The following is a 72089-nucleotide window of genomic DNA, read 5'->3' on the forward strand; positions in this document are numbered from 1 at the left end:
GATATCTCAATGCTTCTAATATCAAAACTGAGACCCTCCCTATAGCATGATATGTGATATCTAAGTCCTTCCCATTCCAATCCTGAGACCCTCCCTATAGCATGAGATGTGATATCCAACTCCTTCCCATTCCAATCCTGAGACCCTTCCTATAGCATGAGATATGATATCTCAATACTTCTAATACCAAACGTGAGATCCTTCCGATAACATGAGATGTGATATCCAAATCCTTCCCCTTCCAAACCTGAGACCCTCCCTTTAGCATGAAATGTGATATCCAACTTCTTCCTATTCCAATCCTGAGACTCTTCTGATAGCATGAGATGTGATATCTCAATGCTTCTAATACCAAACCTGAGATCCTTCCGATAGCATGAGATGTGATATCTCAATGCTTCTAATACCAAACCTGAGATCCTTCCTATAACATGAGATGTGATATCCAAATCCTTCCCCTTCCAAACCTGAGACCCTCCCTTTAGCATGAGATGTGATATCTAACTCCTTCCCATTCCATTCCTGAGACCCTTCTGATAGCATGAGATGTGATATCTCAATGCCTCTAATACCAAACCTGAGATCCTACCTCTAACATGAAATGAGATATCCAACTCTTTCCCCTTCCAAACCTGAGAGCCTTCCTATAGCATGAGATGTGATATCCAAGTCCTTCCCATTCCAATACTGAGACCCTTCCTATAGCTTGAGATGTGATATCCAACTCCTTCCCATTCCAATTCTGAGACCCTTCCTATAGCATGAGATGTGATATCTCAATGCTTATACCAAACCTGAGAGCCTACCTATAACATGAGATGTGATATCCAAGTCCATCCCATTCCAATCCTTAGACCCTTCCTACAGCATGCGATGTGATATCTCAATGATTCTAATACCAAACCAGAGACTCTTCCTATAACATGAGATGGGATATCCAACTCCTTCCCATTCCAATTCTGAGACCCTTCCTATACTATGAGACTTGATATCTCAATGCTTCTAATACCAAACCTGAGACCCGTAATATAACATGAGATGTGATATCCAAATCCTTCCCCTTCCAAACCTTAGACCCTTCCTTTATCATGAGATGTGATATCCAACTCCTTCCCATTCCAATCCTGAGACCCTTCCGATATCATGAGATGTGATATCTCAAAGCTTCTAATATCAAACTTGAGACCCTCCCTATAGCATGAGATGTGATATCCAAGTCCTTCCCATTCCAATCCTGAGACCCTTCCTATAGCATGAGATGTGATATCTCAATGCTTCTAATACCAAACCTGAGACCCTTCCTATAACATGAGATGGGAATATCCAACTCCTTCCCATTCCAATCTTGAGACCCTTCCGATAGCAGAGATGTGATATCTCAATGCTTATACCAAACCTGAGATCCTTCCTATAACATGAGATGTGATATCCAACTCCTTCCCATTCCAATCCTGAGACACTTCCTATAGCATGAGATGTGATATCTCACTGCTTATACCAAACCTGAGACCCTTCCCATAGCAGGAGATGTGATATCCAACTCCTTCCCATTCCAATCCTCAGACCCTTCCTATAGCATGAGATGTGATATCTCAATGCTTCTAATGTCAAACTTGAGACCCTACCTATAGCATGAGATGTGATATCCAAGTCCTTCCCATTCCAATCCTGAGACACTTCCTATAGCATGAGATGTGATATCTCAATGCTTCTAATACCAAACTTGAGACTCTTCCTATAACATGATATGGGATATCCAACTCCTTCCCATTCCAATCCTGAGACCCTTTTGATAGCAGAGATGTGATATCTCAATGTTTATACCAAACCTGAGACCCTTCCTACGGCATGAGATGTCATATTCAACTCCTTCCCATTCCAATCCTGAGACCCTTCCTATAGCATGAGATTTGATATCCAACTCCTTCCCATTCCAATCCTGAGACCCTTCCTATAGCATGAGATGTGATGTCTCAATGCTTCTAATACCAAACCTGAGATCCTTCCTATAACATGAGATCTGATATCCAACTCCTTCCATTCCAATCCTGAGACCCTTCCTATAGCATGAGATGTGATATCTCAATGCTTATACCAAACCTGAGACCCTTCCTATAGCATGAGATGTGATATCCAACTCCTTCCCATTCCAATCCTGAGACCCTTCCTATAGCATGAGATGTGATATCTCAATGCTTCTAATACCAAACCTGAGATCCTTCCTCTAACATGAAATGTGAGATCCAACTCCTTCCCTTTCCAAACCTAAGAGCCTATCTATAGCATGAGATGTGATATCCAAGTCCTTCACATTCCAACCCTTAGACCCTTCCTACAGCATGCAATATGATATCTCAATGATTCCAATAACAAACCTGAGACCCGTCCTATAACATGAGATGGGATATCCAACTCCTTCCCATTCCAATCCTGAGACACGTCCGATAGCAGAGATGTGATATCTCAATGTTTATACCAAACCTGAGACCCTTCCTATAACATGAGATGTGATATCCAACTCCTTCCCGTTCCAAACCTGAGACCCTTCCTTTAGCATGAGATGTGATATCCAGCTCCTTCCCATTCCAATCCTGAGACACTTCCGATAGCATGAGATGTGATATCTCAATGCTTCTAATATCAAAACTGAGACCCTCCCTATAGCATATGTGATATCTAAGTCCTTCCCATTCCAATCCTGAGACCCTTCCTATAGCATGAGATGTGATATCTCAATGCTTCTACCAAACCTGAGACCCTTCCTTTAGCATGAGATGTGATATCCAACTCCTTCCCATTCCAATCCTGAGACCCTTCCTATAGCATGAGATGTGATATCTCAATACTTCTAATACCAAACCTGAGATCCTTCCGATAACATGAGATGTGATATCTCAATACTTCTAATACCAAACCTGAGATCCATCCTATAACATGAGATGTGATATCCAACTCCTTCCCTTTCCAAACCTGAGAGCCGTTCTATAGCATGAGATGTGATAACCAGGTCCTTCCCATTCCAATCCTTAGACCCTTCATACAGCAGGCAATATGATATCTCAATGATTCTAATAACAAACCTGAGACCCGTCCTATAGCATGAGATATGATATCCAAGTCCTTCCCATTCCAACCTGAGACCCTTCCTATAGCATGAGATGGGATATCCAACTTCTTCCAAATCCAATACTGATACCCTTCCGATAGCATGAGATGTGATATCCCAATGCTTCTACCAAACCGAGAGCCATACTATGGCATGAGATGTGATATCAAACTCCTTCCCATTCCAATCCTGAGACCCTTCCTATAGCTTGAGGTGTGATATCCAACTCCTTCCCATTCCAATTCTGAGACCCTTCTTATACCATGAGACTTGATATCTCAATGCTTCTAATATTAAACCTGAGACCCGTCCTATAACATGAGATGTGATATCCAAATCCTTCCCCTTCCAAACCTTAGACCCTTCCTTTATCATGAGATGTGATATCCAACTCCTTCCCATTCCAATCCTGAGACCCTTCCGATATCATGAGATTTGTTATCTCAATGCTTCTAATATCAAACTTGAGACCCTCCCTATAGCATGAGATGTGACATCCAAGTCCTTCCCATTCCAATCCTGAGACCCTTCCTATAGCATGAGATGTGATATTTCTATGCTTCTAATACCAAACCTGAGACCCTTCCTATAACATGAGATGGGAAATCCAACTCCTTCCCATTCCAATCCTGAGACCTTTCCGATAGCAGAGATGTGATATCTCAATGCTTATACCAAACCTGAGAACCTTCCTATGGCCTGAGATGTCATATACAACTCCTTCCCATTCCAATCCTGAGACCCTTCCTTTAGCATGAGATGTGATATCTCAATGCTTATACCAAATCTGAGACCCTTCCTATAACATGAGATGTGATATCCAACTCCTTCCCGTTCCAAACCTGAGACACTAACTATAGCATATGTGATATCCAACTCCTTCCCATTCCAAACATGAGACCCTTCCTATAGCAAGAAAGTAATATCCAACTCCTACCCATTCCAATCCTGAGACCCTTCCTATAGCAAGAGATGTGATATCCAAATCCTTCCCATTCCAATCCTGAGACCCTTCCTATAACATGAGATGTGATATCCAACTCCTTCCCATTCCAACCTGAGACACTTCCTATAGCATGAGAAGGGATATCCAACTCCTTCCCAATCCAATCCTGAGACCCTTCCGATAGCAGAGATGTGATATCTCAATGCTTATACCAAACCTGAGACCCTTCCTATGGCATGAGATGTGATATCCAACTCCTTGCCATTCAAATCCTGAGACCCTTCCTATAGCATGAGAAGGGATATCCAACTCCTTCCCAATCCAATCCTGAGACCCTTCCGATAGCAGCGACGTGATATCTCAATGCTTCTACCAAACCTGAGACCCTTCCTTTAGCATGAGATGTGATATCCAAATCCTTCACATTCCAATCCTGAGACCCTTCCTATAGCATGAGATGTGATATCTCAATGCTTCTAATACCAAACCTGAGATCCTTCCTATAACATGAGATGTGATATCCAATTCCTCCCCATTCCAAACCTGAGACCCTTCCTATTGGATGAGATGTGATATCCAACTCCTTCCCATTCCAACCTTGAGACCCTTCCTATAGCATGAGATGTGATGTCTCAATGCTTCTAATACCAAACCTGAGATCGTTCCTATAACATGAGATGTGATATCCAACTCCTTCTATTCCAATCCTGAGACCCGTCCTATAGCATGAGATGTGATATCTCAAGGCTTATACCAAACCTGAGACCCTTCCTATAGCATGAGATGTGATATCCAACTGCTTCCCATTCCAATCCTGAGACCCTTCCTATAGCATGCAATATGATATCTCAATGATTCTAATAACAAACCTGAGACCCGTCCTATAGCATGAGATATGATATCCAAGTCCTTCGCATTCCAATCCTGAGACCCTTCCTATAACATGAAATGTGATATCCAACTCCTTCCCATTCCAACCTGAGACCATTCCTATAGCATGAGATGGGATATCCGACTTCTTCCAAATCCAATACTGATACCCTTCCGATAGCATGAGATGTGATATCCCAATGCTTCTACCAAACCTGAGACCCATACTATGGCATGAGATGTGATATCAAACTCCTTCCCATTCCAATCCTGAGACCCTTCCTATAGCTTGAGGTGTGATATCCAACTCCTTCCCATTCCAATTCTGAGACCCTTCTTATACCATGAGACTTGATATCTCAATGCTTCTAATATTAAACCTGAGACCCGTCCTATAACATGAGATGTGATATCCAAATCCTTCCCCTTCCAAACCTTAGACCCTTCCTTTATCATGAGATGTGATATCCAACTCCTTCCCATTCCAATCCTGAGACCCTTCCGATATCATGAGATTTGTTATCTCAATGCTTCTAATATCAAACTTGAGACCCTCCCTATAGCATGAGATGTGACATCCAAGTCCTTCCCATTCCAATCCTGAGACCCTTCCTATAGCATGAGATGTGATATCTCTATGCTTCTAATACCAAACCTGAGACCCTTCCTATAACATGAGATGGGATATCCAACTCCTTCCCATTCCAATCCTGAGACCTTTCCGATAGCAGAGATGTGATATCTCAATGCTTATACCAAACCTGAGAACCTTCCTATGGCCTGAGATGTCATATACAACTCCTTCCCATTCCAATCCTGAGACCCTTCCTTTAGCATGAGATGTGATATCTCAATGCTTATACCAAATCTGAGACCCTTCCTATAGCATGAGATGTGATATCCAATTCCTTCCCATTCCAATCCTGAGACCCTTCCTATAGCATGAGATATGATATCTCAATGCTTATACCAAACCTGAGAGCCTACCTATAACATGAGATGTGATATCCAAGTCTATCCCATTCCAATCCTTAGACCCTTCCTACAGCATGCGTTGTGATATCTCAATAATTCTAATACCAAACCAGAGACTCTTCCTATAACATGAGATGGGATATCCAACTCCTTCCCATTCCAATCCTGAGCCGCTTCCGATAGCAGAGATGTGATATCTCAATGCTTATACCAAACCTGAGACCCTTCCTATAACATGAGATGTGATATCCAACTCCTTCCCGTTCCAAACCTGAGACACTAACTATAGCATATGTGATATCCAACTCCTTCCCATTCCAAACATGAGACCCTTCCTATAGCAAGAAAGTAATATCCAACTCCTACCCATTCCAATCCTGAGACCCTTCCTATAGCAAGAGATGTGATATCCAAATCCTTCCCATTCCAATCCTGAGACCCTTCCTATAACATGAGATGTGATATCCAACTCCTTCCCATTCCAACCTGAGACACTTCCTATAGCATGAGAAGGGATATCCAACTCCTTCCCAATCCAATCCTGAGACCCTTCCGATAGCAGAGATGTGATATCTCAATGCTTATACCAAACCTGAGTCCCTTCATATGGCATGAGATGTGATATCCAACTCCTTGCCATTCAAATCCTGAGACCCTTCCTATAGCATGAGAAGGGATATCCAACTCCTTCCCAATCCAATCCTGAGACCCTTCCGATAGCAGCGACGTGATATCTCAATGCTTCTACCAAACCTGAGACCCTTCCTTTAGCATGAGATGTGATATCCAAATCCTTCACATTCCAATCCTGAGACCCTTCCTATAGCATGAGATGTGATATCTCAATGCTTCTAATACCAAACCTGAGATCCTTCCTATAACATGAGATGTGATATCCAATTCCTTCCCATTCCAAACCTGAGACCCTTCCTATTGGATGAGATGTGATATCCAACTCCTTCCCATTCCAACCTTGAGACCCTTCCTATAGCATGAGATGTGATGTCTCAATGCTTCTAATACCAAACCTGAGATCCTTCCTATAACATGAGATGTGATATCCAACTCCTTCCATTCCAATCCTGAGACCCGTCCTATAGCATGAGATGTGATATCTCAAGGCTTATACCAAACCTGAGACCCTTCCTATAGCATGAGATGTGATATCCAACTGCTTCCCATTCCAATCCTGAAACCCTTCCTATAGCATGAGATGTGATATCTCAATGCTTCTAATACCAAACCTGAGATCCTTCCTCTAACATGAAATGTGATATCCAACTCCTTCCCTTTCCAAACCTAAGAGCCTATCTATAGCATGAGATGTGATATCCAAGTCCTTCACATTCCAACCCTTAGACCCTTCCTACAGCATGCAATATGATATCTCAATGATTCTAATAACAAACCTGAGACCCGTCCTATAACATGAGATGGGATATCCAACTCCTTCCCATTCCAATCCTGAGACACTTCCGATAGCAGAGATGTGATATCTCAATGCTTATACCAAACCTGAGACCCTTCCTATAACATGAGATGTGATATCCAAATCCTTCCCGTTCCAAACCTGAGACCCTTCCTTTAGCATGAGATGTGATATCCAGCTCCTTCCCATTCCAATCCTGAGACACTTCCGATAGCATGAGATGTGATATCTCAATGCTTCTAATATCAAAACTGAGACCCTCACTATAGCATGATATGTGATATCTAAGTCCTTCCCATTCCAATCCTGAGACCCTCCCTATAGCATGAGATGTGATATCCAACTCCTTCCCATTCCAATCCTGAGACCCTTCCTATAGCATGAGATATGATATCTCAATACTTCTAATACCAAACGTGAGATCCTTCCGATAACATGAGATGTGATATCCAAATCCTTCCCCTTCCAAACCTGAGACCCTCCCTTTAGCATGAAATGTGATATCCAACTCCTTCCTATTCCAATCCTGAGACTCTTCTGATAGCATGAGATGTGATATCTCAATGCTTCTAATACCAAACCTGAGATCCTTCCGATAGCATGAGATGTGATATCTCAATGCTTCTAATACCAAACCTGAGATCCTTCCTATAACATGAGATGTGATATCCAAATCCTTCCCCTTCCAAACCTGAGACCCTCCCTTTAGCATGAGATGTGATATCTAACTCCTTCCCATTCCATTCCTGAGACCCTTCTGATAGCATGAGATGTGATATCTCAATGCCTCTAATACCAAACCTGAGATCCTACCTCTAACATGAAATGAGATATCCAACTCTTTCCCCTTCCAAACCTGAGAGCCTTCCTTTAGCATGAGATGTGATATCCAAGTCCTTCCCATTCCAATACTGAGACCCTTCCTATAGCTTGAGATGTGATATCCAACTCCTTCCCATTCCAATTCTGAGACCCTTCCTATAGCATGAGATGTGATATCTCAATGCTTATACCAAACCTGAGAGCCTACCTATAACATGAGATGTGATATCCAAGTCCATCCCATTCCAATCCTTAGACCCTTCCTATTGGATGAGATGTGATATCCAACTCCTTCCCATTCCAACCTTGAGACCCTTCCTATAGCATGAGATGTGATGTCTCAATGCTTCTAATACCAAACCTGAGATCCTTCCTATAACATGAGATGTGATATCCAACTCCTTCCATTCCAATCCTGAGACCCGTCCTATAGCATGAGATGTGATATCTCAAGGCTTATACCAAACCTGAGACCCTTCCTATAGCATGAGATGTGATATCCAACTGCTTCCCATTCCAATCCTGAGACCCTTCCTATAGCATGAGATGTGATATCTCAATGCTTCTAATACCAAACCTGAGATCCTTCCTCTAACATGAAATGTGATATCCAACTCCTTCCCTTTCCAAACCTAAGAGCCTATCTATAGCATGAGATGTGATATCCAAGTCCTTCACATTCCAACCCTTAGACCCTTCCTACAGCATGCAATATGATATCTCAATGATTCTAATAACAAACCTGAGACCCGTCCTATAACATGAGATGGGATATCCAACTCCTTCCCATTCCAATCCTGAGACACTTCCGATAGCAGAGATGTGATATCTCAATGCTTATACCAAACCTGAGACCCTTCCTATAACATGAGATGTGATATCCAAATCCTTCCCGTTCCAAACCTGAGACCCTTCCTTTAGCATGAGATGTGATATCCAGCTCCTTCCCATTCCAATCCTGAGACACTTCCGATAGCATGAGATGTGATATCTCAATGCTTCTAATATCAAAACTGAGACCCTCCCTATAGCATGATATGTGATATCTAAGTCCTTCCCATTCCAATCCTGAGACCCTCCCTATAGCATGAGATGTGATATCCAACTCCTTCCCATTCCAATCCTGAGATCCTTCCTATAGCATGAGATATGATATCTCAATACTTCTAATACCAAACGTGAGATCCTTCCGATAACATGAGATGTGATATCCAAATCCTTCCCCTTCCAAACCTGAGACCCTCCCTTTAGCATGAAATGTGATATCCAACTTCTTCCTATTCCAATCCTGAGACTCTTCTGATAGCATGAGATGTGATATCTGAATGCTTCTAATACCAAACCTGAGATCCTTCCGATAGCATGAGATGTGATATCTCAATGCTTCTAATACCAAACCTGAGATCCTTCCTATAACATGAGATGTGATATCCAAATCCTTCCCCTTCCAAACCTGAGACCCTCCCTTTAGCATGAGATGTGATATCTAACTCCTTCCCATTCCATTCCTGAGACCCTTCTGATAGCATGAGATGTGATATCTCAATGCCTCTAATACCAAACCTGAGATCCTACCTCTAACATGAAATGAGATATCCAACTCTTTCCCCTTCCAAACCTGAGAGCCTTCCTATAGCATGAGATGTGATATCCAAGTCCTTCCCATTCCAATACTGAGACCCTTCCTATAGCTTGAGATGTGATATCCAACTCCTTCCCATTCCAATTCTGAGACCCTTCCTATAGCATGAGATGTGATATCTCAATGCTTATACCAAACCTGAGAGCCTACCTATAACATGAGATGTGATATCCAAGTCCATCCCATTCCAATCCTTAGACCCTTCCTACAGCATGCGATGTGATATCTCAATGATTCTAATACCAAACCAGAGACTCTTCCTATAACATGAGATGGGATATCCAACTCCTTCCCATTCCAATTCTGAGACCCTTCCTATACTTTGAGACTTGATATCTCAATGCTTCTAATACCAAACCTGAGACCCGTAATATAACATGAGATGTGATATCCAAATCCTTCCCCTTCCAAACCTTAGACCCTTCCTTTATCATGAGATGTGATATCCAACTCCTTCCCATTCCAATCCTGAGACCCTTCCGATATCATGAGATGTGATATCTCAAAGCTTCTAATATCAAACTTGAGACCCTCCCTATAGCATGAGATGTGATATCCAAGTCCTTCCCATTCCAATCCTGAGACCCTTCCTATAGCATGAGATGTGATATCTCAATGCTTCTAATACCAAACCTGAGACCCTTCCTATAACATGAGATGGGAATATCCAACTCCTTCCCATTCCAATCTTGAGACCCTTCCGATAGCAGAGATGTGATATCTCAATGCTTATACCAAACCTGAGATCCTTCCTATAACATGAGATGTGATATCCAACTCCTTCCCATTCCAATCCTGAGACACTTCCTATAGCATGAGATGTGATATCTCACTGCTTATACCAAACCTGAGACCCTTCCCATAGCAGGAGATGTGATATCCAACTCCTTCCCATTCCAATCCTCAGACCCTTCCTATAGCATGAGATGTGATATCTCAATGCTTCTAATGTCAAACTTGAGACCCTACCTATAGCATGAGATGTGATATCCAAGTCCTTCCCATTCCAATCCTGAGACACTTCCTATAGCATGAGATGTGATATCTCAATGCTTCTAATACCAAACTTGAGACTCTTCCTATAACATGAGATGGGATATCCAACTCCTTCCCATTCCAATCCTGAGACCCTTTTGATAGCAGAGATGTGATATCTCAATGTTTATACCAAACCTGAGACCCTTCCTACGGCATGAGATGTCATATTCAACTCCTTCCCATTCCAATCCTGAGACCCTTCCTATAGCATGAGATTTGATATCCAACTCCTTCCCATTCCAATCCTGAGACCCTTCCTATAGCATGAGATGTGATGTCTCAATGCTTCTAATACCAAACCTGAGATCCTTCCTATAACATGAGATCTGATATCCAACTCCTTCCATTCCAATCCTGAGACCCTTCCTATAGCATGAGATGTGATATCTCAATGCTTATACCAAACCTGAGACCCTTCCTATAGCATGAGATGTGATATCCAACTCCTTCCCATTCCAATCCTGAGACCCTTCCTATAGCATGAGATGTGATATCTCAATGCTTCTAATACCAAACCTGAGATCCTTCCTCTAACATGAAATGTGAGATCCAACTCCTTCCCTTTCCAAACCTAAGAGCCTATCTATAGCATGAGATGTGATATCCAAGTCCTTCACATTCCAACCCTTAGACCCTTCCTACAGCATGCAATATGATATCTCAATGATTCCAATAACAAACCTGAGACCCGTCCTATAACATGAGATGGGATATCCAACTCCTTCCCATTCCAATCCTGAGACACGTCCGATAGCAGAGATGTGATATCTCAATGTTTATACCAAACCTGAGACCCTTCCTATAACATGAGATGTGATATCCAACTCCTTCCCGTTCCAAACCTGAGACCCTTCCTTTAGCATGAGATGTGATATCCAGCTCCTTCCCATTCCAATCCTGAGACACTTCCGATAGCATGAGATGTGATATCTCAATGCTTCTAATATCAAAACTGAGACCCTCCCTATAGCATGATATGTGATATCTAAGTCCTTCCCATTCCAATCCTGAGACCCTTCCTATAGCATGAGATGTGATATCTCAATGCTTCTACCAAACCTGAGACCCTTCCTTTAGCATGAGATGTGATATCCAACTCCTTCCCATTCCAATCCTGAGACCCTTCCTATAGCATGAGATGTGATATCTCAATACTTCTAATACCAAACCTGAGATCCTTCCGATAACATGAGATGTGATATCTCAATACTTCTAATACCAAACCTGAGATCCATCCTATAACATGAGATGTGATATCCAACTCCTTCCCTTTCCAAACCTGAGAGCCGTTCTATAGCATGAGATGTGATAACCAGGTCCTTCCCATTCCAATCCTTAGACCCTTCATACAGCAGGCAATATGATATCTCAATGATTCTAATAACAAACCTGAGACCCGTCCTATAGCATGAGATATGATATCCAAGTCCTTCCCATTCCAACCTGAGACCCTTCCTATAGCATGAGATGGGATATCCAACTTCTTCCAAATCCAATACTGATACCCTTCCGATAGCATGAGATGTGATATCCCAATGCTTCTACCAAACCTGAGACCCATACTATGGCATGAGATGTGATATCAAACTCCTTCCCATTCCAATCCTGAGACCCTTCCTATAGCTTGAGGTGTGATATCCAACTCCTTCCCATTCCAATTCTGAGACCCTTCTTATACCATGAGACTTGATATCTCAATGCTTCTAATATTAAACCTGAGACCCGTCCTATAACATGAGATGTGATATCCAAATCCTTCCCCTTCCCAACCTTAGACCCTTCCTTTATCATGAGATGTGATATCCAACTCCTTCCCATTCCAATCCTGAGACCCTTCCGATATCATGAGATTTGTTATCTCAATGCTTCTAATATCAAACTTGAGACCCTACCTATAGCATGAGATGTGACATCCAAGTCCTTCCCATTCCAATCCTGAGACCCTTCCTATAGCATGAGATGTGATATCTCTATGCTTCTAATACCAAACCTGAGACCCTTCCTATAACATGAGATGGGATATCCAACTCCTTCCCATTCCAATCCTGAGACCTTTCCGATAGCAGAGATGTGATATCTCAATGCTTATACCAAACCTGAGAACCTTCCTATGGCCTGAGATGTCATATACAACTCCTTCCCATTCCAATCCTGAGACCCTTCCTTTAGCATGAGATGTGATATCTCAATGCTTATACCAAATCTGAGACCCTTCCTATAGCATGAGATGTTATATCCAATTCCTTCCCATTCCAATCCTGTGACCCTTCCTATAGCATGAGATGTGATATCTCAATGCTTATAGCAAACCTGAGAGCCTACCTATAACATGAGATGTGATATCCAAGTCCATCCCATTCCAATCCTTAGACCCTTCCTACAGCATGCTATGTGATATCTCAATGATTCTAATACCAAACCAGAGACTCTTCCTATAACATGAGATGGGATATCCAACTCCTTCCCGTTCCAAACCTGAGACACTAACTATAGCATATGTGATATCCAACTCCTTCCCATTCCAAACATGAGACCCTTCCTATAGCAAGAAAGTAATATCCAACTCCTACCCATTCCAATCCTGAGACCCTTCCTATAGCAAGAGATGTGATACCCAAATCCTTCCCATTCCAATCCTGAGACCCTTCCTATAACATGAGATGTGATATCCAACTCCTTCCCATTCCAACCTGAGACACTTCCTATAGCATAAGAAGGGATATCCAACTCCTTCCCAATCCAATCCTGAGACCCTTCCGATAGCAGAGATGTGATATCTCAATGCTTATACCAAACCTGAGACCCTTCCTATGGCATGAGATGTGATATCCAACTCCTTGCCATTCAAATCCTGAGACCCTTCCTATAGCATGAGAAGGGATATCCAACTCCTTCCCAATCCAATCCTGAGACCCTTCCGATAGCAGCGACGTGATATCTCAATGCTTCTACCAAACCTGAGACCCTTCCTTTAGCATGAGATGTGATATCCAAATCCTTCACATTCCAATCCTGAGACCCTTCCTATAGCATGAGATGTGATATCTCAATGCTTCTAATACCAAACCTGAGATCCTTCCTATAACATGAGATGTGATATCCAATTCCTTCCCATTCCAAACCTGAGACCCTTCCTATTGGATGAGATGTGATATCCAACTCCTTCCCATTCCAACCCTGAGACCCTTCCTATAGCATGAGATGTGATGTCTCAATGCTTCTAATACCAAACCTGAGATCCTTCCTATAACATGAGATGTGATATCCAACTCCTTCCATTCCAATCCTGAGACCCGTCCTATAGCATGAGATGTGATATCTCAATGCTTATACCAAACCTGAGACCCTTCCTATAGCATGAGATGTGATATCCAACTGCTTCCCATTCCAATCCTGAGACCCTTCCTATAGCATGAGATGTGATATCTCAATGCTTCTAATACCAAACCTGAGATCCTTCCTCTAACATGAAATGTGATATCCAACTCCTTCCCTTTCCAAACCTAAGAGCCTATCTATAGCATGAGATGTGATATCCAAGTCCTTCACATTCCAACCCTTAGACCCTTCCTACAGCATGCAATATGATATCTCAATGATTCTAATAACAAACCTGAGACCCGTCCTATAACATGAGATGGGATATCCAACTCCTTCCCAATCCAATCCTGAGACCCTTCCGATAGCAGCGACGTGATATCTCAATGCTTCTACCAAACCTGAGACCCTTCCTTTAGCATGAGATGTGATATCCAAATCCTTCACATTCCAATCCTGAGACCCTTCCTATAGCATGAGATGTGATATCTCAATGCTTCTAATACCAAACCTGAGATCCTTCCTATAACATGAGATGTGATATCCAATTCCTTCCCATTCCAAACCTGAGACGCTTCCTATTGGATGAGATGTGATATCCAACTCTTTCCCATTCCAACCCTGAGACCCTTCCTATAGCATGAGATGTGATGTCTCAATGCTTCTAATACCAAACCTGAGATCCTTCCTATAACATGAGATGTGATATCCAACTCCTTCCATTCCAATCCTGAGACCCGTCCTATAGCATGAGATGTGATATCTCAATGCTTATACCAAACCTGAGACCCTTCCTATAGCATGAGATGTGATATCCAACTGCTTCCCATTCCAATCCTGAGACCCTTCCTATAGCATGAGATGTGATATCTCAATGCTTCTAATACCAAACCTGAGATCCTTCCTCTAACATGAAATGTGATATCCAACTCCTTCCCTTTCCAAACCTAAGAGCCTATCTATAGCATGAGATGTGATATCCAAGTCCTTCACATTCCAACCCTTAGACCCTTCCTACAGCATGCAATATGATATCTCAATGATTCTAATAACAAATCTGAGACCCGTCCTATAACATGAGATGGGATATCCAACTCCTTCCCATTCCAATCCTGAGACACTTCCGATAGCAGAGATGTGATATCTCATTGCTTATACCAAACCTGAGACCCTTCCTATAACATGAGATGTGATATCCAAATCCTTCTCGTTCCAAACCTGAGAACCTTCCTTTAGCATGAGATGTGATATCCAGCTCCTTCCCATTCCAATCCTGAGACACTTCCGATAGCATGAGATGTGATATCTCAATGCTTCTAATATCAAAACTGAGACCCTCCCTATAGCATGATATGTGATATCTAAGTCCTTCCCATTCCAATCCTGAGACCCTCCCTATATCATGAGATGTGATATCCAACTCCTTCCCATTCCAATCCTGAGACCCTTCCTATAGCATGAGATATGATATCTCAATACTTCTAATACCAAACGTGAGATCCTTCCGATAACATGAGATGTGATATCCAAATCCTTCCCCTTCCAAACCTGAGACCCTCCCTTTAGCATGAAATGTGATATCCAACTCCTTCCTATTCCAATCCTGAGACTCTTCTGATAGCATGAGATGTGATATCTCAATGCTTCTAATACCAAACCTGAGATCCTTCCGATAGCATGAGATGTGATATCTCAATGCTTCTAATACCAAACCTGAGATCCTTCCTATAACATGAGATGTGATATCCAAATCCTTCCCATTCCATTCCTGAGACCCTTCTGATAGCATGAGATGTGATATCTCAATGCCTCTAATACCAAACCTGAGATCCTACCTCTAACATGAAATGAGATATCCAACTCTTTCCCCTTCCAAACCTGAGAGCCTTCCTATAGCATGAGATGTGATATCCAAGTCCTTCCCATTCCAATACTGAGACCCTTCCTATAGCTTGAGATGTGATATCCAACTCCTTCCCATTCCAATTCTGAGACCCTTCCTATAGCATGAGATGTGATATCTCAATGCTTATACCAAACCTGAGAGCCTACCTATAGCATGAGATGTGATATCCAATCCATCCCATTCCAATCCTTAGACCCTTCCTACAGCATGCGATGTGAATATCTCAATGATTCTAATACCAAACTAGAGACTCTTCCTATAACATGAGATGGGATATCCAACTCCTTCCCATTCCAATTCTGAGACCCTTCCTATACTATGAGACTTGATATCTCAATGCTTCTAATACCAAACCTGAGACCCGTAATATAACATGAGATGTGATATCCAAATCCTTCCCCTTCCAAACCTTAGACCCGTTCTTTATCATGAGATGTGATATCCAACTCCTTCCCATTCCAATCCTGAGACCCTTCCGATATCATGAGATGTGATATCTCAAAGCTTCTAATATCAAACTTGAGACCCTCCCTATAGCATGAGATGTGATGTCCAAGTCCTTCCCATTCCAATCCTGAGACCATTCCTATAGCATGAGATGTGATATCTCAATGCTTCTAATACCAAACCTGAGACCCTTCCTATAACATGAGATGGGAATATCCAACTCCTTCCGATTCCAATCTTGAGACCCTTCCGATAGCAGAGATGTGATATCTCAATGCTTATACCACACCTGAGATCCTTCCTATAACATGAGATGTGATATCCAACTCCTTCCCATTCCAATCCTGAGACACTTCCTATAGCATGAGATGTGATATCTCACTGCTTATACCAAACCTGAGACCCTTCCCATAGCAGGAGATGTGATATCCAACTCCTTCCCATTCCAATCCTCAGACCCTTCCTATAGCATGAGATGTGATATCTCAATGCTTCTAATGTCAAACTTGAGACCCTACCTATAGCATGAGATGTGATATCCAAGTCCTTCCCATTCCAATCCTGAGACACTTCCTATAGCATGAGATGTGATATCTCAATGCTTCTAATACCAAACCTGAGACTCTTCCTATAACATGAGATGGGATATCCAACTCCTTCCAATTCCAATCCTGAGACCCTTTTGATAGCAGAGATGTGATATCTCAATGTTTATACCAAACCTGAGACCCTTCCTACGGCATGAGATGTCATATTCAACTCCTTCCCATTCCAATCCTGAGACCCTTCCTATAGCATGAGATTTGATATCCAACTCCTTCCCATTCCAATCCTGAGACCCTTCCTATAGCATGAGATGTGATGTCTCAATGCTTCTAATACCAAACCTGAGATCCTTCCTATAACATGAGATGTGATTTCCAACTCCTTCCATTCCAATCCTGAGACCCTTCCTATAGCATGAGATGTGATATCTCAATGCTTATACCAAGCCTGAGACCCTTCCTATAGCATGAGATGTGATATCCAACTCCTTCCCATTCCAATCCTGAGACCCTTCCTATAGCCTGAGATGTGATATCCAACTCCTTCCCATTCCAACCTGAGACACTTCCTATAGCATGAGAAGGGATATCCAACTCCTTCCCAATCCACTCCTGAGACCCTTCCGATAGCAGAGATGTGATATCTCAATGCTTATACCAAACCTGAGACCCTTCCTATGGCATGAGATGTGATATCCAACTCCTTGCCATTCAAATCCTGAGACCCTTCCTATAGCATGAGAAGGGATATCCAACTCCTTCCCAATCCAATCCTGAGACCCTTCCGATAGCAGCGACGTGATATCTCAATGCTTCTACCAAACCTGAGACCCTTCCTTTAGCATGAGATGTGATATCCAAATCCTTCACATTCCAATCCTGAGACCCTTCCTATAGCATGAGATGTGATATCTCAATGCTTCTAATACCAAACCTGAGATCCTTCCTATAACATGAGATGTGATATCCAATTCCTTCCCATTCCAAACCTGAGACCCTTCCTATTGGATGAGATGTGATATCCAACTCCTTCCCATTCCAACCCTGAAACCCTTCCTATAGCATGAGATGTGATGTCTCAATGCTTCTAATACCAAACCTGAGATCCTTCCTATAACATGAGATGTGATATCCAACTCCTTCCATTCCAATCCTGAGACCCGTCCTATAGCATGAGATGTGATATCTCAATGCTTATACCAAACCTGAGACCCTTCCTATAGCATGAGATGTCATATCCAACTGCTTCCCATTCCAATCCTGAGACCCTTCCTATAGCATGAGATGTGATATCTCAATGCTTCTAATTCCAAACCTGAGATCCTTCCTCTTACATGAAATGTGATATCCAACTCCTTCCCTTTCCAAACCTAAGAGCCTATCTATAGCATGAGATGTGATATCCAAGTCCTTCACATTCCAACCCTTAGACCCTTCCTACAGCATGCAATATGATATCTCAATGATTCTAATAACAAACCTGAGACCCGTCCTATAACATGAGATGGGATATCCAACTCCTTCCCATTCCAATCCTGAGACACTTCCGATAGCAGAGATGTGATATCTCAATGCTTATACCAAACCTGAGACCCTTCCTATAACATGAGATGTGATATCCAAATCCTTCTCGTTCCAAACCTGAGACCCTTCCTTTAGCATGAGATGTGATATCCAGCTCCTTCCCATTCCAATCCTGAGACCCTTCCTATAGCATGAGATATGATATCTCAATACTTCTAATACCAAACGTGAGATCCTTCCGATAACATGAGATGTGATATCCAAATCCTTCCCCTTCCAAACCTGAGACCCTCCCTTTAGCATGAAATGTGATATCCAACTCCTTCCTATTCCAATCCTGAGACTCTTCTGATAGCATGAGATGTGATATCTCAATGCTTCTAATACCAAACCTGAGATCCTTCCGATAGCATGAGATGTGATATCTCAATGCTTCTAATACCAAACCTGAGATCCTTCCTATAACATGAGATGTGATATCCAAATCCTTCCCCTTCCAAACCTGAGACCCTCCCTTTAGCATGAGATGTGATATCTAACTCCTTCCCATTCCATTCCTGAGACCCTTCTGATTGCATGAGATGTGATATCTCAATGCCTCTAATACCAAACCTGAGATCCTACCTCTAACATGAAATGAGATATCCAACTCTTTCCCCTTCCAAACCTGAGAGCCTTCCTATAGCATGAGATGTGATATCCAAGTCCTTCCCATTCCAATACTGAGACCCTTCCTATAGCTTGAGATGTGATATCCAACTCCTTCCCATTCCAATTCTGAGACCCTTCCTATAGCATGAGATGTGATATCTCAATGCTTATACCAAACCTGAGAGCCTACCTATAGCATGAGATGTGATATCCAAGTCCATCCCATTCCAATCCTTAGACCCTTCCTACAGCATGCGATGTGAATATCTCAATGATTCTAATACCAAACCAGAGACTCTTCCTATAACATGAGATGGGATATCCAACTCCTTCCCATTCCAATTCTGAGACCCTTCCTATACTATGAGACTTGATATCTCAATGCTTCTAATACCAAACCTGAGACCCGTAATATAACATGAGATGTGATATCCAAATCCTTCCCCTTCCAAACCTTAGACCCTTCCTTTATCATGAGATGTGATATCCAACTCCTTCCCATTCCAATCCTGAGACCCTTCCAAACCTGAGACCCTTCCTATGGCATGAGATGTGATATCCAACTCCTTGCCATTCAAATCCTGAGACCCTTCCTATAGCATGAGAAGGGATATCCAACTCCTTCCCAATCCAATCCTGAGACCCCTCCGATAGCAGAGACGTGATATCTCAATGCTTCTACCAATCCTGAGACCCTTCCTTTAGCATGAGATGTGATATCCAAATCCTTCACATTCCAATCCTGAGACCCTTCCTATAGCATGAGATGTGATATCTCAATGCTTCTAATACCAAACCTGAGATCCTTCCTATAACATGAGATGTGATATCCAATTCCTTCCCATTCCAAACCTGAGACCCTTCCTATTGGATGAGATGTGATATCCAACTCCTTCCCATTCCAACCCTGAGACCCTTCCTATAGCATGAGATGTGATGTCTCAATGCTTCTAATACCAAACCTGAGATCCTTCCTATAACATGAGATGTGATATCCAACTCCTTCCATTCCAATCCTGAGACCCGTCCTATAGCATGAGATGTGATATCTCAATGCTTATACCAAACCTGAGACCCTTCCTATAGCATGAGATGTGATATCCAACTACTTCCCATTCCAATCCTGAGACCCTTCCTATAGCATGAGATGTGATATCTCAATGCTTCTAATACCAAACCTGAGCTCCTTCCTCTAACATGAAATGTGATATCCAACTCCTTCCCTTTCCAAACCTAAGAGCCTATCTATAGCATGAGATGTGATATCCAAGTCCTTCCCGTTCCAATCCTTAGACCCTTCCTACAGCATGCAATATGATATCTCAATGATTCTAATAACAAACCTGAGACCTGTCCTATAGCATGAGATATGATATCCAAGTCCTTCCCATTCCAATCCTGAGACCCTTCCTATAACATGAAATGTGATATCCAACTCCTTCCCATTCCAACCTGAGACCCTTCCTATAGCATGAGATGGGATATCCAACTTCTTCCAAATCCAATACTGATACCCTTCCGATAGCATGAGATGTGATATCCCAATGCTTCTACCCAACCTGAGACCCATACTATGGCATGAGATGTGATATCAAACTCCTTCCCATTCCAATCCTGAGACCCTTCCTATAGCTTGAGGTGTGATATCCAACTCCTTCCCATTCCAATTCTGAGACCCTTCTTATACCATGAGACTTGATATCTCAATGCTTCTAATACCAAACCTGAGACCCGTCTTATAACATGAGATGTGATATCCAAATCCTTCCCCTTCCAAACCTTAGACCCTTCCTTTATCATGAGATGTGGTATCCAACTCCTTCCCATTCCAATCCTGAGACCCTTCCGATATCATGAGATTTGTTATCTCAATGCTTCTACTATCAAACTTGAGACCCTCCCTATAGCATGAGATGTGACATCCAAGTCCTTCCCATTCCAATCCTGAGACCCTTCCTATAGCATTTGATGTGATATCTCTATGCTTCTAATACCAAACCTGAGACCCTTCCTATAACATGAGATGGGATATCCAACTCCCTCCCATTCCAATCCTGAGACCCTTCCGATAGCAGAGATGTGATATCTCAATGCTTATACCAAACATTAGACCCTTCCTATGGCCTGAGATGTCATATACAACTCCTTCCCATTCCAATCCTGAGACCCTTCCTTTAGCATGAGATGTGATATCTCAATGCTTATACCAAATCTGAGACCCTTCCTATAGCATGAGATGTGATATCTCAATGCTTATATCAAACCTGAGAGCCTACCTATAGCATGAGATGTGATATCCAAGTCCATCCCATTCCAATCCTTAGACCCTTCCTACAGCATGCGATGTGATATCTCAATGATTCTAATACCAAACCAGAGACTCTTACTATAACATGAGATGGGATATCCAACTCCTTCCCATTCCAATCCTGAGCCGCTTCCGATAGCAGAGATGTGATATCTCAATGCTTATAACAAACCTGAGACCCTTCCTATAACATGAGATGTGATATCCAACTCCTTCCCGTTCCAAACCTGAGACACTAACTATGGCATATGTGATATCCAACTCATTCCCATTCCAAACATGAGACCCTTCCTATAGCAAGAAAGTAATATCCAACTCCTACCCATTCCAATCCTGAGACCCTTCCTATAGCAAGAGATGTGATATCCAAATCCTTCCCATTCCAATCCTGAGACCCTTCCTATAACATGAGATGTGATATCCAACTCCTTCCCATTCCAACCTGAGACACTTCCTATAGCATGAGAAGGGATATCCAACTCCTTCCCAATCCAATCCTGAGACCCTTCCGATAGCAGAGACGTGATATCTCAATGCTTCTACCAAACCTGAGACCCTTCCTTTAGCATGAGATGTGATATCCAAATCCTTCACATTCCAATCCTGAGACCCTTCCTATAGCATGAGATGTGATATCTCAATGCTTCTAATACCAAACCTGAGATCCTTCCTATAACAAGAGATGTGATATCCAATTCCTTCCCATTCCAAACCTGAGACCCTTCCTATTGGATGAGATGTGATATCCAACTCCTTCCCATTCCAACCCTGAGACCCTTCCTATAGCATGAGATGTGATGTCTCAATGCTTCTAATACCAAACCTGAGATCCTTCCTATAACATGAGATGTGATATCCAACTCCTTCCATTCCAATCCTGAGACCCGTCTTATAGCATGAGATGTGATATCTCAATGCTTATACAAAACCTGAGACACTTCCTATAGCATGAGATGTGATATCCAACTACTTCCCATTCCAATCCTGAGACCCTTCCTATAGCATGAGATGTGATGTCTCAATGCTTCTAATACCAAACCTGAGATCCTTCCTCTAACATGAAATGTGATATCCAACTCCTTCCCTTTCCAAACCTAAGAGCCTATCTATAGCATGAGATGTGACATCCAAGTCCTTCCCATTCCAACACTTAGACCCTTCCTACAGCATGCAATATGATATCTCAATGATTCTAATAACAAACCTGAGACCCGTCCTATAACATGAGATGGGATATCCAACTCCTTCCCATTCCAATCCTGAGACACTTCCGATAGCAGAGATGTGATATCTCAATGCTTATACCAAACCTGAGACCCTTCCTATAACATGAGATGTGATATCCAAATCCTTCCCGTTCCAAACCTGAGACCCTTCCTTTAGCATGAGATGTGATATCCAGCTCCTTCCCATTCCAATCCTGAGACACTTCCAATAGCATGAGATGTGATATCTCAATGCTTCTAATATCAAAACTGAGACCCTCCCTATAGCATATGTGATATCTAAGTCCTTCCCATTCCAATCCTGAGACCCTTCCTATAGCATGAGATATGATATCTCAATACTTCTAATACCAAACGTGAGATCCTTCCGATAACATGAGATGTGATATCCAAATCCTTCCCCTTCCAAACCTGAGACCCTCCCTTTAGCATGATATGTGATATCCAACTCCTTCCCATTCCAATCCTGAGACCCTTCTGATAGCATGAGATGTGATATCTCAATGCTTCTAATACCAAACCTGAGATCCTTCCGATAGCATGAGATGTGATATCTCAATGGTTCTAATACCAAACCTGAGATCCTTCCTATAACATGAGATGTGATATCCAAATCCTTCCCCTTCCAAACCTGAGACCCTCCCTTTAGCATGAGATGTGATATCCAACTCCTTCCCATTCCAATCCTGAGACCCTTCCTATAGCATGAGATGTGATATCTCAATGCTTCTAATACCAAACCTGAGATCCTTCCTCTAACATGAAATGTGATATCCAACTCCTTCCCTTTCCAAACCTAAGAGCCTATCTATAGCATGAGATGTGATATCCAAGTCCTTCCCATTCCAACCCTTAGACACTTCCTACAGCATGCAATATGATATCTCAATGATTCTAATAACAAACCTGAGACCCTTCCTATAGCATGAGAAGGGATATCCAACTCCTTCCCAATCCAATCCTGAGACCCCTCCGATAGCAGAGACGTGATATCTCAATGCTTCTACCAATCCTGAGACCCTTCCTTTAGCATGAGATGTGATATCCAAATCCTTCACATTCCAATCCTGGGACCCTTCCTATAGCATGAGATGTGATATCTCAATGCTTCTAATACCAAACCTGAGATCCTTCCTATAACATGAGATGTGATATCCAATTCCTTCCCATTCCAAACCTGAGACCCTTCCTATTGGATGAGATGTGATATCCAACTCCTTCCCATTCCAACCCTGAGACCCTTCCTATAGCATGAGATGTGATGTCTCAATGCTTCTAATACCAAACCTGAGATCCTTCCTATAACATGAGATGTGATATCCAACTCCTTCCATTCCAATCCTGAGACCCGTCCTATAGCATGAGATGTGATATCTCAATGCTTATACCAAACCTGAGACCCTTCCTATAGCATGAGATGTGATATCCAACTACTTCCCATTCCAATCCTGAGACCCTTCCTATAGCATGAGATGTGATATCTCAATGCTTCTAATACCAAACCTGAGATCCTTCCTCTAACATGAAATGTGATATCCAACTCCTTCCCTTTCCAAACCTAAGAGCCTATCTATAGCATGAGATGTGATATCCAAGTCCTTCCCGTTCCAATCCTTAGACCCTTCCTACAGCATGCAATATGATATCTCAATGATTCTAATAACAAACCTGAGACCTGTCCTATAGCATGAGATATGATATCCAAGTCCTTCCCATTCCAATCCTGAGACCCTTCCTATAACATGAAATGTGATATCCAACTCCTTCCCATTCCAACCTGAGACCCTTCCTATAGCATGAGATGGGATATCCAACTTCTTCCAAATCCAATACTGATACCCTTCCTATAACATGAGATGTGATATCCAACTCCTTCCCATTCCAACCTGAGACACTTCCTATAGCATGAGAAGGGATATCCAACTCCTTCCCAATCCAATCCTGAGACCCTTCCGATAGCAGAGATGTGATATCTCAATGCTTATACCAAACCTGAGACCCTTCCTATAACATGAGATGGGATATCCAACTCCTTCCCATTCCAATCCTGAGACCCTTCCGATAGCAGAGATGTGATATCTCAATGCTTATACCAAACCTGAGAACCTTCCTATGGCCTTAGATGTCATATACAACTCCTTCCCATTCCAATCCTGAGACCCTTCCTTTAGCATGAGATGTGATATCTCAATGCTTATACCAAATCTGAGACCCTTCCTATAGCATGAGATGTGATATCCAATTCCTTCCCATTCCAATCCTGAGACCCTTCCTATAGCATGAGATGTGATATCTCAATGCTTATACCAAACCTGAGAGCATACCTATAGCATGAGATGTGATATCCAAGTCCATCCCATTCCAATCCTTAGACCCTTCCTACAGCATGCGATGTGATATCTCAATGATTCTAATACCAAACCAGAGACTCTTCCTATAACATGAGATGGGATATCCAACTCCTTCCCATTCCAATCCTGAGCCGCTTCTGATAGCAGAGATGTGATATCTCAATGCTTATACCAAACCTGAGACCCTTCCTATAACATGAGATGTGATATCCAACTCCTTCCCGTTCCAAACCTGAGACACTAACTATAGCATATGTGATATCCAACTCCTTCCCATTCCAAACATGAGACCCTTCCTATAGCAAGAAAGTAATATCCAACTCCTACCCATTCCAATCCTGAGACCCTTCCTATAGCAAGAGATGTGATATCCAAATCCTTCCCATTCCAATCCTGAGACCCTTCCTATAACATGAGATGTGATATCCAACTCCTTCCCATTCCAACCTGAGACACTTCCTATAGCATGAGAAGGGATATCCAACTCCTTCCCAATCCAATCCTGAGACCCTTCCGATAGCAGAGATGTGATATCTCAATGCTTATACCAAACCTGAGACCCTTCCTATGGCATGAGATGTGATATCCAACTCCTTGCCATTCAAATCCTGAGACCCTTCCTATAGCATGAGATGTGATATCTCTATGCTTCTAATACCAAACCTGAGACCCTTCCTATAACATGAGATGGGATATCCAACTCCTTCCCATTCCAATCCTGAGACCCTTCCGATAGCAGATATGTGATATCTCAATGCTTATACCAAACCTGAGAACCTTCCTATGGCCTGAGATGTCATATACAACTCCTTCCCATTCCAATCCTGAGACCCGTCCTTTAGCATGAGATGTGATATCTCAATGCTTATACCAAATCTGAGACCCTTCCTATAGCATGAGATGTGATATCCAATTCCTTCCCATTCCAATCCTGAGACCCTTCCTATAGCATGAGATGTGATATCTCAATGCTTATACCAAACCACCTGAGAGCCTACCTATAGCATGAGATGTGATATCCAAGTCCATCCCATTCCAATCCTTAGACCCTTCCTACAGCATGCGATGTGATATCTCAATGATTCTAATACCAAACCAGAGACTCTTCCTATAACATGAGATGGGATATCCAACTCCTTCCCATTCCAATCCTGAGCCGCTTCCGATAGCAGAGATGTGATATCTCAATGCTTATACCAAACCTGAGACCCTTCCTATAACATGAGATGTGATATCCAACTCCTTCCCGTTGCAAACCTGAGACACTAACTATAGCATATGTGATATCCAACTCCTTCCCATTCCAAACATGAGACCCCTCCTATAGCAAGAAAGTAATATCCAACTCCTACCCATTCCAATCCTGAGACCCTTCCTATAGCAAGAGATGTGATATCCAAATCCTTCCCATTCCAATCCTGAGACCCTTCCTATAACATGAATGAGATGTGATATCCAACTCCTTCCCATTCCAACCTGAGACACTTCCTATAGCATGAGAAGGGATATCCAACTCCTTCCCAATCCAAACCTGAGACCCTTCCGATAGCAGAGATGTGATATCTCAATGCTTATACCAAACCTGAGACCCTTCCTATGGCATGAGATGTGATATCCAACTCCTTCCCAATCCAATCCTGAGACCCTTCCGATAGCAGAGGCGTGATATCTCAATGCTTCTACCAAACCTGAGACCCTTCCTTTAGCATGAGATGTGATATCCAAATCCTTCACATTCCAATCCTGAGACCCTTCCTATAGCATGAGATGTGATATCTCAATGCTTCTAATACCAAACCTGAGATCCTTCCTATAACATGAGATGTGATATCCAATTCCTTCCCATTCCAAACCTGAGGCCCTTCCTATTGGATGAGATGTGATATCCAACTCCTTCCCATTCCAACCCTGAGACCCTTCCTATAGCATGAGATGTGATGTCTCAATGCTTCTAATACCAAACCTGAGATCCTTCCTATAACATGAGATGTGATATCCAACTCCTTCCATTCCAATCCTGAGACCCGTCCTATAGCATGAGATGTGATATCTCAATGCTTATACCAAACCCGAGACCCTTCCTATAGCATGAGGTGTGATATCCAATTGCTTCCCATTCCAATCCTGAGACCCTTCCTATAGCATGAGATGTGATATCTCAATGCTTCTAATACCAAACCTGAGATCCTTCCTCTAACATGAAATGTGATATCCAACTCCTTCCCTTTCCAAACCTAAGAGCCTATCTATAGCATGAGATGTGATATCCAAGTCCTTCCCATTCCAACCCTTAGACCCTTCCAACAGCATGCAATATGATATCTCAATGATTCTAATAACAAACCTGAGACCCGTCCTATAACATGAGATGGGATATCCAACTCCTTCCCATTCCAATCCTGAGACACTTCCGATAGCAGAGATGTGATATCTCAATGCTTATACCAAATCTGAGACCCTTCCTATAGCATGATGTGATATCCAATTCCTTCCCATTCCAATCCTGAGACCCTTCCTATAGCATGAGATGTGATATCACAATGCTTATACCAAACCTGAGAGCCTACCTATAGCATGAGATGTGATATCCAAGTCCATCCCATTCCAATCCTTAGACCCTTCCTACAGCATGCGATGTGATATCTCAATGATTCTAATACCAAACCAGAGACTCTTCCTATAACATTAGATGGGATATCCAACTCCTTCCCATTCCAATCCTGAGCCGCTTCCGATAGCAGAGATGTGATATCTCAATGCTTATACCAAACCTGAGACCCTTCCTATAACATGAGATGTGATATCCAACTCCTTCCCGTTCCAAACCTGAGACACTAACTATAGCATATGTGATATCCAACTCCTTCCCATTCCAAACTTGAGACCCTTCCAATAGCAAGAAAGTAATATCCAACTCCTACCCATTCCAATCCTGAGACCCTTCCTATAGCAAGGGATGTGATATCCAAATCCTTCCCATTCCAATCCTGAGACCCTTCCTATAACATGAGATGTGATATCCAACTCCTTCCCATTCCAACCTGAGACACTTCCTATAGCATGAGAAGGGATATCCAACTCCTTCCCAATCCAATCCTGAGACCCTTCCGATAGCAGAGACGTGATATCTCAATGCTTCTACCAAACCTGAGACCCTTCCTTTAGCATGAGATGTGATATCCAAATCCTTTACATTCCAATCCTGAGACCCTTCCTATAGCATGAGATGTGATATCTCAATGCTTCTAATACCAAACCTGAGATCCTTCCTATAACATGAGATGTGATATCCAATTCCTTCCCATTCCAAACCTGAGACCCTTCCTATTGGATGAGATGTGATATCCAACTCCTTCCCATTCCAACCCTGAGACCCTTCCTATAGCATGAGATGTGATGTCTCAATGCTTCTAATACCAAACCTGAGATCCTTCCTTATAACATGAGATGTGATATCCAACTCCTTCCATTCCAATCCTGAGACCCGTCCTATAGCATGAGATGTGATATCTCAATGCTTATACCAAACCTGAGACCCTTCCTATAGCATGAGATGTGATATCCAACTGCTTCCCATTCCAATCCTGAGACCCTTCCTATAGCATGAGATGTGATATCTCAATGCTTCTAATACCAAACCTGAGATCCTTCCTCTAACATGAAATGTGATATCCAATTCCTTCCCTTTCCAAACCTAAGAGCCTATCTATAGCATGAGATGTGATATCCAAGTCCTTCACATTCCAACCCTTAGACCCTTCCTACAGCATGCAATATGATATCTCAATGATTCTAATAACAAATCTGAGACCCGTCCTATAACATGAGATGCGATATCCAACTCCTTCCCATTCCAATCCTGAGACACTTCCGATAGCAGAGATGTGATATCTCAATGCTTATACCAAACCTGAGACCCTTCCTATAACATGAGATGTGATATCCAAATCCTTCCCGTTCCAAACCTGAGACCCTTCCTTTAGCATGAGATGTGATATCCAGCTCCTTCCCATTCCAATCCTGAGACACTTCCGATAGCATGAGATGTGATATCTCAATGCTTCTAATATCAAAACTGAGACCCTCCCTATAGCATGATATGTGATATCTAAGTCCTTCCCATTCCAATCCTGAGACCCTCCCTATAGCATGAGATGTGATATCCAACTCCTTCCCATTCCAATCCTGAGACCCTTCCTATAGCATGAGATATGATATCTCAATACTTCTAATACCAAACGTGAGATCCTTCCGATAACATGAGATGTGATATCCAAATCCTTCCCCTTCCAAACCTGAGACCCTCCCTTTAGCATGAGATGTGATATCCAACTCCTTCCTATTCCAATCCTGAGACTCTTCTGATAGCATGAGATGTGATATCTCAATGCTTCTAATACCAAACCTGAGATCCTTCCGATAGCATGAGATTTGATATCTCAATGCTTCTAATACCAAACCTGAGATCCTTCCTATAACATGAGATGTGATATCCAAATCCTTCCCCTTCCAAACCTGAGACCCTCCCTTTAGCATGAGATGTGATATACAACTCCTTCCCATTCCAATCCTGAGACCCTTCCGATATCATGAGATGTGATATCTCAAAGCTTCTAATATCAAACTTGAGACCCTCCCTATAGCGTGAGATGTGATATCCAAGTCCTTCCCATTCCAATCCTGAGACCCTTCCTATAGCATGAGATGTGATATCTCAATGCTTCTAATACCAAACCTGAGACCCTTCCTATAACATGAGATGGGAATATCCAACTCCTTCCCATTCCAATCCTGAGACCCTTCCGATAGCAGAGATGTGATATCTCAATGCTTATACCAAACCTGAGATCCTTCCTATAACATGAGATGTCCTGAGACACTTCCTATAGCATGAGATGTGATATCTCACTGCTTATACCAAACCTGAGACCCTTCCCATAGCATGAGATGTGATATCCAAGTCCTTCCCATTCCAATCCTGAGACACTTCCTATAGCATGAGATGTGATATCTCAATGCTTCTAATACCAAACCTGAGACTCTTCCTATAACATGAGATGGGGAATCCAACTCCTTCCCATTCCAATCCTGAGACCCTTTTGATAGCAGAGACGTGATATCTCAATGTTTATACCAAACCTGAGACCCTTCCTACGGCATGAGTTGTCATATTCAACTCCTTCCCATTCCAATCCTGAGACCCTTCCTATAGCATGAGATGTGATATCCAACTCCTTCCCATTCCAATCCTGAGACCCTTCCTATAGCATGAGATGTGATGTCTCAATGCTTCTAATACCAAACCTGATATCCTTCCTATAACATGAGATGTGATATCCAACTCCTTCCATTCCAATCCTGAGACCCTTCCTATAGCATGAGATGTGATATCTCAATGGTTCTACCAAACCTGAGACCCTTCCTATAGCATGAGATGTGATATCCAACTCCTTCCCATTCCAATCCTGAGACCCTTCCTATAGCCTGAGATGTGATATCTCAATGCCCCTAATACCAAACCTGAGATCCTTCCTCTAACATGAAATGTGATATCCAACTCCTTCACTTTCCAAACCTGAGAGCCTATCTATAGCATGAGATGTGAGATCTAAGTCCTTCCCATTCCAATCCTTAGACCCTTCCTACATCATGCAATATGATATCTCAATGATTCTAATAAAAAACCTGAGACCCGTCCTATAACATGAGATTGGATATTCAACTCCTTCCCATTCCAATCCTGAGACACTTCCGATAGCAGAGATGTGATATCTCAATGTTTATACCAAACCTGAGACCCTTCCTATAACATGAGATGTGATATCCAACTCCTTTCCCGTTCCAAACCTGAGACCCTTCCTTTAGCATGAGATGTTATATCCAGCTCCTTCCCATTCCAATCCTGAGACACTTCCGATAGCATGAGATGTGATATCTCAATGCTTCTAATATCAAAACCGAGACCCTCCCTATAGCATGATATGTGATATCTAAGTCCTTCCCATTCCAATCCTGAGAGCCTTCCTATAGCATGAGATGTGATACCTCAATGCTTCTACCAAACCTGAGACCCTTCCTTTAGCATGAGATGTGATATCCAACTCCTTCCCATTCCAATCCTGAGACCCTTCCTATAGCATGAGATGTGATATCTCAATACTTCTAATACCAAACCTGAGATCCTTCCGATAACATGAGATGTGATATCTCAATACTTCTAATACCAAACCTGAGATCCATCCTATAACATGAGATGTGATATCCAAATCCTTCCCCTTCCAAACCTGAGACCCTCCCTTTAGCATGAGATGTGATATCCAACTCCTTCCCATTCCAATCCTGAGACCCTTCTGATAGCATAAGATATATCTCAATGCTTCTATACCAAACCTGAGATCCTTCCGATAGCATGAGATGTGATATCTCAATACTTCTAATACCAAACCTGAGATCCTTCCTATAACATGAGATGTGATATCCAAATCCTTATCTTCCAAACCTGAGACCCTTCCTTTACCATGAGATGTGATATCCAACTCCTTCCCATTCCAATCCTGAGACTCTTCTGATAGCATAAGATATGATATCTCAATGCTTCTATACCAAACCTGAGATCCTTCTGATAGCATGAGATGTGATATCTTAATACATCTAATACCAAACCTGAGATCCTACCTCTAACATGAAATGTGATATCCAACTCTTTCCCCTTGCAAACCTGAGAGCCTTCCTATAGCATGAGATGTGATATCCAAGTCCTTCCCATTCCAATCCTGAGACCCGTCCTATAACATGAGATGTGATATCCAACTCCTTCCCATTCCAACCTGAGACCCTTCCTATAGCATGAGATGGGATATCCAACTCCTTCCAAATCCAATCCTGATAACCTTCCCATAGCATGAGATGTGATATCCCAATGCTTCTACCAAACCTGAGACCCATACTATGGCATGAGATGTGATATCAAACTCCTTCCCATTCTAACCTGAGACCCTTCCTATAGCTTGAGATGTGATATCCAACTCCTTCCCATTCCAATTCTGAGACCCTTCCTATACCATGAGACTTGTTATCTCAATGCTTCTAATACCAAACCTGAGACCCGTCCTATAACATGAGATGTGATATCCAAATCCTTCCCCTTCCAAACCTTAGACCCTTCCTTTATCATGAGATGTGATATCCAACTCCTTCCCATTCCAATCTTGAGACCCTTCCGATATCATGAAATGTGATATCTCAATGCTTCTAATATCAAACTTGAGACCCTCCTTATAGCATGAGATGTGATATCCAAGTCCTTCCCGTTCCAAACCTGAGACCCTTCCTTTAGCATGAGATGTGATATCCAGCTCCTTCCCATTCCAATCCTGAGACACTTCCGATAGCATGAGATGTGATATCTCAATGCTTCTAATATCTAAACTGAGACCCTCCCTATAGCATGATATGTGATATCTAAGTCCTTCCCATTCCAATCCTGAGACCCTTCCGATAGCAGAGATGTGATATCTCAATGCTTATACCAAACCTGAGACCCTTCCTATGGCCTGAGATGTCATATACAACTCCTTCCCATTCCAATCCTGAGACCCTTCCTTTAGCATGAGATGTGATATCTCAATGCTTATACCAAATCTGAGACCCTTCCTATAGCATGAGATGTGATATCCAAATCCTTCCCATTCCAATCCTGAGACCCTTCCTATAGCATGAGATGTGATATCTCAATGCTTATACCAAACCTGAGAGCCTACAATCCTGAGACCCTTCCTTTAGCATGAAATGTGATATCTCAATGCTTATACCAAATCTGAGACCCTTCCTATAGCATGAGATGTGATATCCAAGTCCATCCCATTCCAATCCTTAGACCCTTCCTACAGCATGCGATGTGATATCTCAATGATTCTAATACCAAACCAGAGACTCTTACTATAACATGAGATGGGATATCCAACTCCTTCCCATTCCAATCCTGAGCCGCTTCCGATAGCAGAGATGTGATATCTCAATGCTTATACCAAACCTGAGACCCTTCCTATAACATGAGATGTGATATCCAACTCCTTCCCGTTCCAAACCTGAGACACTAACTATAGCATATGTGATATCCAAATCCTTCCCATTCCAAACATGAGACCCTTCCTATAGCAAGAAAGTAATATCCAACTCCTACCCATTCCAATCCTGAGACCCTTCCTATAGCAAGAGATGTGATATCCAAATCCTTCCCATTCCAATCCTGAGACCCTTCCTATAACATGAGATGTGATATCCAACTCCTTCCCATTCCAACCTGAGACACTTCCTATAGCATGAGAAGGGATATCCAACTCCTTCCCAATCCAATCCTGAGACCCTTCCGATAGCAGAGATGTGATATCTCAATGCTTATACCAAACCTGAGACCCTTCCTATGGCATGAGATGTGATATCCAACTCCTTGCCATTCAAATCCTGAGACCCTTCCTATAGCATGAGAAGGGATATCCAACTCCTTCCCAATCCAATCCTGAGACCCTTCCGATAGCAGAGACGTGATATTTCAATGCTTCTACCAAACCTGAGACCCTTCCTTTAGCATGAGATGTAATATCCAAATCCTTCACATTCCAATCCTGAGACCCTTCCTATAGCATGAGATGTGATATCTCAATGCTTCTAATACCAAACCTGAGACCCTTCCTATAACATGAGATGGGATATCCAACTCCTTCCCATTCCAATCCTGAGACCCTTCCGATAGCAGAGATGTGATATCTCAATGCTTATACCAAACCTGAGAACCTTCCTATGGCCTGAGATGTCATATACAACTCCTTCCCATTCCAATCCTGAGACCCTTCCTTTAGCATGAGATGTGATATCTCAATGCTTATACCAAATCTGAGACCCTTCCTATAGCATGAGATGTGATATCCAAGTCCATCCCATTCCAAACCTGAGACACTAACTATAGCATATGTGATATCCAACTCCTTCCCATTCCAATCCTGAGACCCTTCCTATAGCAAGAGATGTGATATCCAAATCCTTCCCATTCCAATCCTGAGACCCTTCCTATAACATGAGATGTGATATCCAACTCCTTCCCATTCCAACCTGAGACACTTCCTATAGCATGAGAAGGGATATCCAACTCCTTCCCAATCCAATCCTGAGACCCTTCCGATAGCAGAGATGTGATATCTCAATGCTTATACCAAACCTGAGACCCTTCCTATGGCATGAGATGTGATATCCAACTCCTTGCCATTCAAATCCTGAGACCCTTCCTATAGCATGAGATGTGATATCTCTATACTTCTAATACCAAACCTGAGACCCTTCCTATAACATGAGATGGGATATCCAACTCCTTCCCATTCCAATCCTGAGACCCTTCCGATAGCAGAGATGTGATATCTCAATGCTTATACCAAACCTGAGAACCTTCCTATGGCCTGAGATGTCATATACAACTCCTTCCCATTCCAATCCTGAGACCCTTCCTTTAGCATGAGATGTGATATCTCAATGCTTATACCAAATCTGAGACCCTTCCTATAGCATGAGATGTGATATCCAATTCCTTCCCATTCCAATCCTGAGACCCTTCCTATAGCATGAGATGTGATATCTCAATGCTTATACCAAACCTGAGAGCCTACCTATAGCATGAGATGTGATATCCAAGTCCATCCCATTCCAATCCTTAGACCCTTCCTACAGCATGCGATGTGATATCTCAATGATTCTAATACCAAACCAGAGACTCTTCCTATAACATGAGATGGGATATCCAACTCCTTCCCATTCCAATCCTGAGCCGCTTCTGATAGCAGAGATGTGATATCTCAATGCTTATACCAAACCTGAGACCCTTCCTATAACATGAGATGTGATATCCAACTCCTTCCCGTTCCAAACCTGAGACACTAACTATAGCATATGTGATATCCAACTCCTTCCCATTCCAAACATGAGACCCTTCCTATAGCAAGAAAGTAATATCCAACTCCTACCCATTCCAATCCTGAGACCCTTCCTATAGCAAGAGATGTGATATCCAAATCCTTCCCATTCCAATCCTGAGACCCTTCCTATAACATGAGATGTGATATCCAACTCCTTCCCATTCCAACCTGAGACACTTCCTATAGCATGAAAAGGGATATCCAACTCCTTCCCAATCCAATCCTGAGACCCTTCCGATAGCAGAGATGTGATATCTCAATGCTTATACCAAACCTGAGTCCCTTCCTATGGCATGAGATGTGATATCCAACTCCTTGCCATTCAAATCCATCAGACCCTTCCTATAGCATGAGATGTGATATCTCTATGCTTCTAATACCAAACCTGAGACCCTTCCTATAACATGAGATGGGATATCCAACTCCTTCCCATTCCAATCCTGAGACCCTTCCGATAGCAGAGATGTGATATCTCAATGCTTATACCAAACCTGAGAACCTTCCTATGGCCTGAGATGTCATATACAACTCCTTCCCATGCCAATCCTGAGACCCTTCCTTTAGCATGAGATGTGATATCTCAATGCTTATACCAAATCTGAGACCCTTCCTATAGCATGAGATGTGATATCCAATTCCTTCCCATTCCAATCCTGAGACCCTTCCTATAGCATGAGATGTGATATCTCAATGCTTATACCAAACCACCTGAGAGCCTACCTATAGCATGAGATGTGATATCCAAGTCCATCCCATTCCAATCCTTAGACCCTTCCTACAGCATGCGATGTGATATCTCAATGATTCTAATACCAAACCAGAGACTCTTCCTATAACATGAGATGGGATATCCAACTCCTTCCCATTCCAATCCTGAGCCGCTTCTGATAGCAGAGATGTGATATCTCAATGCTTATACCAAACCTGAGACCCTTCCTATAACATGAGATGTGATATCCAACTCCTTCCCGTTCCAAACCTGAGACACTAACTATAGCATATGTGATATCCAACTCCTTCCCATTCCAAACATGAGACCCTTCCTATAGCAAGAAAGTAATATCCAACTCCTACCCATTCCAATCCTGAGACCCTTCCTATAGCAAGAGATGTGATATCCAAATCCTTCCCATTCCAATCCTGAGACCCTTCCTATAACATGAGATGTGATATCCAACTCCTTCCCATTCCAACCTGAGACACTTCCTATAGCATGAAAAGGGATATCCAACTCCTTCCCAATCCAATCCTGAGACCCTTCCGATAGCAGAGATGTGATATCTCAATGCTTATACCAAACCTGAGTCCCTTCCTATGGCATGAGATGTGATATCCAACTCCTTGCCATTCAAATCCATCAGACCCTTCCTATAGCATGAGATGTGATATCTCTATGCTTCTAATACCAAACCTGAGACCCTTCCTATAACATGAGATGGGATATCCAACTCCTTCCCATTCCAATCCTGAGACCCTTCCGATAGCAGAGATGTGATATCTCAATGCTTATACCAAACCTGAGAACCTTCCTATGGCCTGAGATGTCATATACAACTCCTTCCCATGCCAATCCTGAGACCCTTCCTTTAGCATGAGATGTGATATCTCAATGCTTATACCAAATCTGAGACCCTTCCTATAGCATGAGATGTGATATCCAATTCCTTCCCATTCCAATCCTGAGACCCTTCCTATAGCATGAGATGTGATATCTCAATGCTTATACCAAACCACCTGAGAGCCTACCTATAGCATGAGATGTGATATCCAAGTCCATCCCATTCCAATCCTTAGACCCTTCCTACAGCATGCGATGTGATATCTCAATGATTCTAATACCAAACCAGAGACTCTTCCTATAACATGAGATGGGATATCCAACTCCTTCCCATTCCAATCCTGAGCCGCTTCCGATAGCAGAGATGTGATATCTCAATGCTTATACCAAACCTGAGACCCTTCCTATAACATGAGATGTGATATCCAACTCCTTCCCGTTGCAAACCTGAGACACTAACTATAGCATATGTGATATCCAACTCCTTCCCATTCCAAACATGAGACCCCTCCTATAGCAAGAAAGTAATATCCAACTCCTACCCATTCCAATCCTGAGACCCTTCCTATAGCAAGAGATGTGATATCCAAATCCTTCCCATTCCAATCCTGAGACCCTTCCTATAACATGAATGAGATGTGATATCCAACTCCTTCCCATTCCAACCTGAGACACTTCCTATAGCATGAGAAGGGATATCCAACTCCTTCCCAATCCAAACCTGAGACCCTTCCGATAGCAGAGATGTGATATCTCAATGCTTATACCAAACCTGAGACCCTTCCTATGGCATGAGATGTGATATCCAACTCCTTCCCAATCCAATCCTGAGACCCTTCCGATAGCAGAGGCGTGATATCTCAATGCTTCTACCAAACCTGAGACCCTTCCTTTAGCATGAGATGTGATATCCAAATCCTTCACATTCCAATCCTGAGACCCTTCCTATAGCATGAGATGTGATATCTCAATGCTTCTAATACCAAACCTGAGATCCTTCCTATAACATGAGATGTGATATCCAATTCCTTCCCATTCCAAACATGAGGCCCTTCCTATTGGATGAGATGTGATATCCAACTCCTTCCCATTCCAACCCTGAGACCCTTCCTATAGCATGAGATGTGATGTCTCAATGCTTCTAATACCAAACCTGAGATCCTTCCTATAACATGAGATGTGATATCCAACTCCTTCCATTCCAATCCTGACCCGTCCTATAGCATGAGATGTGATATCTCAATGCTTATACCAAACCTGAGACCCTTCCTATAGCATGAGGTGTGATATCCAATTGCTTCCCATTCCAATCCTGAGACCCTTCCTATAGCATGAGATGTGATATCTCAATGCTTCTAATACCAAACCTGAGATCCTTCCTCTAACATGAAATGTGATATCCAACTCCTTCCCTTTCCAAACCTAAGAGCCTATCTATAGCATGAGATGTGATATCCAAGTCCTTCCCATTCCAACCCTTAGACCCTTCCAACAGCATGCAATATGATATCTCAATGATTCTAATAACAAACCTGAGACCCGTCCTATAACATGAGATGGGATATCCAACTCCTTCCCATTCCAATCCTGAGACACTTCCGATAGCAGAAATGTGATATCTCAATGCTTATACCAAACCTGAGAACCTTCCTATGGCCTGAGATGTCATATACAACTCCTTCCCATTCCAATCCTGAGACCCTTCCTTTAGCATGAGATGTGATATCTCAATGCTTATACCAAATCTGAGACCCTTCCTATAGCATGATGTGATATCCAATTCCTTCCCATTCCAATCCTGAGACCCTTCCTATAGCATGAGATGTGATATCTCAATGCTTATACCAAACGTGAGAGCCTACCTATAGCATGAGATGTGATATCCAAGTCCATCCCATTCCAATCCTTAGACCCTTCCTACAGCATGCGATGTGATATCTCAATGATTCTAATACCAAACCAGAGACTCTTCCTATAACATTAGATGGGATATCCAACTCCTTCCCATTCCAATCCTGAGCCGCTTCCGATAGCAGAGATGTGATATCTCAATGCTTATACCAAACCTGAGACCCTTCCTATAACATGAGATGTGATATACAACTCCTTCCCGTTCCAAACCTGAGACACTAACTATAGCATATGTGATATCCAACTCCTTCCCATTCCAAACATGAGACCCTTCCAATAGCAAGAAAGTAATATCCAACTCCTACCCATTCCAATCCTGAGACCCTTCCTATAGCAAGGGATGTGATATCCAAATCCTTCCCATTCCAATCCTGAGACCCTTCCTATAACATGAGATGTGATATCCAACTCCTTCCCATTCCAACCTGAGACACTTCCTATAGCATGAGAAGGGATATCCAACTCCTTCCCAATCCAATCCTGAGACCCTTCCGATAGCAGAGATGTGATATCTCAATGCTTATAACAAACCTGAGACCCTTCCTATGGCATGAGATGTGATATCCAACTCCTTGCCATTCAAATCCTGAGACTCTTCCTATAGCATGAGAAGGAATATCCAACTCCTTCCCAATCCAATCCTGAGACCCTTCCGATAGCAGAGACGTGATATCTCAATGCTTCTACCAAACCTGAGACCCTTCCTTTAGCATGAGATGTGATATCCAAATCCTTCACATTCCAATCCTGAGACCCTTCCTATAGCATGAGATGTGATATCTCAATGCTTCTAATACCAAACCTGAGATCCTTCCTATAACATGAGATGTGATATCCAATTCCTTCCCATTCCAAACCTGAGACCCTTCCTATTGGATGAGATGTGATATCCAACTCCTTCCCATTCCAACCCTGAGACCCTTCCTATAGCATGAGATGTGATGTCTCAATGCTTCTAATACCAAACCTGAGATCCTTCCTTATAACATGAGATGTGATATCCAACTCCTTCCATTCCAATCCTGAGACCCGTCCTATAGCATGAGATGTGATATCTCAATGCTTCTAATACCAAACCTGAGATCCTTCCGATAGCATGAGATTTGATATCTCAATGCTTCTAATACCAAACCTGAGATCCTTCCTATAACATGAGATGTGATATCCAAATCCTTCCCCTTCCAAACCTGAGACCCTCCCTTTAGCATGAGATGTGATATACAACTCCTTCCCATTCCAATCCTGAGACCCTTCCGATATCATGAGATGTGATATCTCAAAGCTTCTAATATCAAACTTGAGACCCTCCCTATAGCGTGAGATGTGATATCCAAGTCCTTCCCATTCCAATCCTGAGACCCTTCCTATAGCATGAGATGTGATATCTCAATGCTTCTAATACCAAACCTGAGACCCTTCCTATAACATGAGATGGGAATATCCAACTCCTTCCCATTCCAATCCTGAGACCCTTCCGATAGCAGAGATGTGATATCTCAATGCTTATACCAAACCTGAGATCCTTCCTATAACATGAGATGTCCTGAGACACTTCCTATAGCATGAGATGTGATATCTCACTGCTTATACCAAACCTGAGACCCTTCCCATAGCATGAGATGTGATATCCAAGTCCTTCCCATTCCAATCCTGAGACACTTCCTATAGCATGAGATGTGATATCTCAATGCTTCTAATACCAAACCTGAGACTCTTCCTATAACATGAGATGGGGAATCCAACTCCTTCCCATTCCAATCCTGAGACCCTTTTGATAGCAGAGACGTGATATCTCAATGTTTATACCAAACCTGAGACCCTTCCTACGGCATGAGTTGTCATATTCAACTCCTTCCCATTCCAATCCTGAGACCCTTCCTATAGCATGAGATGTGATATCCAACTCCTTCCCATTCCAATCCTGAGACCCTTCCTATAGCATGAGATGTGATGTCTCAATGCTTCTAATACCAAACCTGATATCCTTCCTATAACATGAGATGTGATATCCAACTCCTTCCATTCCAATCCTGAGACCCTTCCTATAGCATGAGATGTGATATCTCAATGGTTCTACCAAACCTGAGACCCTTCCTATAGCATGAGATGTGATATCCAACTCCTTCCCATTCCAATCCTGAGACCCTTCCTATAGCCTGAGATGTGATATCTCAATGCCCCTAATACCAAACCTGAGATCCTTCCTCTAACATGAAATGTGATATCCAACTCCTTCACTTTCCAAACCTGAGAGCCTATCTATAGCATGAGATGTGAGATCTAAGTCCTTCCCATTCCAATCCTTAGACCCTTCCTACATCATGCAATATGATATCTCAATGATTCTAATAAAAAACCTGAGACCCGTCCTATAACATGAGATTGGATATTCAACTCCTTCCCATTCCAATCCTGAGACACTTCCGATAGCAGAGATGTGATATCTCAATGTTTATACCAAACCTGAGACCCTTCCTATAACATGAGATGTGATATCCAACTCCTTTCCCGTTCCAAACCTGAGACCCTTCCTTTAGCATGAGATGTTATATCCAGCTCCTTCCCATTCCAATCCTGAGACACTTCCGATAGCATGAGATGTGATATCTCAATGCTTCTAATATCAAAACCGAGACCCTCCCTATAGCATGATATGTGATATCTAAGTCCTTCCCATTCCAATCCTGAGAGCCTTCCTATAGCATGAGATGTGATACCTCAATGCTTCTACCAAACCTGAGACCCTTCCTTTAGCATGAGATGTGATATCCAACTCCTTCCCATTCCAATCCTGAGACCCTTCCTATAGCATGAGATGTGATATCTCAATACTTCTAATACCAAACCTGAGATCCTTCCGATAACATGAGATGTGATATCTCAATACTTCTAATACCAAACCTGAGATCCATCCTATAACATGAGATGTGATATCCAAATCCTTCCCCTTCCAAACCTGAGACCCTCCCTTTAGCATGAGATGTGATATCCAACTCCTTCCCATTCCAATCCTGAGACCCTTCTGATAGCATAAGATATATCTCAATGCTTCTATACCAAACCTGAGATCCTTCCGATAGCATGAGATGTGATATCTCAATACTTCTAATACCAAACCTGAGATCCTTCCTATAACATGAGATGTGATATCCAAATCCTTATCTTCCAAACCTGAGACCCTTCCTTTACCATGAGATGTGATATCCAACTCCTTCCCATTCCAATCCTGAGACTCTTCTGATAGCATAAGATATGATATCTCAATGCTTCTATACCAAACCTGAGATCCTTCTGATAGCATGAGATGTGATATCTTAATACTTCTAATACCAAACCTGAGATCCTACCTCTAACATGAAATGTGATATCCAACTCTTTCCCATTGCAAACCTGAGAGCCTTCCTATAGCATGAGATGTGATATCCAAGTCCTTCCCATTCCAATCCTGAGACCCGTCCTATAACATGAGATGTGATATCCAACTCCTTCCCATTCCAACCTGAGACCCTTCCTATAGCATGAGATGGGATATCCAACTCCTTCCAAATCCAATCCTGATAACCTTCCCATAGCATGAGATGTGATATCCCAATGCTTCTACCAAACCTGAGACCCATACTATGGCATGAGATGTGATATCAAACTCCTTCCCATTCTAACCTGAGACCCTTCCTATAGCTTGAGATGTGATATCCAACTCCTTCCCATTCCAATTCTGAGACCCTTCCTATACCATGAGACTTGTTATCTCAATGCTTCTAATACCAAACCTGAGACCCGTCCTATAACATGAGATGTGATATCCAAATCCTTCCCCTTCCAAACCTTAGACCCTTCCTTTATCATGAGATGTGATATCCAACTCCTTCCCATTCCAATCTTGAGACCCTTCCGATATCATGAAATGTGATATCTCAATGCTTCTAATATCAAACTTGAGACCCTCCTTATAGCATGAGATGTGATATCCAAGTCCTTCCCGTTCCAAACCCGAGACCCTTCCTTTAGCATGAGATGTGATATCCAGCTCCTTCCCATTCCAATCCTGAGACACTTCCGATAGCATGAGATGTGATATCTCAATGCTTCTAATATCTAAACTGAGACCCTCCCTATAGCATGATATGTGATATCTAAGTCCTTCCCATTCCAATCCTGAGACCCTTCCGATAGCAGAGATGTGATATCTCAATGCTTATACCAAACCTGAGACCCTTCCTATGGCCTGAGATGTCATATACAACTCCTTCCCATTCCAATCCTGAGACCCTTCCTTTAGCATGAGATGTGATATCTCAATGCTTATACCAAATCTGAGACCCTTCCTATAGCATGAGATGTGATATCCAAATCCTTCCCATTCCAATCCTGAGACCCTTCCTATAGCATGAGATGTGATATCTCAATGCTTATACCAAACCTGAGAGCCTACAATCCTGAGACCCTTCCTTTAGCATGAAATGTGATATCTCAATGCTTATACCAAATCTGAGACCCTTCCTATAGCATGAGATGTGATATCCAAGTCCATCCCATTCCAATCCTTAGACCCTTCCTACAGCATGCGATGTGATATCTCAATGATTCTAATACCAAACCAGAGACTCTTACTATAACATGAGATGGGATATCCAACTCCTTCCCATTCCAATCCTGAGCCGCTTCCGATAGCAGAGATGTGATATCTCAATGCTTATACCAAACCTGAGACCCTTCCTATAACATGAGATGTGATATCCAACTCCTTCCCGTTCCAAACCTGAGACACTAACTATAGCATATGTGATATCCAAATCCTTCCCATTCCAAACATGAGACCCTTCCTATAGCAAGAAAGTAATATCCAACTCCTACCCATTCCAATCCTGAGACCCTTCCTATAGCAAGAGATGTGATATCCAAATCCTTCCCATTCCAATCCTGAGACCCTTCCTATAACATGAGATGTGATATCCAACTCCTTCCCATTCCAACCTGAGACACTTCCTATAGCATGAGAAGGGATATCCAACTCCTTCCCAATCCAATCCTGAGACCCTTCCGATAGCAGAGATGTGATATCTCAATGCTTATACCAAACCTGAGACCCTTCCTATGGCATGAGATGTGATATCCAACTCCTTGCCATTCAAATCCTGAGACCCTTCCTATAGCATGAGAAGGGATATCCAACTCCTTCCCAATCCAATCCTGAGACCCTTCCGATAGCAGAGACGTGATATTTCAATGCTTCTACCAAACCTGAGACCCTTCCTTTAGCATGAGATGTAATATCCAAATCCTTCACATTCCAATCCTGAGACCCTTCCTATAGCATGAGATGTGATATCTCAATGCTTCTAATACCAAACCTGAGACCCTTCCTATAACATGAGATGGGATATCCAACTCCTTCCCATTCCAATCCTGAGACCCTTCCGATAGCAGAGATGTGATATCTCAATGCTTATACCAAACCTGAGAACCTTCCTATGGCCTGAGATGTCATATACAACTCCTTCCCATTCCAATCCTGAGACCCTTCCTTTAGCATGAGATGTGATATCTCAATGCTTATACCAAATCTGAGACCCTTCCTATAGCATGAGATGTGATATCCAAGTCCATCCCATTCCAAACCTGAGACACTAACTATAGCATATGTGATATCCAACTCCTTCCCATTCCAATCCTGAGACCCTTCCTATAGCAAGAGATGTGATATCCAAATCCTCCCCATTCCAATCCTGAGACCCTTCCTATAACATGAGATGTGATATCCAACTCCTTCCCATTCCAACCTGAGACACTTCCTATAGCATGAGAAGGGATATCCAACTCCTTCCCAATCCAATCCTGAGACCCTTCCGATAGCAGAGATGTGATATCTCAATGCTTATACCAAACCTGAGACCCTTCCTATGGCATGAGATGTGATATCCAACTCCTTGCCATTCAAATCCTGAGACCCTTCCTATAGCATGAGATGTGATATCTCTATACTTCTAATACCAAACCTGAGACCCTTCCTATAACATGAGATGGGATATCCAACTCCTTCCCATTCCAATCCTGAGACCCTTCCGATAGCAGAGATGTGATATCTCAATGCTTATACCAAACCTGAGAACCTTCCTATGGCCTGAGATGTCATATACAACTCCTTCCCATTCCAATCCTGAGACCCTTCCTTTAGCATGAGATGTGATATCTCAATGCTTATACCAAATCTGAGACCCTTCCTATAGCATGAGATGTGATATCCAATTCCTTCCCATTCCAATCCTGAGACCCTTCCTATAGCATGAGATGTGATATCTCAATGCTTATACCAAACCTGAGAGCCTACCTATAGCATGAGATGTGATATCCAAGTCCATCCCATTCCAATCCTTAGACCCTTCCTACAGCATGCGATGTGATATCTCAATGATTCTAATACCAAACCAGAGACTCTTCCTATAACATGAGATGGGATATCCAACTCCTTCCCATTCCAATCCTGAGCCGCTTCTGATAGCAGAGATGTGATATCTCAATGCTTATACCAAACCTGAGACCCTTCCTATAACATGAGATGTGATATCCAACTCCTTCCCGTTCCAAACCTGAGACACTAACTATAGCATATGTGATATCCAACTCCTTCCCATTCCAAACATGAGACCCTTCCTATAGCAAGAAAGTAATATCCAACTCCTACCCATTCCAATCCTGAGACCCTTCCTATAGCAAGAGATGTGATATCCAAATCCTTCCCATTCCAATCCTGAGACCCTTCCTATAACATGAGATGTGATATCCAACTCCTTCCCATTCCAACCTGAGACACTTCCTATAGCATGAAAAGGGATATCCAACTCCTTCCCAATCCAATCCTGAGACCCTTCCGATAGCAGAGATGTGATATCTCAATGCTTATACCAAACCTGAGTCCCTTCCTATGGCATGAGATGTGATATCCAACTCCTTGCCATTCAAATCCTGAGACCCTTCCTATAGCATGAGATGTGATATCTCTATGCTTCTAATACCAAACCTGAGACCCTTCCTATAACATGAGATGGGATATCCAACTCCTTCCCATTCCAATCCTGAGACCCTTCCGATAGCAGAGATGTGATATCTCAATGCTTATACCAAACCTGAGAACCTTCCTATGGCCTGAGATGTCATATACAACTCCTTCCCATGCCAATCCTGAGACCCTTCCTTTAGCATGAGATGTGATATCTCAATGCTTATACCAAATCTGAGACCCTTCCTATAGCATGAGATGTGATATCCAATTCCTTCCCATTCCAATCCTGAGACCCTTCCTATAGCATGAGATGTGATATCTCAATGCTTATACCAAACCACCTGAGAGCCTACCTATAGCATGAGATGTGATATCCAAGTCCATCCCATTCCAATCCTTAGACCCTTCCTACAGCATGCGATGTGATATCTCAATGATTCTAATACCAAACCAGAGACTCTTCCTATAACATGAGATGGGATATCCAACTCCTTCCCATTCCAATCCTGAGCCGCTTCCGATAGCAGAGATGTGATATCTCAATGCTTATACCAAACCTGAGACCCTTCCTATAACATGAGATGTGATATCCAACTCCTTCCCGTTGCAAACCTGAGACACTAACTATAGCATATGTGATATCCAACTCCTTCCCATTCCAAACATGAGACCCCTCCTATAGCAAGAAAGTAATATCCAACTCCTACCCATTCCAATCCTGAGACCCTTCCTATAGCAAGAGATGTGATATCCAAATCCTTCCCATTCCAATCCTGAGACCCTTCCTATAACATGAATGAGATGTGATATCCAACTCCTTCCCATTCCAACCTGAGACACTTCCTATAGCATGAGAAGGGATATCCAACTCCTTCCCAATCCAAACCTGAGACCCTTCCGATAGCAGAGATGTGATATCTCAATGCTTATACCAAACCTGAGACCCTTCCTATGGCATGAGATGTGATATCCAACTCCTTCCCAATCCAATCCTGAGACCCTTCCGATAGCAGAGGCGTGATATCTCAATGCTTCTACCAAACCTGAGACCCTTCCTTTAGCATGAGATGTGATATCCAAATCCTTCACATTCCAATCCTGAGACCCTTCCTATAGCATGAGATGTGATATCTCAATGCTTCTAATACCAAACCTGAGATCCTTCCTATAACATGAGATGTGATATCCAATTCCTTCCCATTCCAAACATGAGGCCCTTCCTATTGGATGAGATGTGATATCCAACTCCTTCCCATTCCAACCCTGAGACCCTTCCTATAGCATGAGATGTGATGTCTCAATGCTTCTAATACCAAACCTGAGATCCTTCCTATAACATGAGATGTGATATCCAACTCCTTCCATTCCAATCCTGACCCGTCCTATAGCATGAGATGTGATATCTCAATGCTTATACCAAACCTGAGACCCTTCCTATAGCATGAGGTGTGATATCCAATTGCTTCCCATTCCAATCCTGAGACCCTTCCTATAGCATGAGATGTGATATCTCAATGCTTCTAATACCAAACCTGAGATCCTTCCTCTAACATGAAATGTGATATCCAACTCCTTCCCTTTCCAAACCTAAGAGCCTATCTATAGCATGAGATGTGATATCCAAGTCCTTCCCATTCCAACCCTTAGACCCTTCCAACAGCATGCAATATGATATCTCAATGATTCTAATAACAAACCTGAGACCCGTCCTATAACATGAGATGGGATATCCAACTCCTTCCCATTCCAATCCTGAGACACTTCCGATAGCAGAAATGTGATATCTCAATGCTTATACCAAACCTGAGAACCTTCCTATGGCCTGAGATGTCATATACAACTCCTTCCCATTCCAATCCTGAGACCCTTCCTTTAGCATGAGATGTGATATCTCAATGCTTATACCAAATCTGAGACCCTTCCTATAGCATGATGTGATATCCAATTCCTTCCCATTCCAATCCTGAGACCCTTCCTATAGCATGAGATGTGATATCTCAATGCTTATACCAAACCTGAGAGCCTACCTATAGCATGAGATGTGATATCCAAGTCCATCCCATTCCAATCCTTAGACCCTTCCTACAGCATGCGATGTGATATCTCAATGATTCTAATACCAAACCAGAGACTCTTCCTATAACATTAGATGGGATATCCAACTCCTTCCCATTCCAATCCTGAGCCGCTTCCGATAGCAGAGATGTGATATCTCAATGCTTATACCAAACCTGAGACCCTTCCTATAACATGAGATGTGATATACAACTCCTTCCCGTTCCAAACCTGAGACACTAACTATAGCATATGTGATATCCAACTCCTTCCCATTCCAAACATGAGACCCTTCCAATAGCAAGAAAGTAATATCCAACTCCTACCCATTCCAATCCTGAGACCCTTCCTATAGCAAGGGATGTGATATCCAAATCCTTCCCATTCCAATCCTGAGACCCTTCCTATAACATGAGATGTGATATCCAACTCCTTCCCATTCCAACCTGAGACACTTCCTATAGCATGAGAAGGGATATCCAACTCCTTCCCAATCCAATCCTGAGACCCTTCCGATAGCAGAGATGTGATATCTCAATGCTTATAACAAACCTGAGACCCTTCCTATGGCATGAGATGTGATATCCAACTCCTTGCCATTCAAATCCTGAGACTCTTCCTATAGCATGAGAAGGAATATCCAACTCCTTCCCAATCCAATCCTGAGACCCTTCCGATAGCAGAGACGTGATATCTCAATGCTTCTACCAAACCTGAGACCCTTCCTTTAGCATGAGATGTGATATCCAAATCCTTCACATTCCAATCCTGAGACCCTTCCTATAGCATGAGATGTGATATCTCAATGCTTCTAATACCAAACCTGAGATCCTTCCTATAACATGAGATGTGATATCCAATTCCTTCCCATTCCAAACCTGAGACCCTTCCTATTGGATGAGATGTGATATCCAACTCCTTCCCATTCCAACCCTGAGACCCTTCCTATAGCATGAGATGTGATGTCTCAATGCTTCTAATACCAAACCTGAGATCCTTCCTTATAACATGAGATGTGATATCCAACTCCTTCCATTCCAATCCTGAGACCCGTCCTATAGCATGAGATGTGATATCTCAATGCTTATACCAAACCTGAGACCCTTCCTATAGCATGAGATGTGATATCCAACTGCTTCCCATTCCAATCCTGAGACCCTTCCTATAGCATGAGATGTGATATCTCAATGCTTCTAATACCAAACCTGAGATCCTTCCTCTAACATGAAATGTGATATCCAATTCCTTCCCTTTCCAAACCTAAGAGCCTATCTATAGCATGAGATGTGATATCCAAGTCCTTCACATTCCAACCCTTAGACCCTTCCTACAGCATGCAATATGATATTTCAATGATTCTAATAACAAACCTGAGACTCGTCCTATAACATGAGATGGGATATCCAACTCCTTCCCATTCCAATCCTGAGACACTTCCGATAGCAGAGATGTGATATCTCAATGCTTATACCAAACCTGAGACCCTTCCTATAACATGAGATGTGATATCCAAATCCTTCCCGTTCCAAACCTGAGACCCTTCCTTTAGCATGAGATGTGATATCCAGCTCCTTCCCATTCCAATCCTGAGACACTTCCGATAGCATGAGATGTGATATCTCAATGCTTCTAATATCAAAACTGAGACCCTCCCTATAGCATGATATGTGATATCTAAGTCCTTCCCATTCCAATCCTGAGACCCTCCATATAGCATGAGATGTGATATCCAACTCCTTCCCATTCCAATCCTGAGACCCTTCCTATAGCATGAGATATGATATCTCAATACTTCTAATACCAAACGTGAGATCCTTCCGATAACATGAGATGTGATATCCAAATCCTTCCCCTTCCAAAACTGAGACCCTCCCTTTAGCATGAAATGTGATATCCAACTCCTTCCTATTCCAATCCTGAGACTCTTCTGATAGCATGAGATGTGATATCTCAATGCTTCTAATACCAAACCTGAGATCCTTCCGATAGCATGAGATGTGATATCTCAATGCTTCTAATACCAAACCTGAGATCCTTCCTATAACATGAGATGTGATATCCAAATCCTTCCCCTTCCAAACCTGAGACCCTCCCTTTAGCATGAGATGTGATATCCAACTCCTTCCCATTCCAATCCTGAGACCCTTCCGATATCATGAGATGTGATATCTCAAAGCTTCTAATATCAAACTTGAGACCCTCCCTATAGCGTGAGATGTGATATCCAAGTCCTTCCCATTCCATCCTGAGACCCTTCCTATAGCATGAGATGTGATATCTCAATGCTTCTAATACCAAACCTGAGACCCTTCCTATAACATGAGATGGGAATATCCAACTCCTTCCCATTCCAATCCTGAGACCCTTCCGATAGCAGAGATGTGATATCTCAATGCTTATACCAAACCTGAGATCCTTCCTATAACATGAGATGTCCTGAGACACTTCCTATAGCATGAGATGTGATATCTCACTGCTTATACCAAACCTGAGACCCTTCCCATAGCATGAGATGTGATATCCAAGTCCTTCCCATTCCAATCCTGAGACACTTCCTATAGCATGAGATGTGATATCTCAATGCTTCTACTACCAAACCTGAGACTCTTCCTATAACATGAGATGGGGAATCCAACTCCTTCCCATTCCAATCCTGAGACCCTTTTGATAGCAGAGATGTGATATCTCAATGTTTATACCAAACCTGAGACCCTTCCTACGGCATGAGTTGTCATATTCAACTCCTTCCCATTCCAATCCTGAGAACCTTCCTATAGCATGAGATGTGATATCCAACTCCTTCCCATTCCAATCCTGAGACCCTTCCTATAGCATGAGATGTGATGTCTCAATGCTTCTAATACCAAACCTGATATCCTTCCTATAACATGAGATGTGATATCCAACTCCTTCCATTCCAATCCTGAGACCCTTCCTATAGCATGAGATGTGATATCTCAATGGTTCTACCAAACCTGAGACCCTTCCTATAGCATGAGATGTGATATCCAACTCCTTCCCATTCCAATCCTGAGACCCTTCCTATAGCCTGAGAGGTGATATCTCAATGCCCCTAATACCAAACCTGAGATCCTTCCTCTAACATGAAATGTGATATCCAACTCCTTCACTTTCCAAACCTGAGAGCCTATCTATAGCATGAGATGTGAGATCTAAGTCCTTCCCATTCCAATCCTTAGACCCTTCCTACATCATGCAATATGATATCTCAATGATTCTAATAAAAAACCTGAGACCCGTCCTATAACATGAGATTGGATATTCAACTCCTTCCCATTCCAATCCTGAGACACTTCCGATAGCAGAGATGTGATATCTCAATGTTTATACCAAACCTGAGACCCTTCCTATAACATGAGATGTGATATCCAACTCCTTTCCCGTTCCAAACCTGAGACCCTTCCTTTAGCATGAGATGTTATATCCAGCTCCTTCCCATTCCAATCCTGAGACACTTTCGATAGCATGAGATGTGATATCTCAATGCTTCTAATATCAAAACCGAGACCCTCCCTATAGCATGATATGTGATATCTAAGTCCTTCCCATTCCAATCCTGAGAGCCTTCCTATAGCATGAGATGTGATACCTCAATGCTTCTACCAAACCTGAGACCCTTCCTTTAGCATGAGATGTGATATCCAACTCCTTCCCATTCCAATCCTGAGACCCTTCCTATAGCATGAGATGTGATATCTCAATACTTCTAATACCAAACCTGAGATCCTTCCGATAACATGAGATGTGATATCTCAATACTTCTAATACCAAACCTGAGATCCATCCTATAACATGAGATGTGATATCCAAATCCTTCCCCTTCCAAACCTGAGACCCTCCCTTTAGCATGAGATGTGATATCCAACTCCTTCCCATTCCAATCCTGAGACCCTTCTGATAGCATAAGATATATCTCAATGCTTCTATACCAAACCTGAGATCCTTCCGATAGCATGAGATGTGATATCTCAATACTTCTAATACCAAACCTGAGATCCTTCCTATAACATGAGATGTGATATCCAAATCCTTATCTTCCAAACCTGAGACCCTTCCTTTACCATGAGATGTGATATCCAACTCCTTCCCATTCCAATCCTGAGACTCTTCTGATAGCATAAGATATGATATCTCAATGCTTCTATACCAAACCTGAGATCCTTCTGATAGCATGAGATGTGATATCTCAATACTTCTAATACCAAACCTGAGATCCTACCTCTAACATGAAATGTGATATCCAACTCTTTCCCCTTGCAAACCTGAGAGCCTTCCTATAGCATGAGATGTGATATCCAAGTCCTTCCCATTCCAATCCTGAGACCCGTCCTATAACATGAGATGTGATATCCAACTCCTTCCCATTCCAACCTGAGACCCTTCCTATAGCATGAGATGGGATATCCAACTCCTTCCAAATCCAATCCTGATAACCTTCCGATAGCATGAGATGTGATATCCCAATGCTTCTACCAAACCTGAGACCCATACTATGGCATGAGATGTGATATCAAACTCCTTCCCATTCTAACCTGAGACCCTTCCTATAGCTTGAGATGTGATATCCAACTCCTTCCCATTCCAATTCTGAGACCCTTCCTATACCATGAGACTTGATATCTCAATGCTTCTAATACCAAACCTGAGACCTGTCCTATAACATGAGATGTGATATCCAAATCCTTCCCCTTCCAAACCTTAGACCCTTCCTTTATCATGAGATGTGATATCCAACTCCTTCCCATTCCAATCTTGAGACCCTTCCGATATCATGAAATGTGATATCTCAATGCTTCTAATATCAAACTTGAGACCCTCCTTATAGCATGAGATGTGATATCCAAGTCCTTCCCGTTCCAAACCTGAGACCCTTCCTTTAGCATGAGATGTGATATCCAGCTCCTTCCCATTCCAATCCTGAGACACTTCCGATAGCATGAGATGTGATATCTCAATGCTTCTAATATCTAAACTGAGACCCTCCCTATAGCATGATATGTGATATCTAAGTCCTTCCCATTCCAATCCTGAGACCCTTCCTATAGCATGAGATGTGATATCTCAATGCTTATCCTTGATTCCTGTAGTAAATTGATTTCCTTTGCAGGCCGACTCCTGTCACGAATGCCTTGTCTGCATGCATTCTCTCCTGGCCATTCTCTCACCGTGGCTATTTGCCTACCCCCTTCCTCTCTCAGTGGATGGACTTCTCCGTCCTAGCCTCCTACCACTCAACTCCGCCTACTTGGAGAATTCAACATGAACCTGTATGCTTCCTGACCTGGACTTTTACGAGATCTGCAACACTTCATGTCGCTGGCCCTACACACTGCAGGGAATACTCAGGATTTTCTGATCTCAGACCTCCCCCTCTGTAACCCTCTCAACAATCCTCTCCCGTGGTGATCAAGTTCTCATCTTCAAAGAAGGCTAACTGCCAGCTGTTCCTCCTCAGAGGAGTTCTCCCTTTCTGTCCCTGCTCCCTGCACCGTTTCGCGTTGCAAACACTCGCTTCCCTGCTCTCTTGTTTAGACGCTTTTCCTTCTCAGAGGCCTTCTTGCTTTCTGCCCTTTTCGCGTTGCAAGTACTCGCTTCCCAGCTCTCTGGTTTAGACGCGTGTTCCCTGCCTTCTCTCCTCTTCCCGCTGCCTTCAAATCAAAAAATGAGCTCCAAAAGATACACAGTGCTCAGAATGCTCTATAACACCCATTATTCAACATATAGCCGTTGTTGTGTCGAGGGCCCGCGGTCTACGCGCGGGGGCTGGCGTCATGCAATTAGGCCGCGCGGCCGGTGGCGCAGCTCCAGCGGGAGCTGCAATAAACACACACCCACGCCGATGTTAGGTCTGCCCCGGAACTGCCTCCCGAACGCGGGGGCGGGGCTTTTATTAAGGACGCCCTGCGTCACCGCGTAGCGGGACGCAGGGCGGAACATAACATTCCTCCTTTATTATAAAACAAAACAAAACACATAACTCTAACAGCCGCACAACGGCCAAGTCCAACATAAGCGCTCAGTCTTCAACACTCAGCCACCTTGCCATTGGGGTTCATGGCACTATTGCACCAGTTGCCACACATAGTCACTTAGCTTGGCTGGCGGTCTCGTCGTTGTTCTCAGTGAGTATCGTCCTTCGCGGGGGTCCTCCCCCCTTGCTTCAAACTCGGTTCCATCGTCGCAGTTCGGGTCCTCGAGGCCAGGTTCATCCACCGGTTCCCAGCTTCCATCCCGCGCTCCATCCTCCTCAGGGATGGCCTCCGGCTCTTCTTCGCTGGGTGGATTGTCCATGCCTTCCCGATGGCATTCCTTATCAGTCCATAGTGTACGGGGTATGGCTTTGAACCATGACGCATTTCTCGTCACTTGGCGGTTTCCTCGTGTCACAGTGACCATGGTTCCATGCCGGTTGCTGACGGTCCATGGAAGTTCCTCGTACCTTGTGTCAAGTTTTGACTTGGAAGGGTTACGTAGCATGATAACCTGGTCACCCACTTGATGATGGGACGGCCTCGCTCTCCGCTTGCCACTCATGTGTTCGTTGGCATCCCTCCTCCTTCTCTCGGTGCGTTCCTCGTTCACCGTGTCCGGGGTTCTGCTTGGGTGATGCGGGATCGAGGATCTGATGATGGTGCCGAACATGAGGTCCGCAGGCGGTATGCCGGTTGTACTGTGAGGCGTGACCCGGTAATTTCGGAGGAATCGGAAGAGGTCAACCTTCCAGGGGCTGGCGTTAGCCTTAGACACTCGGAGTACCTTATTGATAGTCCGCATAAATCGTTCTACGTCCCCATTTGCCTGGGGGTGTCTTGGAGTGATGTGGTGATATTTCACATTGCGATCCTGTAGGTACTTTTTGAAATCCTCTCCCGTAAACGGCGGGCCATTGTCGCTTTTGATTGAAATGGGTAGTCCATGGGTTGCGAACATTTTCTCTAGGGCCGGAATGACCACTTCAGCTGCTGTGGACTCAACTATCTCAACTTCCGGGTAGCGGGAGTGGTCATCGACGGCCACCAGCAAGTGGAGGCCCTCCCGGAGCTTGCAAAAGTCAATGCTGATGGCCTCCCAGCGAGAGCGGCCCCGTTCCGCCGATATGATGGGTTCCGGGTCTGGCGGCCCCCCTGTTATCTGACAGGCTAGGCACGTGGTGATGAGTGTCTCGACCCGCTCCTCGATCTGGGGAAACCATACTCGGTGCCGAATGCGGGCTTTCGTCCTTACCAGTCCTTGGTGTCCCTCATGTGCTAGGGCCACTATTCTGTCCTGTAGTTTGAGAGGGATCACGATGCGGTTTCCTCGAAGTAACAGTCCACCTTCCGTGACTGACAAGTCTTGCCGCACTGTGAATATGCCTGACAAAAACCCCTTTGCTTCCGCTGTTCTGTTGTGTGTATGTCTCATGAAAGTCTTCCAGTCACCGGACAGGATGGCATCTTTCACCAAGTCGCAACACGGGTCCTGGTGCGTTTCCGCCTCGATTTCCTCGATGCTCACCGCTCTGGGCCTCATTGCTCGCACCACTTGGCATATGTGTTCCTCTGTTTCTGCCGCTACTTGGATCTCTTGTTGAGTGGCCTCTCGCGGATGCCTGGATAGAAAATCCGCCGGGTTCCCGCTGCCTGGTTGGTAGACGAGGTTGAAGTCATATTGCTGGAGGTGCAGTAACCACTTGGTTATTCGTGCCGGAGGGTGTGCTGAGGTTCCCATGAAAATTGGTAGAAGGGGCTTGTGGTCCGTGATCGTCGTGAAGTGACGTCCATATAGGTAGAGGTGAAAATGCCGGCACCCCCACAGCACGGCGATGGCCTCCTTTTCGATGTGTGAGTACCTTTGTTCGGTCTCGGTGAGGGCTCTCGATGCATACGCGATCGGTCTTTTCTCCCCTTCCCTCGTGACTTGCATTAGGATGGCTCCGAGCCCCACGGGGCTGGCATCTACGAATAGTTCTGTGGGCAGTTCAGTATTGTAGTAGGCCATCTTGGTGTCAGCTGAGAGGGAGTCCTTGATGCTTTCGAACGAGTCCTGGCATGTTGGCCCCCATTCCCACTTGACGTTGGCTTTCGTGAGTTCCCGCAGCGGCTCAGATAGTGTGGCCAGGTTTCGGATGAACCTCCCGCAGTAGGTGGCCATGCCTAGAAAACTGCGCACTTCCGTGGGTGTCATCGGAGGGCTAGCCGCCTGGATGTCTGCGACCTTCTGCGGGTCCGGGGAGATGCCTGTGCTGCCAAACTTGTATCCGAAGAACGTGATCTCCGCTTTGAGGAATTCACACTTTTCCCGATGTATTGTGAGCCCAACCTCTTGTAGTCGGCCCAGTAGGGCGTGAAGCCTCTTGATGTGTGTCTCTTTGTCGGGGGCGTGAATCAGAATATCATCGCTCACGTTGAGGACACCAGGGATGCCCCGGATGACCTCCTGGATGGTCTGCTGGAACACCTCCGCAGCTGATGATATTCCGAAACTTAGGCGTTTGTACCTCCGCAGCCCCAGATGCGTAGAGAATGTTGTTATGTATCGAGAGTCTCTGTGGAGTTTGAGTTGATGATACCCCGCCTTTAGGTCAATCTTTGAAAATATCTTCGACCCTGTGAGGTCAGCCACAATCTCGTCGATTGTTGGGGTTATGTGGCGTTCCCTTTTAATGGCGGTGTTGGGGAGGCGCATGTCTATGCAGATCCGCACCTTTCCAGGCTGCTTGGGCTTCCGTGTGACTACCATTGGGGAGACCCACGGTGTGGGCCCTGTGACCTCCTCAATGATACCCGCTTCTTCCAGTGCCTTGAGTTCCTGTTCCACTTGTTCTCTCATGTGGAACGGCGTTCTCCGGTGCCGGACGGCTTTCGGCTGCACAGTCTCATCAATATGCAGTTTGATGGTTTTGCCTCTTAGACAGCCTATGCCTTCTTGCAAGTCAGGGTATTGGTTAAGCATCTGCTCGATCTCCATTTCTTCGTTGACATGGCAGATGAATTGGACCACTCCCAAGTCCTCCGCTGCGTCCCCACTCAGGAGGCTCTCAACACCTGCCTTCACAACATAGATTTTGGACCATAGTCTGTTTTCTCCGTGTTCCAGCGTGGTGCGGAACCTGCCAATTACCGGCAGGGGCTTTCGACAGCCGTATGCATAGAGCAGAGTGTCGGTGTTTTTCAGCTCTGGTGGAGGACTTAGAGTCAGGAAGATGCTCTCAGGCATTACGTTCACCGAAGCGCCTGTGTCGATGGTCATCTGAACGCACTGATTTTGGATGGTGACCATGCATTTGCGCCTTCGGGTGGCTTTTCCTCGAGGTCCACGGTCCTGGCATAGTGCAGACACCAGGTATACCTTCCTTCCTTTCCTGTCTGTGTCCTTGGAGGGGGGCTGCAGCATTGCCGAGATATCGTCCCCTTCATCCTCCGTGGAAGAGCTGGCCACTGCGACCCTTCTGGCACTGGCTTGCTTCTTTTTCTTGGTCGCGATCTTCTCCGGCTGGTTTTGCTGAGGCTGTATGGGGGTGTCCGTTGATCGGCATACCTTCGCGTAATGGTCCTTCCGGCCACATGCCCCACACGTGGTGCCTTGAGCAGGACAGTTGCGACGGCCATGTCGTGGGCCACCGCACCAACCACACTCAGTGGGTCCCGGAATACGCGGTTGCCACCTGTTTTGTCCGTATCCGCCACTGTTGTCGTCTCTCGAGGATTGTTTGTTGGCGATGCGGGCCACCATAGCCGTGTTGAGAGCAGGTTGCAGCCTGTGTAGCGTGGCCTCCATATTGGCCGCTCTGGTGTGTGCCAGTTCCCTCTGACGTCCTAGTTCAAGGATACGCTGTAGGGGGATACCCCTCTCGCTGAGTATTAGGCGCCTCAGTTTTTCCGAATGAATCCCGTTGATGATCTGCCTCCTGATTTCCCTCTCCACATTTGTGAATTCACAGGACATGGCTAACTTCCTCAGGCGGGTGTGGTACGCATCAAGGGTTTCCTCCGCTGTCTGTAATGTGGTGCAGAAGAGAAACGTCTCATAGTCTGGGTTTAATTGAGGGAGGAAGTGATCGGTGAGGGCGTCTTTCGCGCTTCGGTACCCATCCAGGCCATCATCAACGTTCAGCGAATTGAAAATGCGCAGTACCTCATCACCCACACTGAGTAGCAGGTGTGCCTTCAGTTTCCTGGGCGCAGTGATCTCTTTGCACTCCATCGCCATCTCGAACTTCTGGATCCATAGCTGCCATCTGGGTCCGCATGACGACGGATCCGTGAATGGGTCAAACGGTTGGACCAGTGTCGACGAAGTGCCTTGAGTTCGAGGTGGAGGCGGCGTCATGGACAGGTTTGCCGCAATTCTGGACGGCGTGGAGGGCCCAGGCGTGGATGTGCCGGCCGCCATGCTGGCGTGTACCTGATCCGTGTTGTCGTAGGTGCCTCCGACGGCCACCAATGCTGTGCTGCGTCGTCTGCCTGCCTTGGAGGTGCCGCCGTGCCCAGGCGCCGTGTTGCAACTCCTGGCCTGGCACTCCCCACACTCTGTGGTGCCGCTCTCCTGTGTTGGATGGGAAGAGTTGTGGTCTTGGAGGCAGAGCGCATGAATAGATGAGAGAAAGAGAAAAATTTTTTTTTTTTTTTTTTTTTTTTTTTTGGGGTGGGGGGTCACGTGTGTGATGGCACCCCCACCGGGTGTCCAAAAATTAAGCCGCGATGGCTGTATGTCGTTGTGGTGCCTTCAGAGCACCGAGCTTATTGTGGAGCTCGTCTCTCCTCGTCGCCATTGTTGTGTCGAGGGCCCGCGGCCTACGCGCGGGGGCTGGCGTCATGCAATTAGGCCGCGCGGCCGGTGGCGCAGCTCCAGCGGGAGCTGCAATAAACACACACCCACGCCGATGTTAGGTCTGCCCCGGAACTGCCTCCCGAACGCGGGGGCGGGGCTTTTATTAAGGACGCCCTGCGTCACCGCGTAGCGGGACGCAGGGCGGAACATAACAGCCGTAACCCGCTAGACGTATTGATACGTGCTGTAAACTAGCAAAAACAGCTAGAAAATGTACTTTCCTCGCGTTTTTGTAAATACTAATTCTGATGGGTTCCCATGTATACTGTCCGTGCGTTTTTTGTCGAATGCTGAAGTTTTTAACCACTGTTCTCCCATACAAGGGGGGGGGGGGGGGTCAACGTCTACTGCTGTTCATAGGCTGAATGTATACGGCTGAAATCTTCAAGGCATTATCAGCTTTCCTGACTGTTTTGGAACGTGTATTTGCCATCTGTTAATGCAGTCGCCCTGTGTTCATAGTCCCTTCTACTTTACAGGCTGCACTCCCCTGGTGATCACATTCTCCTCTCCAGAGCAGGCTGACTACCAGCTGCTCCTCCTCATAGGCGTTCATCCTTTCTGTCCCTGCTCCCTGCACCGTTTCGCGTTGCATGTACTCGCTTCCCAGCTCTCTGGTTTAGATGCGTGTTCCCTGCCTTCTCTCCTTTTCCTACAGCCTTCCAATGAGCTCCACAAGATACAGTGTTCAGAATGCTTTATAACACCCATTATTCAACATATAGCTGTAACCCGCTAGACGTATTGAAACGTGCTAAAAACGAGCAGAAACAGCTAGAACATGTACTTTCCTCGCGTTTTGGTAAATGCGAATTCTGGTGGATTCCCATTTTGTACTCTGTTCGTGCGTTTGTTCAGTCGAATCCTGGTCTTTTGAACCACTCTTCTCCCATACAAGGGAGGGTCAAAATGTGTTGTTCACAGGCTGAATTTATACTGCTGAAATGCTCGCTTCCCTGCTCTCTGGTTTAGACGTGTGTACCCTGCATTTACCAAAGCGCGAGGGAAGTACATTTTCTAGCTGTTTTTGCTAGTTTTTAGCACGTTTCAATACGTCTATCGGGTTACAGCTATATGTTGAATAATGGGTGTTATAAAGCATTCTGAACACTGTATCTTGTGGAGCAAATTGGAAGGCTGTAGCAAGAGGAGAGAAGGCAGGGAACACGCATCTCAACCAGAGAGCTGGGAAGCGAGTACATGCAACGCGAAACGTTGCAGGGAGCAGGGACAGAAAGGATGAACACCTATGAGGAGGAGCAGCTGGTAGTTAGCCTGCATAGGAGAGAAGAATGTGATCACTAGGGGAGTGCAGCCTGTAAACTAGAAGGAACGATGAACAAAGGGCGACTGCATTAACAGATGGCAAATACACGTTCCAAAACAGTCAGGAAAGCTGATAATGCCTTGAAGATTTCAGCCGTATACATTCAGCCTGTGAACAGCAGATGTTGACCCCCCCCTCCCTAGTATGGGAGAACAGTGGTTAAAAACGTCAGGATTCGACACAAACGCACGGACACAGTACATACAACATGGGAACCCACCAGAATTCGCATTTACAAAAACGCGAGGGAAGTACATTTTCTAGCTATTTTTGCTAGTTTTTAGCACGTTTCAATACGTCTAGCGGGTTACAGCTATATGTTGAATAATGGGGTTATAAAGCATTCTGAACACTATCTAGTGGAGCTCATTGGAAGGCTGTAGGAAGAGGAGAGAAGGCAGGGAACACGCATCTAAACCAGAGAGCAGGGAAACGAGCATTTCAGCAGTATAAATTCAGCCTGTGAACAACACATTTTGACCCTCCTTTGTATGGGAGAAGAGTGGTTCAAAAGACCAGGATTCGACTGAACAAACGCACGAACAGAGTACAAAATGGGAATCCACCAGAATTCGCATTTACCAAAACGCGAGAAAAGTACATTTTCGAGCTGTTTCTGCTCGTTTTTAGCACGTTTCAATACGTCTAGCGGGTTACAGCTATATGTTGAATAATGGGGTTATAAAGCATTCTGAACACTATCTTGTGGAGCTCATTGGAAGGCTGTAGGAAGAGGAGAGAAGGCAGGGAACACGCATCTAAACCAGAGAGCTGGGAAGCGAGTACATGCAACGCGGAACGGTGCAGGGAGCAGGGACAGAAAGGATGAACGCCTATGAGGAGGAGCAGCTGGTAGTCAGCCTGCTCTGGAGAGGAGAATGTGATCACCAGGGGAGTGCAGCCTGTGAAGGAGAAGGGACGATGAACACAGGGCGACTGCATTAACAGATGGCAAATACACGTTCCAAAACAGTCAGGAAAGCTGATAATGCCTTGAAGATTTCAGCCGTATACATTCAGCCTGTGAACAGCAGTAGACGTTGACCCCCCCTTGTATGGGAGAACAGTGGTTAAAAACTTCAGGATTCGACAACAAACGCACGGACAGTACATACATGGGAACCCATCAGAATTAGCATTTACAAAAAATCGAGGAAAGTACATTTTCTAGCTGTTTTTGCTAGTTTACAGCACGTTTCAATACGTCTAGCGGGTTACGGCTATATGTTGAATAATGGGTGTTATAGAGCATTCTGAGCACTGTGTATCTTTTGGAGCTCATTTTTTGATTTGAAGGCAGCGGGAAGAGGAGAGAAGGCAGGGAACACGCGTCTAAACCAGAGAGCTGGGAAGCGAGTACTTGCAACGCGAAAAGGGCAGAAAGGAAGAAGGCCTCTGAGAAGGAAAAGCGTCTAAGCCAGAGAGCAGGAAAGCGAGTGTTTGCATCGCGAAACTGTGCAGGGAGCAGGGACAGAAAGGGAGAACTCCTCTGAGGAGGAATAGCTGGCAGTTAGCCTTCTTTGGAGATGAGAACTTGATCACCACGGGAGAGGATTGTTGAGAGGGTTACAGAGGGGGAGGTCTGAGATCAGAAAATCCTGAGTATTCCCTGCAGTGTGTAGGGCCAGCGACATGAAGAGTTGCAGATCTCGTAGTCCAGGTCAGGAAGCATACAGGTTCATGTTGAATTCTCCAAGTAGGCGGAGTTGAGTGGTAGGAGGCTAGGATGGAGAAGTCCATCCACTGAGAGAGGAAGGGGGTAGGCAAATAGCCACGGTGAGCGAATGGCCAGGAGAGAATGCATGCAGACAAGGCATTCGTGACAGGAGTCAGCCTGCAAAGGAAATCAATTTACTACAGGAATCAAGGATAAGCATTGAGATAGCACATCTCATGCTATAGGGTCTCAGGATTGGAATGGGAAGGATTTAGATATCACATATGCTATAGGGAGGGTCTCAGTTTTGATATTAGAAGCATTAAGATATCACATCTCATGCTATCGGAAGTGTCTCAGGATTGGAATGGGAAGGAGCTGGATATCACATCTCATGCTAAAGGAAGGGTCTCAGGTTTGGAACGGGAAGGAGTTGGATATCACATCTCATGCTATAGGAAGGGTCTCAGGATTGGAATGGGAAGGAGTTGGATATCACATCTCATGTTATAGGAAGGGTCTCAGGTTTGGTATAAACATTGAGATATCACATCTCTGCTATCGGAAGTGTCTCAGGATTGGAATGGGAAGGAGTTGGATATCCCATCTCATGTTATAGGACGGGTCTCAGGTTTTTTATTAAAATCATTGAGATATCATATTGCATGCTGTAGGAAGGGTCTAAGGATTGGAATGGGAAGGAGTTGGATATTCCCATCTCATGTTATAGGAAGGGTCTCAGGTTTGGTATTAGAAGCATTGAGATATCACATCTCATGCTATAGGAAGGGTCTCAGGATTGGAATGGGAAGGACTTGGATATCACATCTCATGCTATAGGGAGGGTCTCAAGTTTGATAGAAGCATTGAGATATCACATTTCATGATATCGGAAGGGTCTCAAGATTGGAATGGGAAGGAGTTGGATATCACATCTCATGATAAAGGAAGGGTCTAAGGTTTGGAAGGGGAAGGATTTGGATATCACATCTCATGTTATAGGACGGGTCTCAGGTTTGGTATTAGAAGCATTGAGATATCAAGTCTCATGGTATAGGAAGGGTCTCAGAATTGGAATGGGAAGGAGTTGGATATCACATTTCAAGCTATAGGAAGGGTCTCAGGATTAGAATGGGAAGGAGTTTGATATCACATCTCATGCCATAATATGGGTCTCAGGTTTGGTAGAAGCATTGGGTTATCACATCTCATGCTATCGGAAGGGTATCGGGATTGGATTTGGAAGGAGTTGGATATCCCATCTCATGCTATAGGAAGGGTCTCAGGTTGGAATGGGAAGGAGTTGGATATCACATCTCATGTTATAGGAAGGGTCTCAGGATTGGAATGGGAAGGACTTGGATATCACATCTCATGCTATAGGAAGGCTCTCAGGTTTGCAAGGGGAAAGAGTTGGATATCACATTTCATGTTAGAGGTAGGAACTCAGGTTTGGTATTAGAAGCATTGAGATATCACATCCCATGCTATCAGAAGGATCTCAGGTTTGGTATAGAAGCATTGAGATATCATATCTTATGCTATCAGAAGAGTCTCAGGATTGGAATGGGAAGGAGTTGGATATCACATCTCATGGTAAAGGGAGGGTCTCAGGTTTGGAAGATAAGGATTTGGATATCCCATCTCATGTTATAGGAAGGATCTCAGGTTTGGTATTAGAAGTATTGAGATATCACATCTCATGCTATCGGAAGGATCTCAGGTTTGGTATAGAAGCATTGAGATATCATATCTTATGCTATCAGAAGGGTCTCAGGATTGGAATGGGAAGGAGTTGGATATCACATCTCATGCTATAGGGAGGGTCTCAAGTTTGATAGAAGCATTGAGATATCACATTTCATGATATCGGAAGGGTCTCAAGATTGGAATGGGAAGGAGTTGGATATCACATCTCATGATAAAGGAAGGGTCTAAGGTTTGGAAGGGGAAGGATTTGGATATCACATCTCATGTTATAGGACGGGTCTCAGGTTTGGTATTAGAAGCATTGAGATATCAAGTCTCATGGTATAGGAAGGGTCTCAGAATTGGAATGGGAAGGAGTTGGATATCACATTTCAAGCTATAGGAAGGGTCTCAGGATTAGAATGGGAAGGAGTTTGATATCACATCTCATGCCATAATATGGGTCTCAGGTTTGGTAGAAGCGTTGGGTTATCACATCTCATGCTATCGGAAGGGTATCGGGATTGGATTTGGAAGGAGTTAGATATCCCATCTCATGCTATAGGAAGGGTCTCAGGTTGGAATGGGAAGGAGTTGGATATCACATCTCATGTTATAGGAAGGGTCTCAGGATTGGAATGGGAAGGACTTGGATATCACATCTCATGCTATAGGGAGGGTCTCAAGTTTGATAGAAGCATTGAGATATCACATTTCATGATATCGGAAGGGTCTCAAGATTGGAATGGGAAGGAGTTGGATATCACATCTCATGATAAAGGAAGGGTCTAAGGTTTGGAAGGGGAAGGATTTGGATATCACATCTCATGTTATAGGACGGGTCTCAGGTTTGGTATTAGAAGCATTGAGATATCAAGTCTCATGGTATAGGAAGGGTCTCAGAATTGGAATGGGAAGGAGTTGGATATCACATTTCAAGCTATAGGAAGGGTCTCAGGATTAGAATGGGAAGGAGTTTGATATCACATCTCATGCCATAATATGGGTCTCAGGTTTGGTAGAAGCATTGGGTTATCACATCTCATGCTATCGGAAGGGTATCGGGATTGGATTTGGAAGGAGTTGGATATCCCATCTCATGCTATAGGAAGGCTCTCAGGTTTGCAAGGGGAAAGAGTTGGATATCACATTTCATGTTAGAGGTAGGATCTCAGGTTTGGTATTAGAAGCATTGAGATATCACATCTCATGCTATCAGAAGGATCTCAGGTTTGGTATAGAAGCATTGAGATATCATATCTTATGCTATCAGAAGAGTCTCAGGATTGGAATGGGAAGGAGTTGGATATCACATCTCATGGTAAAGGGAGGGTCTCAGGTTTGGAAGATAAGGATTTGGATATCACATCTCATGTTATAGGAAGGATCTCAGGTTTGGTATTAGAAGTATTGAGATATCACATCTCATGCTATCGGAAGGATCTCAGGTTTGGTATAGAAGCATTGAGATATCATATCTTATGCTATCAGAAGGGTCTCAGGATTGGAATGGGAAGGAGTTGGATATCAAATCTCATGCTAAAGGGAGGGTCTCAGGTTTGGAAGGGGAAGGATTTGGATATCACATCTCATGTTATAGGATGGATCTCAGGTTTGGTATTAGAAGTATTGAGATATCACATCTCATGTTATCGGAAGGATCTCAGGTTTGGTATTAGAAGTATTTAGATATCACATCTCATGCTATAGGAAGGGTCTCAGGATTGGAATGGGAAGGAGTTGGATATCACATCTCATGCTAAAGGAAGGGTCTCAGGTTTGGTAGAAGCATTGAGATATCACATCTCATGCTATAGGAAGGGTCTCAGGATTGGAATGGGAAGGACTTAGATATCACATATCATGCTATAGGGAGGGTCTCAGTTTTGATATTAGAAGCATTGAGATATCACATCTCATGCTATCGGAAGTGTCTCAGGATTGGAATGGGAAGGAGCTGGATATCACATCTCATGCTAAAGGAAGGGTCTCAGGTTTGGAACGGGAAGGAGTTGGATATCACATCTCATGTTATAGGAAGGGTCTCAGGTTTGGTATAAACATTGAGATATCACATCTCTGCTATCGGAAGTGTCTCAGGATTGGAATGGGAAGGAGTTGGATATCCCATCTCATGTTATAGGACGGGTCTCAGGTTTTTTATTAGAATCATTGAGATATCATATTGCATGCTGTAGGAAGGGTCTAAGGATTGGAATGCGAAGGACTTGGATATCACATCTCATGCTATAGATAGGCTCTCAGGTTTGGAAAGTGAAGGAGTTGGATATCACATTTCATGTTAGAGGAAGGATCTCAGGTTTGGTATTAGAGGCATTGAGATATCACATCTCAGGCTATAGGAAGGGTCTCAGGATTGGAATGGGAAGGAGTTGGATATCACATCTCATGCTATAGGAAGGGTCTCAGGTTTGGTATAAGCATTGAGATATCACATCTCATGCTATAGGAAGGGTCTCAGGATTGGAATGGGAAGGAGTTGGATATCAAATCTCATGCTATAGGAAGGGTCTCAGGATTGGAATGGAAAGGAGTTGAATATGACATCTCATGCCGTAGGAAGGGTCTCAGGTTTGGTATAAACATTGAGATATCACATCTCTGCTATCAAAAGGGTCTCAGGATTGGAATTGGAAGGAGTTGGATATCCCATCTCATGTTATAGGAAGAGTGTCAGGTTTGGTATTAGAAGCATTGAGTTATCACATCTCATGCTATAGGAAGTGTCTCAGGATTGGAATAGGAAGGACTTGGATATCACATCTCATGCTATAGGTAGGGTCTCAAGTTTGACATTAGAAGCATTGAGATATCACATCTCATGCTATAGGAAGGGTCTGAGGATTGGAATGGGAAGGAGTTGGATATCACATCTCCTGCTATGGGAAGGGTCTCAGGTTTGGTATAAGCAGTGAGATATCACATCTCATGCTATAGGAAGTGTCTCAGGATTGGAATGGGAAGGAGTTGGATATCACATCTCATGTTATAGGAAGGATCTCAGGTGTGGTATAAGCATTGAGATATCACATCTCTGCTATCGGAAGGGTCTAAAGATTGGAATGGGAAGGAGTTGGATATTCCCATCTCATGTTATAGGAAGGGTCTCAGGTTTGGTATTAGAAGCATTGAGATATCACATCTCATGCTATAGGAAGGGTCTCAGGATTGGAATGGGAAGGACTTGGATATCACATCTCATGCTATAGGGAGGGTCTCAAGTTTTATATTAGAAGCTTTGAGATATCACATCTCATGATATCGGAAGGGTCTCAGGATTGGAATGGGAAGGAGTTGGATATCACATCTCATGATAAAGGAAGGGTCTAAGGTTTGGAAGGGGAAGGATTTGGATATCACATCTCATGTTATATTACGGGTCTCAGGTTTGGTATTAGAAGCAATGAGATATCAAGTCTCATAGTATAGGAAGGGTCTCAGAATTGGAATGGGAAGGAGTTGGATATCCCATCTCATGTTATAGGAAGAGTCTCTGGTTTGGTATTAGAATCATTGAGATATCACATCGCATGCTGTAGGAAGGGTCTAAGGATTGGAATGGGATGGACTTGGATATCACATCTCATGCTATAGGTAGGCTCTCAGGTTTGGTATAAGCATTGAGATATCACATCTCATGCTATAGGAAGGGTCTCAGAATTGGAATGGGAAGGAGTTGGATATCACATCTCAAGCTGTAGGAAGGGTCTCAGTATTGGAATGGGAAGGACTTGGATATCACATCTCATGCTATAGGAAGGCTCTCAGGTTTGGAAGGGGAAAGAGTTGGATATCTCATTTCATGTTAGAGGTAGGATCTCAGGTTTGGTATTAGAGGCATTGAGATATCACATCTCATGCTATCAGAAGGGTCTCAGGAATGGAATGGGAAGGAGTTAGATATCACATCTCATGCTAAAGGGAGGGTCTCAGGTTTGGAAGGGGAAGGATTTGGATATCACATCTCATGTTATAGGAAGGATCTCAGGTTTGGTATTAGAAGCATTGAGATATCACATCTCATGCTATAGGAAGTGTCTCAGGATTGGAATAGGAAGGACTTGGCTATCACATCTCATGCTATAGGTAGGGTCTCAAGTTTGACATTAGAAGCATTGAGATATCACATCTCATGCTATAGGAAGGGTCTGAGGATTGGAATGGGAAGGAGTTGGATATCACATCTCCTGCTATGGGAAGGGTCTCAGATTTGGTATAAGCAGTGAGATATCACATCTCATGCTATAGGAAGTGTCTCAGGATTGGAATGGGAAGGAGTTGGATATCACATCTCATGTTATAGGAAGGATCTCAGGTGTGGTATAAGCATTGAGATATCACATCTCTGCTATCGGAAGGGTCTAAAGATTGGAATGGGAAGGAGTTGGATATTCCCATCTCATGTTATAGGAAGGGTCTCAGGTTTGGTATTAGAAGCATTGAGATATCACATCTCATGCTATAGGAAGGGTCTCAGGATTGGAATGGGAAGGACTTGGATATCACATCTCATGCTATAGGGAGGGTCTCAAGTTTGATATTAGAAGCTTTGAGATATCACATCTCATGATATCGGAAGGGTCTCAGGATTGGAATGGGAAGGAGTTGGATATCACATCTCATGATAAAGGAAGGGTCTAAGGTTTGGAAGGGGAAGGATTTGGATATCACATCTCATGTTATATTACGGGTCTCAGGTTTGGTATTAGAAGCATTGAGATATCAAGTCTCATAGTATAGGAAGGGTCTCAGAATTGGAATGGGAAGGAGTTGGATATCCCATCTCATGTTATAGGAAGAGTCTCTGGTTTGGTATTAGAATCATTGAGATATCACATCGCATGCTGTAGGAAGGGTCTAAGGATTGGGATGGGATGGACTTGGATATCACATCTCATGCTATAGGTAGGCTCTCAGGTTTGGTATAAGCATTGAGATATCACATCTCATGCTATAGGAAGGGTCTCAGAATTGGAATGGGAAGGAGTTGGATATCACATCTCAAGCTATAGGAAGGGTCTCAGTATTGGAATGGGAAGGACTTGGATATCACATCTCATGCTATAGGAAGGCTCTCAGGTTTGGAAGGGGAAAGAGTTGGATATCTCATTTCATGTTAGAGGTAGGATCTCAGGTTTGGTATTAGAGGCATTGAGATATCACATCTCATGCTATCAGAAGGGTCTCAGGAATGGAATGGGAAGGATTTGGATATCACATCTCATGTTATAGGAAGGATCTCAGGTTTGGTATTAGAAGCATTGAGATATCACATCTCATGCTATCGGAAGGATCTCAGGTTTGGTATTAGAGGCATTGAGATATCACATCTCATGCTAAAGGGAGGGTCTCAGGTTTGGAAGGGGAAGGATTTGGATATCACATCTCATGTTATCGGAAGGATCTCACGTTTGGTATTAGAAGTATTGAGATATCATATCTCATGCTATAGGAAGGGTCTCAGGATTGGAATGGGAAGGAGTTGGATATCACATCTCATGCTATAGGAAGTGTCTCAGGATTGTAATGGGAAGGACTTGGATATCACATCTCATGCTATAGGTAGGGTCTCAAGTTTGATATTAGAAGCATTGAGATATCACATCTCATGCTATAGGAAGGGTCTGAGGATTGGAATGGGAAGGAGTTGGATATCACATCTCATGCTATGGGAAGGGTCTCAGGTTTGGTATAAGCAGTGAGATATCACATCTCATGCTATAGGAAATGTCTCAGGATTGGAATGGGAAGGAGTTGGATATCACATCTCATGTTATAGGAAGGATCTCAGGTTTGGTATAAGCATTGAGATATCACATCTCTGCTATCAGAAGGGTCTCAGGATTGGAATGGGAAGGAGTTGGATATCACATCTCATGCTAAAGGGAGGGTCTCAGGTTTGGAAGGGGAAGGATTTGGATATCACATCTCATGTTATCGGAAGGATCTCACGTTTGGTATTAGAAGTATTGAGATATCATATCTCATGCTATAGGAAGGGTCTCAGGATTGGAATGGGAAGGAGTTGGATATCACATCTCATGCTATAGGAAGTGTCTCAGGATTGTAATGGGAAGGACTTGGATATCACATCTCATGCTATAGGTAGGGTCTCAAGTTTGATATTAGAAGCATTGAGATATCACATCTCATGCTATAGGAAGGGTCTGAGGATTGGAATGGGAAGGAGTTGGATATCACATCTCATGCTATGGGAAGGGTCTCAGGTTTGGTATAAGCAGTGAGATATCACATCTCATGCTATAGGAAATGTCTCAGGATTGGAATGGGAAGGACTTGGATATCACATCTCATGCTATAGGAAGGCTCTCAGGTTTGGAAGGGGAAAGAGTTGGATATCTCATTTCATGTTAGAGGTAGGATCTCAGGTTTGGTATTAGAGGCATTGAGATATCACATCTCATGCTATCAGAAGGGTCTCAGGAATGGAATGGGAAGGATTTGGATATCACATCTCATGTTATAGGAAGGATCTCAGGTTTGGTATTAGAAGCATTGAGATATCACATCTCATGCTATCGGAAGGATCTCAGGTTTGGTATTAGAGGCATTGAGATATCACATCTCATGCTAAAGGGAGGGTCTCAGGTTTGGAAGGGGAAGGATTTGGATATCACATCTCATGTTATAGGAAGGATCTCAGGTTTGGTATTAGAAGCATTGAGATATCACATCTCATGCTATCGGAAGGATCTCAGGTTTGGTATTAGAAGCATTGAGATATCACATCTCATGCTATCAGAAGAGTCTCAGGATTGGAATAGGAAGGAGTTGGATATCACATTTCATGCTAAAGGGAGAGTCTCAGGTTTGGAAGGGGAAGGATTTGGATATCACATCTCATGTTATCGGAAGGATCTCACGTTTGGTATTAGAAGTATTGAGATATCATATCTCATGCTATAGGAAGGGTCTCAGGATTGGAATGGGAAGGAGTTGGATATCACATCTCATGCTATAGGGAGGGTCTCAGGATTGGAATGGGAAGGACTTAGATATCACATATCATGCTATAGGGAGGGTCTCAGTTTTGATATTAGAAGCATTGAGATATCACATCTCATGCTATCGGAAGTGTCTCAGGATTGGAATGGGAAGGAGCTGGATATCACATCTCATGCTAAAGGAAGGGTCTCAGGTTTGGAACGGGAAGGATTTGGATATCACATCTCATGTTATAGGAAGGGTCTCAGGTTTGGTATAAGCATTGAGATATCACATCTCTGCTATCGGAAGTGTCTCAGGATTGGAATGGGAAGGAGTTGGATATCCCATCTCATGTTATAGGACGGGTCTCAGGTTTGTTATTAGAATCATTGAGATATCATATTGCATGCTGTAGGAAGGGTCTAAGGGTTGGAATGTGAAGGACTTGGATATCACATCTCATGCTATAGATAGGCTCTTAGGTTTGGAAAGGGAAGGAGTTGGATATCACATTTCATGTTAGAGGAAGGATCTCAGGTTTGGTATTAGAAGCATTGAGATATCACATCTCATGCTATAGGAAGGGTCTCAGGATTGGAATGGGAAGCAGTTGGATATCACATCTCATGCTATAGGAAGGGTCTCAGGTTTGGTATAAGCATTGAGATATCACATCTCATGCTATAGGACGGGTCTCAGGATTGGAATGGAAGGAGTTGGATATCACATCTCATGTTATAGGAAGGATCTCAGGTTTGGTATTAGACGCATTGAGACATCACATCTCATGCTATAGGAAGGGTCTCAGGGTTGGAATGGGAAGGAGTTGGATATCACATCTCATCCAATAGGAAGGGTCTCAGGTTTGGAATGGGAAGGAATTGGATATCACATCTCATGTTATAGGAAGGATCTCAGGTTTGGTATTAGAAGCATTGAGATATCACATCTCATGCTATAGGAAGGGTCTCAGGATTGGAATGTGAAGGAGTTGGATATCACATCTCATGCCATAGGAAGGGTCTCAGGTTTGGTATAAGCATTGAGATATCACATCTCTGCTATCGGAAGGGTCTCAGGATTGGATTGGGAAGGAGTTGGATATCCCTTCTCATGCTATAGGAAGTGTCTCAGGTTGGAATGGGAAGGAGTTGGATATCACATCTCATGTTATAGGAAGGGTCTCAGGATTGGAATGGGAAGGATTTGGATATCACATCTCTTGCTATAGGAAGGGTCTCAGGATTGGAATGGGTAGGAGTTGGATATTACTTTCTTGCTATAGGAAGGGTCTCATGTTTGGAATGGGAAGGAGTTGGATATCACATATGCTATAGTTAGTGTCTCAGGTTTGGAACGGGAAGGAGTTGGATATCACATCTCATGTTATAGGAAGGGTCTCAGGTTTGGTATAAGCATTGAGATATCACATCTCTGCTATCGGAAGCGGCTCAGGATTGGAATGGGATGGAGTTGGATATCCCATCTCATGTTATAGGAAGAGTCTCTGGTTTGGTATTAGAATCATTGAGATATCACATCGCATGCTGTAGGAAGGGTCTAAGGATTGGAATGGGATGGACTTGGATATCACATCTCATGTTATAGGTAGGCTCTCAGGTTTGGTATAAGCATTGAGATATCACATCTCATGCTATAGGAAGGGTCTCAGGATTGGAATGGGAAGGAATTGGATATCACATCTCATGCTATAGGAAGGGTCTCAGATTTGGTATAAGCATTGAGATATCACATCTCATGCTAAAGGAAGGGTCTCAGGATTGGAATGGGAAGGAGTTGTATATGACATCTCAGGCCATGACATCTCAGGCCATAGGAAGGTTCTCAGGTTTGGTATAAGCATTGAGATATCATATTGCATGCTGTAGGAAGGGTCTAAGGATTGGAATGGGAAGGACCTGGATATCACATCTCATGCTATAGAACGGCTCTCAGGTTTGGAAAGGGAAGGAGTTGGATATCACATCTCATGTTATAGTATGGATCTCAGGTTTGGTATTAGA

The sequence above is a fragment of the Ambystoma mexicanum genome, chromosome 1q (assembly GCF_040938575.1).
Source record: "Ambystoma mexicanum isolate Mex_15411 chromosome 1q, UKY_AmexF1_1, whole genome shotgun sequence".
Classification (NCBI taxonomy): Eukaryota; Metazoa; Chordata; class Amphibia; order Caudata; family Ambystomatidae; genus Ambystoma; species Ambystoma mexicanum.